This window comes from Myotis lucifugus, unplaced genomic scaffold (genome assembly GCF_000147115.1).
Source record: "Myotis lucifugus unplaced genomic scaffold, Myoluc2.0 scaffold_717, whole genome shotgun sequence".
Classification (NCBI taxonomy): domain Eukaryota; kingdom Metazoa; phylum Chordata; class Mammalia; order Chiroptera; family Vespertilionidae; genus Myotis; species Myotis lucifugus.
Window position 1 is genome coordinate 35,233 of NW_005871765.1, and position 60,986 is coordinate 96,218.

General features: G+C 41.5%; 1 protein-coding gene across 2 annotated transcripts; it reads right to left on the minus strand.

Annotated features, from left to right (window-relative positions):
- Positions 1-18,276: 18,276 nt before the first annotated feature.
- On the minus strand, positions 18,277-57,730 carry TMEM87B (transmembrane protein 87B). 2 transcript variants are annotated; one of them, XM_006105713.3, is made up of 18 exons: positions 57,673-57,730; positions 50,952-51,043; positions 47,271-47,402; positions 46,370-46,423; positions 44,889-44,979; positions 43,434-43,495; positions 43,029-43,212; positions 40,268-40,367; positions 37,457-37,550; positions 31,948-32,019; positions 29,930-30,038; positions 29,789-29,847; positions 27,945-28,048; positions 26,239-26,312; positions 25,668-25,741; positions 23,040-23,092; positions 22,404-22,434; positions 18,277-21,281 (listed from the first exon to the last, which is right to left on the minus strand). In XM_006105713.3, the coding sequence occupies exons 1-18, from the start codon at positions 57,701-57,703 to the stop codon at positions 21,222-21,224; spliced, it is 1,476 nt and encodes a 491-aa protein (XP_006105775.1). In that variant the 5' UTR covers positions 57,704-57,730; the 3' UTR covers positions 18,277-21,221. The 2 variants fall into 2 exon arrangements, with proteins under 2 accessions (XP_006105775.1, XP_023602437.1); XM_023746669.1 differs by lacking the exon at positions 31,948-32,019 and adding an exon at positions 35,377-35,448.
- Between the last annotated feature and the right edge of the window lie 3,256 nt (positions 57,731-60,986).

Here is a 60,986-nt window from a genome sequence, read left to right on the forward strand (position 1 = left end):
ATAGTAACAGCGCCTGCGTTTTATTGAGCCCTGGGATAAGGCTCTCCTGGTCGGTACTTCTACCAAAGATATGGTCCTGTCCATATCTTTGCAAAAAGGTCCTCTTACATTATCCTCACATCTCTTGGCTTTTGACTGATAAAGTGAGCATCAGAAAATATGTTTGCCTCTGGAATTGTGCCTCTAATAGGAAACGAGGTAGATCGCACATTTGATCAAGTTTGTACACACACACACTCTCTCTCTGGGGAAAGCACTGAGATGATATTGACTAACCAATATCCAGTCTTCTCCTTTACCAACACAATCCAATTTTTGTTCAGGGCTGTAATATGCCCAGTTAAAAATGTCCCTCCTCCCACCCCTGCAGACTGGCGCAGCCATCTATGGAAAACAGTATGGAGTTTCCTCAAAAAATTAAAAATGGAACTTCCATTTGACCCAGCAATCCCACTTCTGGGAATATATCCTAAAAACCCCAAAACATCAAACAGAAAGAATATATCACTATGTTCATAGCAGTGTTATTTACAAAAGCTAAGATTTAGAAACAGTCCAAGTGTCTATCAGTAGATAAGTGGATACAAAAGATGTGGGCCATTTACACAATGGAATACTATGCAGTTGTAAAAAAAGAGGGATCTCTTACCCTTTGGTACAGCATGGATGGACCTGGAAAATACTATGCTAAGTGAAATAAGCCAATATGAGAAAGACAAATATCACATGATCTCACTTATTTGTGGAATCTAAAGAACAAAATGAATTAATCAACAAAATAAGACACAAAGCATGGAGGCATGGAACAACTGACATACTTCAATATAGGGGTTTGGGGGACAAGAAGAGATAAACCAAAGAAATTATATGCATAGCCCATGGACATAGGCAATAGGTGGTGAGGACTTCGGGGGAGGTGGATGGGGGCTGGGAGGGGGTATAAAGGGGGAATAGACAGGAGATAACTGTAATACTATCAACAATAAAAAATATTTACTTTTAAAATGCCCCCCCAAACTCTTCAGACTTCCTTGCAATTTAGACACCCTTAATTCAGGCCAAGTTGGCTGTATGACCTGGTTCTGGCTAATGAGATGTAAGTGAAATACACATCTGGGTGGGGCTTCTTTGAGATTTCCTATTTATTCATTTAGTATAGACTCTTTTTTTCCTGTTAGGTCCTTGAGCACAGACATAATTGCTGTTTTCAAGTCCTTGACTGATAATTCACCACCTGTTATGCTCTTTGGTCAGTAACCATTGATTGTCTTCTGAGTGTGGATCATTTTTTTCTAGTTTACTGGTATGCCTACTTGTTTTAGATTGTATCTAGGGATTGTGAGTAATAGCTTATAGATACTCCTTTTCCTGCTATATTACTCTGAATATCATTTTAAAATTGAGATATAATTCACAGACCATAAAATCAATCACATTAAAGGGTATAATGCCATGGTGTTTTTCAGTATATTCACAAAATTGTGCAACCATCACCACTAATTCCCGAACTTTTCATAACCACAAAAAAATAAATAAATAAAAAACCCATACCCCCCCCCAAAAAAAAATACACACACAAAAACCCATACCCATTAGCAGCTATCCCTCATCTCTTCATTATCTCAACACCTGGCAACAATTGATACACTTTCTCATCTATATGGATTTGTCTACTCTGGACATTTTGGAGAAATAGAATCATACAATATGTGGCTTTTTGTGACTGCCTTATTTCACTTAGTATAACATTTTTAAGGCTCATTTCATATTGTAGCATGTATCAGTGCTTCATTCCTTTTTATGTTGAACTAGAGGCCCAGCGCATGATTAAATTGTGCGCGTTTAGGGTCTCCTAGGCCTAGCCTACCATCAGAGCCATGTCCACTGCCCCCGACACCTCGCATGCTCCACGGACGCTGCCGTCCCTTGCCCTCCACTGGATGCCAGGTTCTCACCTTCCCTGGGCCTGGCGTTCACCCACTTGGAGGATGCCAGTAGGCAGCAGCCCCATTGTAGAGCCACTCTTGGCGCCCCCCTTTGGCCATGACCCACGGGCCACACCATCAGGTATCGGGATGCTGGGATGTCCTTCTGCTCCACCAGCCTCTGCTCCATCTTGGCTCAGGTAGTAACTGCTGCTGCCACCACAGTCACTGTGCAAAAGAGTAAAGCCAGCAGGCCAGTGGCACACACGAGTGCACACTCCCTTACACTCCCCTTTGCACCTCTCAAAGGTTAGCCCTGCCCTGCTGAATCCAGCCAATCCAGGAGCCCTGCTGCCCCACCTCCAGCCAATCCGCTCGCCCACCGGCCTCACTGCCCCTGCCCCCAACTGCTTCCCAACCACCCTGGAGGCTCTCAGTCTTTTGAGCTGAACCTTGCAACCCGGTGAAGGCAGGGAGGGCCACCTGACACACCAGGAAACTGAAGTCCGAGGCTGAGTGTGAGCACAGCTCCACTTTGTTCCCTCCCATGGAGCCTGTCCTATCCTTCTGTGCCAAGTGCTCAGGTCCTGCCCCTCCCTGACATCAAGGGCCTATTCTGCCTCCCTGCCACCTCCCGCCGCCTGCCTCCCCCCCGCCTCTTGCTCCCCCCCCCCATGCCCCCTACTGCCCGCTGCACTCCGGCCGCCCACAGCACCCTGGCTCTGCTCCCGCCTCCCGCCGCCTTGGCTCCGTTCCTGTCTCCCCTGCCTCTACTTTGCTCCCTTCTGCAGCGCTTGGCTTCCTTCTATGTTGTCTTCAGGCTTCACTCCCTGCCAGTATATGCAAATTAACCACCATCTTGGTTTGTTTGATTTGCATATAGGCCCTCTGATTGGCTGGGGGGGGTAGGGAAGGTACGGGCAATTAGGATCTTTGTCTTTTATTAGGGTAGATAAAATTCCATTGTATGGATATGCCAAATTTTATTGATTTATTTGTCAGTTGATGGACAATTGGGTTGTTTCTAATTTGTGGCTATTATGAATAATGCTGCATGTGTGTAAATAAATGTTTTCATTTCTCTCAAGTATATACCTAGGAGTGGAATTAATGATGGTAATTCTTTAATCATTTGATGAACTGACAAACTGCTTTCCAAAGTGGCTGTGCCATTTTAACTTCGTGCCAGTAAATTATAAGGACTCTAAGTTATCTACTTCCTTATCAACACTAGTTTTCTTTCCTTTTTCATAATAAATAAAAATAAATATTATTGTTATAGCCATTTTAGTGGGCATGGAGTTATGTTGCTGTGATTTGCATTTCACTGATGACTAATGATGTAGAACAGACATTTTCAACCTTTTTCATCTCGTGGCATGCATAAACTAATTACTAAAATTCTGTGGGCTATAATTTTTGACCAAAAAAATAGCTATAATTTTGATTGATTTACAAAAATTACCAATTCAATTAAAAAATGAGCAAAAGACCTCGACAGACATGTCTCCAAAGAGGACATACAAATGGCCAATAGATATACTAATTAGCTACCCTTTTTGCTCCAAAGTGACTTTTTAAAAAATCAGGTGTCTACTACACTAATCAAAGGGTAATATCCTAAGTAGACGGGACATCTTCTGGACATCCTTCCGGATAAAGCCACGGTGGCGGGGGCTGAGGCAGAGGTGGTTAGGAGCGATCAGGCTGGCAGGGGAAGGCAGTTAGGGGTGATCATGCTGGCAGAAGAGAGCACTTAGGGGCTTAGGGGGCGATCAGGGGAGCAGAGAAGCAGTTAGAGGACAATCAGGCCAGCAGGGGAGCAGTTAGGGGGTGATCAGGCTGGCAGGGGAGGGCAGTTAGGGGATGATCAGGCCAGCAGGCAGAGGCAGTTAGGGGCGATCAGGCAGGCAGGCAGGCAGGCCAGCGGTTAGGAGCCTGTCCAAGATTGCAGAGGGACATCCCCGAGGGGTTCCAGATTGGAGAGGGTGCAGGCCACGCTGAGGGGACTCCCCCATGCATGAATTTAATGCACCAGGCCTCTAGTCTATGTATATAAAAGCCTAAGCAACTGTCCAATCATTCAACTGATAGCTATGACGTGCACTGACCACCAGGGGGCAGACACTCAACACACAGACATGGAAACATAGAACAGACTGATGAATCTCAGAGGGAAGGGGGGAGGGTGGGAAGAGATTAACCAAAGATCTTATATGCATATTAGAGGCCCAGTGCATGGAATCATGCACCGGGTCCCTCAGCCTGGCCTGCGGGGATCAGGCTGAAACCAGCTTTCTGACATCCCCTGAGGTGTCCTGAATTGCGAGAGGGTGCAGGCCAGGCCGAGGGACCCCACTGGTGCATGAATCCATGCACCGGGACTCTAGTACTTATATATAAGGATTTCTGGTACCAGGAATTAACTGATCAGACGCAATCTTATTATGTGACAAGACCAATAAGATGCAACTCTATTATATGATCTACATATTTATGGTTCAGGACAGGGCATTCACACCAGACAGCTATTGTGTTGGCTGCTGTAATTCTCTTTTTTACAATCTAAGTAAAAAGGGGTGGGTGCCCCAACCAAATAGTCAGGCATTGCATGTTTTAAAAATTCTTGGGGCACACCAGTATGAAATTGCATCTTTTCATATGCTTATTGATTAATTGTACATCTTCCTTGGGAAAATGTCTACTTAGGTCCTTTGTTGTTGTTGTTGTTTTTGTCTTTTTATTATTGAGTTAAAGGAGTTCATTACTTTAAAATTTTTACCATTTTTTTTTACAAAAAATCTACTTGATGTTTATTATACTTAGTTTCTCCAATGATGGTTTAGCAAATGAATTCTTTATATAGTCTAGATATATGATTTGAAAATATTTTCTCCCATCTGTGGGTTGACTTTTCCTTTTTTATTGAATTTATTGGGGTGACATTGATTAATAAAATTATGCTTCAGGTCTACAATTCTATAACACAACATCTGTATATTGTATTGTATGTTCACCACCCCAAGTCAAGTCTCCTTCCATCACAATTTATCCCCCTTTTACCCTTTTCTACCTCCCTCACCTCCCTTTCCCTCTGGTAATCACCATACTGTTGTCTGTGTCTGAGGTTTTTTCACCCAGCCCCCAACCGCCTCTCCTCTGACAGCTGTCAGTCTGTCCTCTGTCTATGACTATGTTTCTATATTGTTTGTTAATTTTTATTCACTAGATTCCACATATGAGTGAAATCATATGGTACTTTTCTCTAACTGGCTTATTTCACTTAGAGTAATGCTCTTCGTGTCCTGACTGGTGTGGCTCCATTGTTTGGGTGTTGTTCTATGCACATAAAGGTTGCTGGTTCAATTCTCAGTCAGGGCACATGCCTGTGTTTTGGGCTTGAACCCTGGTAGGGGGCTTGCAGGAGGCAGCCAATCATGTTTCCCTCTCACATTGATGTCTCTCTCTCTCTCTCTTCTCTTCTCTCCTCTCCTCGCCTCGTCTCGCCTCGTCTCGCCTCTCCTCTCCTCTCCTTCCTCTCTCTCTCTCAAACCTTTAAAAATATGCTCTCTAGGTCCATCCCAATGACACAAAGAGTAAGATTTCCTTTTACAGTTGAATAGTATTCTATTCCACTGTGAAAATGGAATACCACAGCTTTTTTATATTCTCATCTACTGATGAACACTTGGGCTGCTTCCAAATCTTGGCTATTGCAAATAACACTGCCATGAACATAGGAATGCGTATATTCTTTTGAATTAGTGTTTCAGATTTCTTTGGATATAGTCCCAGAAGTGGAATCACTGGGTCAAAAGGCAGTTCCATTTTTAATTTTTTGAGGTAACTTCATACTACTTTCCACAATGGTTGCACCAGTCTGCATTCCCACCAACAGTGCACGAGGGTTCCCTTTTCTCCATATCCTCACCAACACTTGTTGTTTGTTGGTTTATTGATGACAGCCATTCTGACAGGTGTTAGGTGATATCTCATTGTGGTTTTAATTTGAATTTATCTGATGATTAGTGACACTGAGCATCTTTTCATGTCTATTGGCTATATGTATGTCCTCTTTAGAGAAGTGTCTATCGAGATTCTTTGCCCATATTCTGATTGGATTATTTTTTGTGTTTTTGGTGTTAAATGTTATGTCTTTATAAATTTTGGATATTAACCAGCTATCAGATATATCATTGGAAATTATGTTCTCCCATTCAGTGGCTTCTTTTCATTTTTTTAATGGTTTCTTTTGCTGTGCAAAAACTTTCTAGTTTGATGTAGTCCCATTTATTTTTTTTTCTTTTGCTTCCCTTGACTGAGGCCATATATAAGAAAAAATATTGCTGCAACCAATGTTCTAGATTTTTCTGTTTATGTTTTCTTCTATGATTTTAATAGTTTCAAATCTAACATTACAGTCTTTAATCTATTCTGAGTTTATTTTTGTGTATGCTATAAGAAGGTGGTCTAGTTTCATTTTTGTGCACATATCTGTCCAATTTTCCTAACACGATTTATTGAATAGACTCTCTTTACCCCATTTTATGTTTTTGCCTCCTTTGTCAAATATTAATTGACCATGGATTTATTTCTGGTCTCTCTATTCCGTTCCATTGATCTATATGTCTCTTTTTATGCCAATACCGTGCTGTTTTGATTACTATCTATAGCCTACTTTGATATCAGATAGTGTGATTCCTCCAACTTTGTTTCTCTTTCTCAAGATTGCTATGATTATTCAAGATCTTTTGTGGTTCCGTATAAATTTTTGGAATATTCGTTCTAGTTCTGTGAAATACACCATTGGTATCTTGACACGAATTGCGTTGAATCTCTAAGTTTCTTTGGGTAGTATGGACATTTTAATGATGCATTTCTTCCTATCCATGAACATTGTATCTTCCACTGATTTGTATCTTCTTCAATTTCTTTCTTCAGTGTCTTTTTAAAAATTGTGTGTGTTTTTTTAATTTTTAGAGAGAGAAGAGAAATAGAAAGAAAGGAAGAAAGAAAGAAAGAAAGAAAGAAAGAAAGAAAGAAAGAAAGAAAGAAAGAAAGAAAAACATCGATTTGTTGTCTCACTTACTTATGCATTCATTAGTTGCTTCTTGTATGTGCCCTGCCTGGAGATTGAATCCACAGCCTTGGCATATTGGGATGATGCTCTAACCAACAGAGCTACCCAGTCAGGCCTCTTCAATGTCTTATAATTTTCTGAGTACAGGTCTTTTACATCCTTGCTTAAATTTATTCCTAGGTATTTTATTTTTTTGAAGCAAATGTGAATGGGATTGTTCTCTTAGTTTCCCTTTCTGATAATTCATTATTGGTGTATAAAAATGCAACTTATTTCTGGATATTTCTTTTGTATCCTGCTACTTTCCTAAATTCAAGTATCAGTTCTTGTAATTTTTTGGTGTAATCTTTAGGGTTCTCTATAAACAGTATCATGCCAACATGTCTCAAATAATAACAATTTTACTTCTTCCTCTCCAATTTGGATGCCTTTTGTTTCTTCTTGTCTGACTCCTGTGGTTAGGACTTCCAGTTCTACGTTGAATAAAAATGGTGAAAATGGATATCTGTGGGTTGACTTTTCACTTTCTTTTTAAAAAAAAATTTAAAAAATCTTTATTGTTGAGAGCATTACAGTTGTGACACCCTCATGCCCCCCCCCTGCATTATCCCTCCACCAGATCCTGCCCCACCCTACGACTTCACCATCCTATTGTCTGTGTCCATGGGTAATGCATGTATGCATGTAAGTTCTTTATTAATCTCTTCCCGTCCCATATCCTGCCCCTTTCACTCTGAGAATCATCAGTCTGTTCCATGTTTCCATGCCTCTGGTTCTACTTTATTCATCAGTTTATTTTGTTCATTAGATTTATTGTTCATTTATTTTTAGATTCAATTGTTGATAGATACGTATTTATTGACATTCTATTGTTCATATTTTTTATCTTTTTTTTTCTTATTCTTCTTCTTACTCAAGTACCTTTAACATTTTATGTAATACTGGCTTGGTGGTGATTAACTCCTTTAGTTTTTTTTTTTCTTGTCTGCGAAGCTCTTTATCTGATCTTCAATTCTAAATGATAGCTTTGGAGAAACCCAGATGGCGGCATAGGTAAACACCAGAAATTGCTGCCTGGCACAACTACTTCAAAAATACAACTAAAAGACAAAACGGACATCACCCAGAACCACAGGAAGGCTGGTTGAGTGGAAATTCTACAACTAGAAGGAAAGAGAAAAGCACACTGAGACTCAGAGGAGGTGCAGAAGTAAAGTGCAGAGGTACAGAGGCGCATGTGGCAAGGGCTGGCAACTGAGGACGCGGTTGTCTTTTTCATTCGGGAGGGAGACACAAGCTCCCGACTGCTCTGAACTACAGTTCCGGGAGAGTCTCTGGGGACATACAGGGAGAAACTGGACTGTCTGGCATCAGTCGGAACTGGAGGGTGGCTTTCTCTCAGAGGTGCTTGCAGCGATTACTGGGACACTGAGACCCGGGGCCTCTTAGGGCAGGGCTGAGGATCAGCCATAGCTGTTTGCTCCGCCCTGTTGATTCCCTGGGACCCGCCCCACCCAAGCTGTGCAAAGAGTCTTTTGCATATGAATGGCCTGGCCCTTTGCAATCTAAAATTACCTAATAAACTGCAGCTGGGTCATAGAGACCTGGAACATCCAAAAGAAGGCCCAAGGCCCCACAGCAGCTTGCATTGCTTCATAGCTGGGCCTCATTTGGGCACCTCCAAACCCCAAACAAAGAAGAGGAATCTGCAGATCTCTCCATAGCTCCTGCTGGGTAGCCTCAGCCAGAGGCTAAATTAGCACCTCCTTAGAGACCCAAGAGCCAGTGTACCCAGTGGTTAGAGTGGGACCATCCAGATTACAACTCCTCAGATCCATAAGGGACATATTCAGGGGGCAGACTCAGTGACCACCAAAGCCCCACTAAAGCAAGTCTTGCCCCTAAGGGTGTCTCCAGCACAGAAGTACTCCCACTGTAGACACAGCTGATTCTCACAGTCAATTGGCCTGGAGGTAAATTCCTCCCAGTGATACCTACAACAAACAAAGCCCACAAAAAGGTGCACCAAGAGTGTCCACCTCAGGTAATTGGGGAGGCTGAGCCACTGGGCCCTCTAGGACACCTAACACAGAAAGTCACTCTATCAACACAGGGAAGCATAAAAAATGCGGAGACAAAGAAACAGGTCACAAATGACAGAAATAGAGGAAAGCAAACTACTGGATATAGAGTTCAAAACCACGGTTTTAAGGTTTTTCAAGCATTTTCTAGAAACCACCGATAAGTTTAGTGAGACCATCAATAAATCTAGTGAGACCCTCGAGGTTTTGAAAAAGGACCAACTAGAAATTAAGCATACACTGACTGAAATAAAGAATATACAGAGTTCCAACAGCAGACTAGAGGATCACAAGAATCCAGTCAAAGATTTGAAATACGAAGAAGCAAAAAAACACCCAACCGGAAAAACAAAAAGAAAAAAGAATCCAAAAATATGAAGTTAGTGTAAGGAGCCTCTGGGACAACTTCAAGTGTGCCAACATCCGAATTATAGGGGTGCCAGAAAAAGAGAGAGAGCAAGATATTGAAAACCTATTTGAAGAAATAATGACAGAAAACTTCCCCTACATGGTGAAAGAAATAGACTTACAAGTCCAGGAAGCACAGAGAACTCCAAACAAAAGGAATCCAAAGAGGACCACACCAAGACACATCATAATTAAAATGCCAAGGGCAAAAGACAAAGAGAGAATCTTAAAAGCAGCAAGAGAAAAACAGTTAGTTACCTACAAGGGAGTACCCATACGACTGTCAGCTGATTTCTCAACAGAAACTATGCAGGCCAGAAGGGAGTGGCAAGAAATATTCAAAGTGATGAATACCAAGAACCTACAACCAAGATTACTTTACCCAGCAAAGCTATCATTCAGAATTGAAGGTCAGATAAAGAGCTTCACAGATAAGAAAAAGCTAAAGGAGTCCATCACCACCAAACCAGTATTATATGAAATGCTGAAAGGTATCCTTTAAGAAGAGGAAGAAGAAGAAGAAGGTAAAGATACAAATTATGAACAACAAATACACATCTATCAATAAGTGAATCTAAAAATCAAGTGAATAAATAATCTGATGAACAGAATAAACCAGTGAATATAATAGAATCAGGGGCATAGAAAGGGAGTGGACTGACTATTCTTGGGGGGGGGGGAAGGGGTGTAGGGGGTGTGGGAAGAGACTGGACAAAAATCGTACACCTATGGATGAGGACAGTGGTGATGGGGGAGTGAGGGTAGAGGGTGGGGTGGGAACCGGGTGGAGGGAAGCAATGGGGGGAAAAAAGAGGAACAACTGTAATAATCTGAACAATAAAGATTTAATAAAAATTAAAAAAATAAATGATAGCTTTGCTGGGAAGAGTAATCTTGGTTGTAGGTCCTTGCTTTTCATCGCTTTGAATATTTCTTGCCACTCCCTGAGGGCCTGCAAAGTTTCTGTTGAGACATAGCTGACAGTCATATGGGAGCTCTCTTGTAGGTAACTAATTGCTTTTCTCTTGATGCTCTTAAGATTCTCTGTCTTTAATCTTTGGCATTTCTTTAAAAAATTTTTTTTATTTATTTCAGAGAGGAAGGGAGGAGAGCTAGAAACATCAATGAGAGAGAATCATTGATCGGCTACCTCCTGCACACCCCCCACTGGGGATCAAGCTCACAACTTGGGCATGTGCCCTTGACCGGAATCGAACCTGGGACCCTTCAGTCTGCAGGGTCCCAACACTCTATCCACTGAGCCAAACCAGCTAGGGGAGGCATTTTCATTATGATGTGTCTTTGTTTGGGCCTCTTTGGGTTCATATTGTTTGGGACTCTCTGCACTTCCTGGATTTGTATGTCTATTTCTTTCACCAGGTAAAGAAAAAATTTGGTCATTATTTTTAAATAGGTTTTCAATTTTTTACTCCCTCTTTTCTCCTTCTAGCACCCCCATGACGTGAATGTTGATACACTTAAAGTTGTCCCAGAGGCTCCTTATGATATCTTCATAATTTTGGATTCTTTCTTCTTTCTGTTTCTGATAGGGTGTTTTTTGCTTCTTCATATCCCAAATCATTGATTTGATTCTCAGTGTCTTCTCCTTTACTGTTGAATCCCTGTAAATTATTCATTACTTCAGTTGGTGTATTTTTCATTTCTGAAAGGTCCTTTTTTATGTTGTTGATGTTCTCAATAAGTTCCTTGAAGTTCTCACCAAGTTCCTCAAAGTTCTCATTAAGTTCCTTGAGCATCCTTATAACCATTGTTTTGAACTCTGAATCTGGTAGTTTGCTTGCATCCATTTCATTTAGTTCGTTTTCTGGCAATTTCTTCTGTTTGTTCATTTGTGATGTTTCTTTGTCTCTGTATTTGGTTGCTTTCCTGTGTTTGTTTCTGTGTATTAGGTAGATTTGCTATTTGGTAGAGTGGCCTTGTGTAGTAAGTGTCCTATAGGGCTCAGTGGCTTAGCCTCTCCAGTCACCTGAGCTGGGCACTCTAGTTGTACCCCTGTGTGGGCTGTGCACACCATCCTGTTGCAGGTGAGCCTTGATTGCTATTGGTGTCACTGGAGGGATTGACCCCCCACCAGGCCAATTGGCTGTGCAGGCCAGCTGTAACTACAGTGGAAGAGCTGCTCTGCAGGAGACACCCCAGTCTCAGAGTGGCTTCTTTATTTTCCTAGTTGTAGAACTTCCATTCAGCCAGATTTCAGGCGGTTCTGAATGATAGTTGTTCTGTGGTTTAGTTGTAATTTTGATGTGGTTGTGGGGAGATGCGAGTACTGTGTTTACCTATGCTTCCATTTTGGACCTGGCAACTTTCACTTTCTTGATAGTATCCCTTGAAGCACAAAAGTTTTTAGTTTTGATGAAGTCTATTTTTTTCATTGCTTGTGGTTTGTATGTCATATATAAAATTACTTTGCCAAATCCGAGTTCCTGCAGATTATCGATGCTTTCTTCTGAGAATTTTATAGCTTTGATCCATTTTAAGTTAATTTTTACATATGTTTTGAAGTAAGAGTTCCACTTCATTCTTTTGTAGGTGGCTATCCAGTTTCCCCAGCAACATTTGTTGAGGAAACAATTGTTTCCCCATTGAATGCTCTTGGTACCCTTGTTGAAAAATGAATTGGCCATAGATTTAGAGGTTTATTTCTGGACTGTCAATTTTATTCCACTGATCTACATCTGTCCTTGTGCCAGTATCACACTGACTTAATTACAGTTGCTTTATACTGTTTTGAAATTAAGAAACCTGAGTCCTCCTATTCTTTTTCAAGGTTATTTTGGCTATTCTGGGTCCTTTGAAATTCCATATGAATTTTATCATCAATTTAGACAAATAAGTTTTCTGGAATTCTGAATGGTATTGCATTGAATTTATAGTTCAATTTTGGAAACACTGCCATTTAAAGTCATCTGGTCCATGGACATGGGATTCCCCCCCCCCCCAATTTATATCTTATTTACTTTCTTTCAACAGTGTTTTGTAATCTTCAGTATAAAAGTTTTGTACTTTTGTCAGATTTTTCCAAAGTATTTTATTCTCTTTGATGCTACTGTAAATGAAATGTTTTCACATTCAAGTTGTTCATTATAAGTTTTTAGAAGTATGATTGATTTTTGTATATTGTTCTTGCATCCTGCAACCTTTCTGAACTCATTACTAGTTCTAATAGTTTTTTCAGTAGATTCCTTAGAATTTCCTAAACACAAGATCACGTAATGTGTGAACATACTTTTGCTTCTTCCTTTCCAATTTCATTAACTTATTTTTCTTGTCTGGTTGCCCTGACCAGAAGTTCCAGTACTATGTTGAACAGAGTGGTGAGAATGGCCATTTTTGTCTTGTACCTATCTTAAGAGGGAAAGCAACTAGTTTTTTTGGTTATTGAATTTGATATTGGTTGTGGGGTTTTGTGGATGCCCTGTATCATGTTGAGAAAGTTCCTAGTTTGTTGAGTGTAACATGATCCAGGTGTTCAATTTTGGCTAATATTTTTTCTCCATCTATTAAGATGATTATGACATGTATGTTAGTTTGTCCTATTGATATAATGTATTATATTGATTTTCAGATGTTAAACCATCCATTTATTCCTGGGATAAATCCTGGTTGGATTTTAATTTCCTTGCCATTTTTGTACTACATATTTTTTAGATATTTTCTTAGTGATTGCCTTGGGGGTTTACATTAACTTTTTTTAAAAATATGTTTTTATTGAATTGAGAGAGAGAGGAAGGGAGAGGGATAGAGACAGAAACATCCATGAGTGAGAAACATCGATCAGCCACCTTCTGCATGCCCCACCACTGACAATTGATCCTGCAACCCTCACATGTGCCCTGACTGGGAATCAAACTGGGGATCTCTTGGTACATAGGTTGATTCTCAAACACTGAGACATCGGCCAGGGACCATTAACATTTTAATTCAATTTAGTCTGACTAATACCAACTTAATTTTAATAATATGCAAAAGTTGGCTTCTATACAGCTCCTTTCTCCCCCTACTTTTATGTGTTATTACAAAATAATTACATCTTTGTACATTTTGTGCCCATCAACCTATATTTATAATTATTTATTTAATAAAGATTTAAGTCTGAAGGAAGAAAAAAGTAGTTACAAAAAAATAAACATTTACACTGTCGTTTATATTTACCTACATATTTATTTCTTCACGTAGATTCGAGTTACTGTTTAGTGCTCTTTTGTTTCACCCTGGAAGATTCCCTTTAATATTTCTTATAGGGCAGGATCGCTAGCAACAAAATTTTCTGGGTTGTATTTGGGAGTGTCTTTATTTTTTTATTCATTTTTTTTATTGATAGTTTACCTAGATATAGAATTCTTGGTTGACAGCCCACCCCCCTCCTTTCAGAACTTTGGATATGTCATCCCATTATCTTTTTCCACCAAAGTTTCTAGTAAGACATCAGCGTACCTTATTGAGTATCCCTTTTATATAAGTTACTTCTCCCTTGTTCTTTAAAAATTCTTTGTTTTTGACTTTAAAAAAAATATATATATCTATATATATATCTATATATATATATAAAAATTGATTTCAGAGAGGGAGAGGGAGGGAAGGAGGAGAGGGAGGGAGAGGGGGAGAGAGAGAGAGAGAGAGAGAGAGAGAGAGAGAGAGAGAGAGAGAGAGAAAAACATTGATGAGAGAGAATCACTGATTGGCTGTCTCCTGCATGCCCCACACTAGGGATTGAGCCTGTAACCTGGGCATATGGACTGACCAGAAATCAAACCAAACCGTGACCTCCTGGACTATAGGTCAGCGCTCAACCAGTGAGCCATGCTGGGCAGGCCTGTCTTTGACTTTTGACAGTTTATGATTTATGGGTCTCTAGTTTATTCAACGTAGAGTTTGCTAACCTTCATGGATATATAGATTGAGGGTTTCTAAAACAAATTTGGGGAGTTTTCAGCAATCATATCTTCAACTGTTCTTATTATTTTTATGAAGGAAATAGCTTTCAGAGGTCCTTAGTCCCCCATTTTCTCTGATGTTACCCCCAAATTACTTTTTAAACAAGTTTACATGTTTGGATTCAATCTAAAGTTTTTCCCCTTTTAGCAGAAATCTCAGTTTTCTGTTTTCAGCCTCAGAGGGGTATGTGGAGTCTGCTAACAGAGGGAGCGAGAGAGGAACATCGATTGGTTGCCTTTCGTATGACCACAACCCAACTGGGAATTGAACTGGAAACCTTTCAGTGCACAGGGCGATGCTCAATGAACTGAGCCACTCCAGCCAGGCTCATTCTCATCTTAACATGTATAAAATAAGTCTTTGCAAGCAGATATGTTAATACCCAAAGCTTTTTTATTAAGGGAAAATATATGGAATAGAATGTCTTACTTTCAGTATGTTCATAGTGCTAAAAATAGACACTGCCCCTAACTCTCTGGACTCTACTCTGCCCCAAAGAAATCTCCACTTATCAAATTAAGCAACAGAGAATCAGAATTAGGACTGTTTACGGAAACAGGAATTTGGAAGCTAGATGGAAAGATAACAAAGTCACATAAATTCATGCAGCAACAGATAACCAAAGCATATAAAGTGTATTTCAAGTTCTGGTGTGCAGTTCAGCCCTCCCATTGTATCTCTCTTCCTCTGGCCCCAAGAACCCAAAGGTGAGAAGAGCAATCTAGGAGACAGGCTTCAACTCTGGCCTGAGGGACCTGGGGCCAAAGAAGCTGTGTGGTTCCCCATTTTTTTGTCTGTAGGTGCTTTCAGAGGCACCTTCCAGCTTTCAAGTTCTAATTCTGAGGGAGACTGGAAAAATACCAAAACGGTAAGTGTTGTGCCAGGATGGAGGGACTGTGTGTGTACATTTTGGATTTTTATTTCATATCTAAATTTGTTTAATGGTATTTTAGTAAGTAAACGTAAATTTGTAAGTTTTTTAAATGCAAGAATTCGAGACCAAAAAATGTTGAGATCTCTTCAGAAATGTTACTTTGGCACCATCTGCTGGGGAGCTTTTAAAATCTTCCCTGTACATAAATTTATTACCTTCCCAAAAATGATTTAAAGTAAACACTGTCCATCATTTACACCTGACCTGAGTATCCCAGCAGCCTTTGTTAGTAGGAATCTATGTGTAAATTCAGCATCACTTAAGGGGCACAGAACTTGTCCTGGGTAACTTCATTCTAGCACGTGTACTAAGTTTCAGAATGTGTTTGGATTTTGTGTGGCACCTGTTCAGCTGAGTCTCAGCAGCACCTGACAACCACTGCTGCACTTTTCTTGACAACCTGGGCTGTCTTTGAAGGCCTGTGCACCAGGCACCCAAGACATATTTACGTACTTAACGTTCTAACAAGCAAACACTTGTTACATGAAACTTCCGGCCTCCCAGGACTTGGACCACTCTTCAAGGATGCTTCCCAACACCATTACAGCAGCTTGTACTTGCCAGGAGGGTGACCTTGGGCAAATAATTTAACCACTGTCTGTCTTCTCCTCTATAAACTAGCTGGCTGACCTGCTACATTGGTACTAGGAGACCACAATGGTTAACAAAGCCTGGCACTAAGCACCCCTAAGTTACTATCACTATTATTCCCACACACCCTGCTTTTCCTCTGGGAATACTAAGACTGGCAGAATTTCCAGGAAGAAAACTCTTTGCTCCATCTACTTAGGACAAGATAGATTTTATTTATTAATGGATTAAGCTGTGATCTGAGATCACACTTATTTCTAGAATTTCTGACATCAAATAGCCTCGTTATGGCACTATCACTTTTTACATAATTATTTCTGAGAAAATGGGGAAGACATAGGCTTTTAAGTGTCCCCTTGTCCACTGACCCAAAAATCATCTGTGGTGGAAGCCACTGGTTGTCCCCCAAATCCATCATCCATCCTTTCCTTTCATGGAGCGAGAATAGCAGACAGGCACACAGCTGTTGACATTCCCAGTCTCACTGGCAGTCTGGTGTGGCCATGTGACTAAGTTTTTGCCAATGGAACATGCTGAGAAGTGATGTGCACCACGTACAGGTTGAGCCCCACAAAACTTCCCAGGCTGCATGAACTGTCCCCTCCTGCAGGATGGATCAGATGACAGGCCCTGGAGATGGTGGCCCACAGACGGAAATAAACCTTGGGTCCCCGAGGCACTGTGGCTGGGGGGCTGAGGGAGAGGGATGCCCTGCACACCTCTCTACCCACCCTGGAACTGCTACACAGTCAAGAAACACTTTTCTGCCTTAACTACAGAAATGTTGTGATCAGGCTGTGACCACAGCCAAGCTGAACCTAAACACTAACCATGGTGCCATGAGGCCTTTCCACTCAGTCCTTCCTGTTCATCCGGACAACAGTCACATATGTGACTTTGTAATGTATTTCTACGATAAGTACTTTTCTGTATATTTTACATTCTTCATAATAATTTAATGGCTGCAGGCTATTCCATAAAGTAGCATTATTCCATAAATTGTAAGTCATTTTACACTCTCTAAATAATGCTATAATGTGCAGAAGCCTTATTCTATATTTGAATCGTTTTTAAAAACATCATCACCCTAGCTGGTTTGGCTCAGTTGGTCCATGGACTGAAGGGTCCCAGGTTCGATTCCAGTCAAAGGCACACGCCTGGGTCGCGGGCTCGATCCCCAATGGAGGATATGCAGGAGGCAGCCAATCAATGGGTGTCTCTCATCACTGATGTCTCTCTCTCTCTCTCTCCCTTTCCCTTCCTCTCCCTCTCTCTCTCTCTCTCTCTCTCTCTCTCTCTCTCTCTCTCTCTCTCTCTCTCCCTCTCTCCTTCACAGGTTATAAACACACTGTTGAACGTCTTTTCGCAAAGACTGAATCGATTACGTTACCATCTTAATATACTCACGTCTTTTCGCAAAGACTGAATCGATTACGTTACCATCTTAATATACTCACTTCATCAGACTTTGATTTTACAAATATATAATGGTATACACTTAGGTCGATTCTTAAAGATTTCCCCATCTTTTATTTTGCATTTCTTTGATCACTACTAAGGTTAAACACCTTTCCCTGTTTGCTGACTAGCTGTGTGGATGAAAGAGGGGCCACATACTAAACCTGACAAGCTCAGGGGAGGCCTGTGTGGCAGCCTTACAAACACAGAGACCTAAAGTAACCACAGGGATGGTCAGACATTAAAACTTTCTAACTAAAAGCCGCTCATGGCAGGGAGTCATGACAAAGGTCAATGTTTACCTTAACTGAGCCTGTCTGTTTTCTTTTTCTTTTTCTGAATCTATGATAAACATACCTGGTAATATACCTTCGGAATTTCCAAGTAATTTATTTTTTTCTGGAAGCACAACCACACCAGAGCAGAGACCACAAATCCCCTCACTGTATTATCATGTTAATTGTTAACTATCCTAAACCCACCGATGTAAAAGATGTGTCTATCATTTTACTTTTTATTCAACCTCAGAGATTTCCCTGCTTTGCTTCCTCCCGCCTCCCTAATCTATCACCAGTGGATTTCATGTAATACCCTTATGCCTCCTCCTTTGATTATAATGCCATTTTCCAGAGCATTTTCTCAATCCGTTGAGATTTTGCTTCCCAGCAACTGTCATCAGTTTGGCTCAAATAAACTCATACAAATCCTTACAGGTTTGGACGTTTCTTTCATTGACAGTTGTACCTCCTCTTTTAAAAATTTCATGTCCTGCCATCAATCAGAGTCTGTAGATTTATACAATCTAGCACTAATAGATATTATCAAGAACCAATCACCCAAAACTTCAGAAAGCAATTTATTAAAAGTCACAACAAATATTAAGGCACAAAATATATCCCTTTTTTTAAACAAAAATCTTTGAAATAGTTTTGTCCTACATTCAAAGCAACTTTTTCCAAATTATACAATAATTTAACCATTTAAAGTAGAAAAATATAACTTCTTAAGCCCCTAACCTTTCTCCCCAAATACATGTTTTCCTAGTTCTAAGGAAGCTTCTTAGTGTATAGTGAGCTCCTGTGTTATATGTACACTTCCTTAAAAGTCTCATTTGTCACTTATATACATTTGATGTGCTGAGGAGTTTTATTATCAGTATAAGGCCTGGTGTTTCGTACTGTTTATTGCATGCTGTTGATCATGCAAAGACACAAGTACCAAAACCAGTGACTTATAAACTAGCACATCTCAACTTTAGAACAGTCATGTGCAGCCTAGCACAGTAGATGCAAACCCCTTTTTAGAAAAGGATATAAAAATCACCTTGTATGTACATTTTTTTTACACTTCAGTCTCAATATTCTAGTAGTGCAAACATAATTTGCCATATTACAGGGGGCAAGTCGATATTCTCTACAGGACATGAAAGATTTAAAAAATTATTTTCTTCACAGGAAAAGTATGGAAACATTACCTCTCAGCCTTAAAAATTCACATACTCATCTATTTTTTCTTATTTTTGAAATAAATTAACTTATCTTTTAAAGCAGCTACCAATGAACTCAATCACAAAAATTCCCTTTTAAGTAATTTTACACAGCAGATACATCTAACATGGATCGCAAATGCTTTTCTAAGCATCTTGCCTAGAAAAACATAAAAGTGGACTCTGGCCCTCAGATCCCTTCATTAATAGGAAGACCCATCTTGACGGCATCCTAAGAAATTAGTCTGACTGGGATGGCGAGTTTCTGGAACCTTCATGCAGAAGCAGGATGACAGCTGCATGGTGGCCATGGGTGTCACTTCTCCCCAGGTCCTCGGTATGAACTACTCAGCCCTAGGGCGCCCCCTCCTGTTCACATGAGGGGGTTCAGAAGGCGCTCCACAGGAATCCTCTATTCAGAACACAAGGTATCAACCAAGGACACAATGATCACTGACAGCGACAGGCACAATGGATGCCTTTGAAAAGAGTATTTCTGACGGGCCATCAGGAGGGAACCTACTTCCTCTGGGTAATGAGGAGAGCCTGCATTTCAGCCTCAGGCTAAGCCACCCAGGGTCCAACATTTATTTTTCCAGCTACAGAGCACAGGGTTTTTATAAACACTATTGAGGTTACGTCAGAGGCAGTTTCCTGTCTCACACTGGCCATTGTTCCCACTCCCACCCCACTGGCTGGCCGCCCAGGATTCTGCATTCAGAATTCAGCTACAACCGTATGAGTTGGGAATGAACCTGACTCGAAATCTGGGCAGTGGCATTAGGCAAAATTTTAGGGACAAGAGGACAGTGGTCACCTCTGGGTCTCAAACAACTTGGGGTAAGGGTGAAATACACCCCCGGGAAGGACATGAATGCTGCAAAATGTACAGGTGGGTGCCCACGACTGTGGCAGACACTGAGAGAGGAATGGAACCCACACTGAAACCGGGCACTCTCCTGGGAAGGACGTCCCAAAGGGAGGGCACCTTGACCACCACATCCTGCTCAGCACAACACTGTGTGATATTCACTACTGAAAACAAAGTTGAAAGTATCTTTCAAGAGACATTACTAGTGGAAATGAATCTCTTTTACTAGCCCCTGTGAAATGGGTAAATGAGAAGTAAATTCCAAAGAAAAAAGTTTGTTTTGTGGCTTCACAATGAAATTAAAAAGAAAGATTAAATAAGTGTTTGTGCTGTAAAGCTTCTCAATCAAAATCTCTGGGATCATTCTTCACTCACAAGAAAGACATGCCTGATTCTAGCTTTAAGTCCTACTCTAAATGTCTACTAGCCCTGCAGCTTTGATCATGAAAGCAGCAAATATCCACACTTCCATCAGACAACTTCCAATTGCCTTTCAGATTTAGAATGTTCTGCATTAGAAAAATGAGAACAAAAATTTTCAAGTTACACATAATAAAATAACGAATAAAACATGGTTGAAGGTTAAGACATTAATTACAAGACTAACCGTGATGTACTGTACCGTGAAGTACTGTGCAAGATCACAGACAAGATAAGGTTCTAGTTTCCTCCAGGGACACCCAGCTGGAAGGGAGGACGTGCTCTGGGGGAGCCACGCAGCCAGGTGTCCACTTCCTGCCCCAGCAGGTTCAGCAGCAGCACATGCATGTACAGCCCGAGTGCGGGGACAGTGGCAGAGCCAATCTTTGGAAGTGACCCTCAGGACCACTCTCTCCATGTATTGTGTCCACTGAGCTCAGAGAGTGAAGACGTCCAGGATGTGATGTGCACAGTGATAATGACAAACAGGGCTTGTGCAAACGTGCGCACCCTCACACACACAGCTCCCAGCCACAGAGGTATCCGATATCCCAATGTTAACCATTTTCTTATTATCAAGTTACTTCAGTATAAAAGTCAAAGGAAATTACTATGGCATCTAGTGACTATAAACCCCAGAGATGGAGGCAGTGTTTGACCTGCTTTATTTGCCGCAAAGGTCAGTGGGAGAATAGTAGGAGTGTTTATGTAAAAATAATGCTTAATCTGGAACTGCCATATTTTCCAGAAAAAAGAGACAACCCAATCCACACATCTGCCACCCATCAGCTTAGGGCTTTTGGGCATATGTTTTATCAAAATACTTTTTAAAGATTATTTCCAAGTAGGGCAATTTAATGGGCATTAAACTGACATTCAAGAGCCAGCTTAAAAAGGGTACAGAACCCATCCACCCACTGAATTCTTAATTTGAACACATAGATTTCCAAGATGAGGCCATAAACATGTGTTGTGTGACCTCTTTTAGTCCTGGGAGTCGTTAAATAGGTTTCACATTATCTTTTCTGAAGAGAACATTTTTTCTGCCATTTCAGATCTGGTCATAATTTCCTAAAAAGGAAAAAGAAAGATTTTCATCAAAATGTTGATACTTCTTCCAGAATCTAACAAAATTCTCTAATTTTTCAACAGTCATGGCTTTTGTGGAGAACTGAGTATATTCCACGTTATACAAAGAAATATTAGGTATAGAAAATAAAACCACATAACCCATACTTCCTGGTATGTCTAGTCAGTTACCCACTGAGAAGTATAGGGAATGTCAACATTCCACCAGCTAGAACACATCCTGAGCTCAGAGTCACCAGGGAGAGGCAGGGACAATTCACCTGGGGATTCACCTCTCTTTACCAATTAACATACTTTTGAATTAGAAATCATGATTTACCAAATGAATACTATAAATGCTCTTTTAAGAATAATTCCATGGTAGAGTTATAAACCCTGAAGTTTGACTGGTTTGCATCTGGGTACAAGTACACTGCAGCCTTTCTAAACTCCCCATCCGACGACAGAGAATCAACAGGTTGATGGCAAAGTACCGGCCCTGCCTCTCAGTGAACAGAACAGACTGCAGGGTCCCTTGTTCTTCAGCCACCATGCAAGTTACTCCTCAGCACCACTGACCACCTTCAACTCTTCACATAAGCTCACGTCCCGCATCCCTCCTCTCACTCTTACACTTCACACTGCTGCCTGTCTTGGGCCACTATCCAAGGTCCAGATAATCCATAACTAACCCCCCCCCCCCCCACACCCGCCGCCCTGCAAAAAACAAAACAAAACACCTTCCTAAATCCGCATCCTTTATTCAAATTTCCTTAGTAAATGAAAATCAGTCAGAAACTTTATTTAACACCCCAACACAGTATCTTCAAGTATGAGATTAATTTAGACAAACTGCCATCTTTTAAACTCTACCTATACACAAGATGTAGAAAATCAAAGACCTAAAATCCCATAAAAGAATTCTTCCCTTCTTTTACTCCAACAAGCATTTATCTTGCTCCTGCTTTCAATGAGGATCCAGTTCCTTTAAACTTTACCCACAAGTCAATGCATTACCTTTCAGCTTGCTCACTCTGCAATCGTTTTAAAAAGTAACTTTCAACTGAAATACATTTCTACTTTGTGAAAATAATAGCCCCAAGGATGTCAGTGAAAATACTTTACCTCATCTGAATCTACCAATACCGGAAGAGCTCTGAAAAAAAAGGGAAAATGTTATTAGAAGGCCAGTGTCTACGAAAGCTGAAGATGAGCACACTACGCTCACCAATTTTTCTCCTGGATGGACAGAGCCACAGAGACGAACACCTGGGCTCACACTGCGGAAATGGTCTGGAATTCTAGTGTCAAACAGAATACGATAAAGAAGACCAGGAACAGCTCAGAGTTCCCCGAGGGGCTTCCTCTGCACCCTGTTTTTCCTCCAAGAGCTTCCTCACCATACAAGGTCATGTGGTTATATGTGGTTATATGTGGTTATATGTGGTTTACATGTGTTTGAACTTCTCCATAATAAAAAGTTAAAACCAAATGATTCTGATCCTATAAACATAGATCTGGAATTGGTAATAAGGGACAAGTACTAAAATAGTTGTTGTACAGTGAAAAAGGGAGGAGAAAGACAGAGCAAGGCAAGGCTGCGTTTTCTTTGCGATTCCATGTGAAGTAAACGAGTAATTGACCGGTGAAGGGGGCTATAAAAACATGGAGGTGGGAGGCTGAAAAGCACATGACAAAGTATGAACTCATCCCTTCACACTCGGGCCAACATGTAGATTCAAGCTCCAACAGGATACTTACACGTCTGTGAATGAAGAGGGAATATTTTCTTCCACCCACTTCAAATCTTCATCCTGGAGAAATAAACATTTACATATTCATACTTGCTTAATATTACTTGAAAGCGGAATTTTTAAACAGAATGTGTATAAAATTTAAGCATTTAATTAAAATGCATGACATTCTTTTAATTTTTACATATCCTAAGATATTGGCACTAATGCCACAAAAATTATGCCAGTATGTATTTTCTTAAACAGGCAAACAAAAATCTGGATTTTTAATTTTTATATTCTTGGTTTTAGTTGGCTGTGCAGTTATTTTTGTCCTGAAGAAAAAAAACACACATAAAAATACAAAGAATGGATTTATACAATAGAAAATAATAAAAATATTGATTTGTATTGATCCTCCCCCCCCCGGCATTTATTATGCTTCCTAATTTGTTCAAGTTTTATGAGTTTTTATTTTTTCAAAAGAAAAAGAGGAAGGTACAAATATTCTAACTTTACAAAAGTCTATCACTTATATTTATGCTCTCCTCCATAGATAAGAAAAGGAAAGCAGGTCATTTAGACTATTTTTTTTTTTTTAAAATAGAAACTTGCTTATAGTTACCTCACTGAGAGAAAGAAAAAGAAAAGGTATAATGAATATTTTGGTTTATAATGTAAAATAAATCAAAATGTTTCTTTGTGGTCTACCTGGATACATGACATATTCTGGTTCTAGTATTTATTACATGAAATATTCTGGTCCTAATATTAATAATAACTTGCTTACCTAGAGAGAGACAAAGCAACTGAGCCAGTATTAATAGAAACCCCAATTCTCTGAGTCTCAAAGAGAAATAAGTCAATGAGAGACCAGGCCCTGGCTTCTGATCAAGAACTAAATACATTTAATTTAGAGAAATGAAAAGGCTTTCCACTGATGTGTTTGCAAACACTGAGCTTTAAAACAAACTGAGATATATTCCTAAAACAAGAGGACAATACCTTAAACATATTGAAAGTTTAAAAGCTGTAACACTAGATAATTAAAACTGTTACAATTTCTTAAATTTATTTGAATTACCATAAAACTACTCAAAGAATACATTATAATTACTAACCATCAAAAATGAAACTTAGAGAATTTACTAAATTCAGCAAATAAAATTGTTCTCACAGGTCATCGATCCTGTCAGAAGTTATGTGCATACATGAATTTTTACACCGTATTAATCTAACATTTTTAATTGTAAGAAAGGATATAAACTGTATAATAGACCTGCCCAGGTGGCTCGGTGGTTGGAGCATTGTCCCATGCACCAGAAGGCTGTGGGTTGGATTTCCAGTCAGGGCACATCCTAGATTGCAGGTTCGATCCCCAGGAGGGGCATGTACAGGAGGCAACTGACCAATGTTTCTCACATCAATATTTCTCTTTCTCTCCCCCACTTCCTCTCTAAAATCAATAAAAACACTATTTGGCAGAAAGCCTCTTTTGTTTGAGCTGGTTTGAACTTAAGTTGCCACTCACCGGCCTGTTGCTAGCTCTTGTATAGCTCCTATGTTGGAGGCTGTCTTGGGGAGAAGATGTATTACTGACCAACCAGTGCTATTTTTGCCAGGATGGCTCCTGTGTCTGCTACTGCATTAGCAAGGACTACTTTACTGGACTGCTTTGTCTAATGGCTCATTAGTAGCAATGGCTACTTGGGCTACAATAAAGACTCTTATACACCCATGAAAATAAAACAAATAAATAAAATCAATAAAAACATATCCTTAGGTGAGAATAAAAAACAAAAACGGTATGATAGGCATTTCAATTTTGCTTAATTACTTTCATAATTATCACTTTTCTGCATAAATCATATACATAAAATACTTTAAAGCTCATCTCTGCCCTATATTTTGCCATTTTATTCAAGCTTCCATCATTTTTTTTAAAAAAATGATAATTTTTTTAACTGCATAGGTAATAAATATAGCAAAAGTCCCTTCCCAACAGATAACAGATGTTACCAAAATGTCTTCAAAATCACTTTCAAATGCTGAAAAATTAACACAAGCTTTTGCTCGAACAAAGCTTTTCCACCTTTATGGGCAGAGTAATCATTTATGGACCCCAGCTAGAGAGCAGATTCTGACTCAGCCGCTCTGGGGTATCTGAGTCTACATTGCTAACAAGTTCCTGGGTGATGCTCCTGCTATTGTTGGTCGGAGAACAGCACATGAGAAGCAGGATCTACAGCAGTTATGGTTATAGACTTAACCAATATTGCTGCTACTTGCTAACATTTATTTTCATACAAAAAACATTAGTAAAAAATGTTTCCTTGCCCTGGATGGTGTGCTCAGTGGTTAGAGCACTGGCCTGTGGACTAAAGGGTCACAGGTTCAATTCCTGGTCAAGGATATGTATCTGGGTTGAGGATTCACTTCCTGGCCTGATTGGGAGGCAGCCGGTTAATGTGTCTCTCACACATCAATGTTTCTCTCTCTCACTCTCTCCCCTAAACCTTCCCTCCTACTCTAAAAAAATCAATGGAAAAATAACCTTAGGTGAGTATTTAAAAAAGAAATGTTCTTCTGGTGGTCAATAAAAATGACAACTTCTTAAGTATTAAAGACTGAACTATTAAACATGTATGTTACTCACAAAATTATCAGAAGTAGATGGTTTAGCTGTTCCATTGGAAACCGTTTTTGAGGTCCTTAATTTTATTCCTTCAGCTATAATGAGAAATGTTACAGAGACAAGTACATAAAGTTATATAATATTTTCCTTCATAGCCTCATATTTAATAACTCACGAGAAATAATACTGTTTTTAAAAGAAGAAGTAATAGTATTATCTACTTGGTTGTGCTTCCTTCCCTCCTCCTCTCTCTCCTTCTCATCCTTTTTCTAAGTTTTCATCTCTTCTGAAATTTACCTTGTCTTCACCAATCTATTCCTGTAGATTCTTTAATATATCTGTAATAATTACTTTCAAAACCTTTCTTGCTAAGTATAATATCTCTGCCACTCCTGATCTCTATTGACTGATTGTTTCATTACTGATTCCTCTTTTATGAGTATCTAGTATAACAGAGGTTTCTACAGATATAATTTTTAAAATATTTTATAAGAAAAAAAATGTATCTTGAACTTACATCACAGGTAAAGATACAATACTTCTTTGTTAAAATATATACAATTATCACTCCATAAGAAAACATATCACTCACTTAAATTTTCAGATGTTACCATGAATTCTTCAACTTCATCATCAGAATCATCTATTAAGGGCATGAAGGCATACCTGTGTCAAAACAACAAGTTTTACTAGTGTGTTTAAGCCTATTCAATTTTCAGCTTTTAGTTAAAAGCGTCATTACACATAAAAACATCTACAATTTTTAAAGTTTCATGTAAATTAAGATAAAAATTTAATTACTTTTACTCTTAAATTAGGAAGGTTTTTATTGTGAAGAAATCGTGGACCTGAGCCCCCCAGACCGCTGGTGAGAGCAGAAATGAGTGAGATCTGTCTGGAGAGCAGTCTGACAACGTGTCATGTTCAGGGAGGGAATCTTGTTCATGCCAGGTCTCCCTCCCTGCTCACACTGTTTAATTCCTGCCCTAACAAAAGAGAAACTGCTAATTATAGATAATAGATAAATAATTATTAAATATGATTGGTGAAAATAAAACACACGAGTGAGCCACATTTACTAGGTCCAACAGCATTCAGAAAACACTGCTGTTAATAATGGCAAAAACCCTAGAAACAAAATGTTTAATATTCTGGGACTGCTTCCATAAATTATGCTACATTCATAACATGGAAGGCCATATAGCCATTAAAAGTAACATGGCAGGCCGAACCGGTTTGGCTCAGTGGATAGAGCGTCGGACTGCGGACTGAAGGGTCCCAGGTTCGATTCCAGTCAAGGGCATGTATCTTGGTTGCGGGCACATCCCCACTGGGAGGCGTGCAGTAGGCAACTGATCGATCTCTCTCATTGATGTTTCTAACTCTCTATCTCTCTCCCTTCTTCTCTGTAAAAAATCAATAAAATATATACTAAAAAAAAAGTTCCTTCCTTTTTACAGCAGCGTAGTATTCCATTGTGTAGATGTACCACAGTTTTCTAATCCACTCATCTGCTGCTGGGCACTAGGCTGTTTCCAAATCTTAGCTATGGTGAATTGTGCTGCTATGAACATAGGGGTGTATATGTCCTTTCTGACTGGTGTTTCTGATTTCTTGGGATATATTCCTAGAAGTGGGATTACTGGGTCGAATGGGAGTTCCATTTTTAACTTTTTGAGGAAACTCCATACTGTTTTAATGTGGATACGTTTTAACAAGAAGGTGCAGAATAGTGTATACATGTAAATATGTATTACTGTTACTGTGTAATTTTAAAAAGAGAGACAGCCTCCCTCCCCGTTGCACACTGGTACCTACTTACACACTTCCTCACAGCGCTTTTCTTGGGGAAGAGGAATGAGGTGGAGGAGGTGGGGCTCCCCATCACATACTGTCTAAAGCACAACCTTCTAAACTTAGCATTCAAGTCTTTACCTTCCTCCAGTGTATGTAGCATGAACCAAACTCCATGCCTTGATGACCTCCAAAGCATACCTGGTTTCCCCACTACCCAGAAATGTACACTCCTTCCCAGCTCAGGCCTTCACTTCCCTGCTCCTTTCCTTAGGATGAGACATGAATCCTGCCTTTTGGAGTCTTCCTCACCTTCCTCCATCTGCCCCTGGACTCACTTGACATGCCTGACTTCACTGTCCTGCATCTGTGATGGGTGTCTCCCCACCTGACCGTTTACTCCTGATAAGCATGGACTACTCTCCCATAGTCTCTACAGACATGTTAACACAGTAACAGGTTATCAACAAATGCTTGCCAAACCTGGATTTTCCTGTTAGGTACCTTTGATTATTGGCTGATGGTCTCCACAAAAACATTATTACCATAAGGATAAGTGAAAAAAGGAAGCTCCAAAACGCTTCATCAACCCAGCTTTCCATCCAATCCTACAGTAAGAACAATTCAAACATGAAAAGTTAATTTTCTATTAAACTTAAACATACAGATTTTCGATTCAAATAGTGTGCAATGACAAGTCCTAATGAAATCTCTCCAACCAGTTAAGTCTTCCAAATAATAAGTACACATTTTTTAAGAAAACATAAAACTATGAAATGCTATCTTTATAAAATCAACATTAATGCTTACTTTAGCCTTATAGCCAATCAGATGAATAAAACCCTAACATAAATTATATTGTATCATGTCAGAAAAAGAATTAGTTTAAAGACACTTCAGAGATCATTTAATGTATTTTCTTTAAGAGAACAGACATGAGGCAGGTTAACTGCAGAATTAGAATCAAGTTGACAATGGGTACAGTAGTCCCCTCTTATCCACAGTTTTACTGTCCATGGTTTCATTACCCATGGTCAACTGCAGTCCTAAAATATTAAATGGCAAAGCCCAGAAATAAACAGTTCAAAAGAAATTTAGAGAGAGACCATGTTCATATAACTTTTATTACCGTATACTGTTATAATTGTTCTATTTTTGTTAATCTCTTACTGTGCCTAATTTATAAACCTTATCACAGGTATGTATGTATAGGGAAAAACATAAAAAACATAGTACACTATACATATAGGGTTTAGTACTATCCACAGTTTCAGTCCACTCGGGTCTTGGAATATATCCCCCTCAAGTAAGGGGGGTGGGGTGCGGGCTGCTGTATTTTTGACAGAATTTCTGATGCAAAAATCTCAATGCAGTACTTCTCCCAATGGGTTGTTCTGCTTTTAGTGAGACAGGGGATTTTATCATGTTGTTTGAAATGTTTGTGAAGGGCTGTTGTTTAACATTATAAACATTCCCTTCCATAAAATGTTAGGGTTAACTGAAAGATTTAGAAAACAAAGGTGAGGGAAGGAGAGAAAAGAAATTCCAGCCCTGACCGGTTTGGCTCAGTGGATAGAGCGTTGGCCTGTGGACTGGAGGGTCCCAGGTTCGATTCCGGTCAAGGGCATGTGCCTTGATTGCAGGCACATCCCCAGTGGGGGATGTGCAGGAGGCGGCTGATCGATGTTTCTCTCTCATCGATGTTTCTGACTCTCTATCCTTCTCCCTTCCTCTCTGTAAAAAATCAATAAAATATATTAAAAAAAAAAAAAAAGAAATTCCAGAAAGTCAGTCTCTTATCTCATCCCTAAGGCAACGGAAGTCCAGAGTCCAGGCCTGTCAGAGGGCTGTTGTAACTGTTCATACAGAACTAGAGACGAGGTCCTAATCAAGACGCTCCCAAAGAGGGCCTTTTAGGGTTTCAGTCTAAGAAACATATCTTCCAACTCAAGAACTCACGGCAAGCATCTCCAGAGTGTTCATAATGGGTGTACCGCCCTAGAAACATGTCAGACTTAAGGCTTACAATCAATCCCATTAGATATAAATAGCCCAAGTTCATGGTGTGCAGGAAAAAAAGAATTTCCTGTTACCTTAAATTATATATGAGAGAATTACATATAATTCAAAATCTATGAAAGGAAGTTGAGAAAAGGGCATAACTGGAAAAGCAGATTTAGGAGAAACTTTTTCAGATTCATTGGAAGAGGCCAAAGTTTTTATAATTCTATATCAAATAAACAGAAAAATCTCCCCTGAAATTACCTCGATTTACAGACTAAATTCTTCAAAAGTACACGAAACAAAATAGTATAATTAAAAACAAAATCTATTTAGATTGTACTTACTGATCGACATTTTGCAAATCTAAATGTTGTAGTTGTCCACACCATAAACACGACAGAAGCTGAAACACACCGAAAAAGTCAGCTTTGAAGGAAATGTGATCCTGAAATAATCTGCTATAATTAGAAAAGTTCATTACTTACCCAGCACAGCAAAGATCAGCGTATTGGTAAAGTGCCTGTATAAAGAAAATTTCACCATGTTCTTTCTTAGCCTCAGGGTCTTCATAGTTTGTGCCACACTTATAAAAATGTGAAGAAGTTAAGGGAAAACATTTTAAAATAGTAATAAACTAAAATCAAAATAAGAATCGTTTACATGTCCAAAACTGGTACTGCTGAATGTAGTTCCATTAACTGAGAGGTAACAGAAACACAGCAAATGGAATTTCAACCGGTGCTGTATAATCATGATACTGACTACTGCAGATTTTGCTTTAAAATCCACTTCTGAATGAACCTGGAGGAAAACACACAAGCAAGAAGCCCCATGACGTCCTCCTCACTGCTGAGTCCCAGCCTACAGGCCAGAGCAGCACACGACCTGCCGGCCCCAGGCCAGCCGCTGTGCAGGTTCCCCTGGGATTTCCCACTTGGCTTGTGCTTTTCTCTTTCTCTCTAGTCGATTCCCTGACTGTAATTAAGAAACTGGATCATCTAGCAGTTCCATTTTATCAATTAAAAATTGAAATATGTCAAATAAAACAAATCTGGACTTAGGTAAGGACAGACTTCCTTCCAAGGACGATTGCAGAAGAGAGAATGTTCCAACTGTAAGATCTTTAAAGTCCCAAAGGTCACACAGGAGAGGGCTCTGCTTCTCCAGGGAGGAGGAAACAGGACTAGAGCGCTCAGGTGTGGGGAAGTGGGTGGCGTGATGGGATAGTGCATCAGGGAACGACTTTCCTGGGGTCTGCAGATTTCCAGGAGGGGCTTTTCCAGAGGCTTTGGGGGGACGAAAGCTCGGGAACCTGGGGGAAGGTGACAGCTTAGTGTGGTCCACACGGGTCAGCTGGTACATAGGTCTGAGTATGGCCCTGTCACAGGTAAGCCAGGGGGCGTGGGAATCTCATCTAAGTCCTACTGGACAAGGGGGTTCTCTGTAGTAGCCTATTCCCCGAAGGTGGAAGGGTGGGGCTTCCCTCACCACAGCGGTTCACAGGAGCCTGAGCTCGCACTCTCAGGTGGGAAGCAGAGGACCTCTGCACAGGCTCCTCAGCAGCGAGGCTGAGATGCAGACAGAGTCCGTCTGTAAGTGGGAGCCGCTCCTTGGGAGCACAGCACAGCTGTTCATGAACCACACCCGGAAATCACAGCACTGAGCAAGAGCATGCAAGCGGGAGATTCCCACTTATGCCTATTTTTCCAAATACTTACTAAACAAAAACTTCTTTTTAGCGGCTAAAACTACCAAAACTGCTTTTCTAAATGAGCAAAAAGTTGCAAAAGATCAAAAAATAACACAATCCAAACAATTAAGCTACTCTCAGAATTTATAAACATGCAAATGTGCTGTATTCCTTAACCAGTTAACTGCCACGATATTTTGAATTTAATTTGAAAAGTTCCGCCGCTTGCGTCTATAGACACTTATGGCGTACAAATGGTTAAACGTTATCAAGACAAATACTTGACTAAAACCAATTTTCTATGTCAAAAATCTGGTGTCATTTAATAATTCAAAAGTGCTTCTTAACCCCTAGAGTGCCGGGGAGCGCGATCGCGCTCCTCCTGTCTTTTGCCAAAAGTGCCCGGAGCGCTATCAAAGCTTCGAAATGGCGTCCAGTTCTAAGTCTGCTTTTATTAGTGATGATGATATTGCTAAATATGTCAATGTAGTAAAGGTTTCCTTAAGTTTTTGAATATGTAACTTCATTTACTTGCGACTCATAATTTTTTTCCTAAACTGCTGTAAAATCAGCAAAAATGCCTTGGCAATTTTAGCATAGTTCCTAGGATATTGGTTGGCACTCAAAGGGTTAAAAGCCAAGGAACAAAAAGATCAAAGGCAAATTCAGAACTGCCTAAGCCTGCACTTACCAAAACACCGCTAACGGAGGGAAGCATAACCATTTCGCACATTAGAGCCAAGTGTTAGAAAAGCGGATGGTGCACCATCCCGAAGGAGCATCCACGGGACCCACTGCCGCAGGAAAGGATATCCACCAGCACAAGCCAGAGTCAAGAAGAGACAGAGGGAGGCTGGCCAGAAGCACAAGATCAGAGTCACTGGCCTGCAGCAAAACAGCAAAGAAAATAAAACGGGCAGAAAAAACAGGAGGGGGATTCGTGAGAAAGCCTTGTGGATTTGAATTTTTTAGGCTATTTCTGCTATTACTTTAGAGTTAGATTTGTACAGGATTAGCGGCAATGAATTCACCAAAAGCAAAGGAAGCAAGGGTCCTTATGCAAGCACCCGTCTCTAGGCAGCCCTGCTTCTTTGCTCATCACTTGTATCATTTGGGAAACCCACTCTCTTTTTGTACAGAGAAAGCAGGCCTTTCAGTAATAAAAATTACCAAACAGCCCTAGCCAGTTTGGCTCAGTGGATGGAGCATTGGCCTGCGGACTGAAGGGTCCTAGGTTCGATTCCAGTCAAGGACACATAGCTCGGAGGCAGGCTCCTTCCAGGTCCAGGCCCTGGTTGGGGCTTGTGCAGGAGGCAACCAATCAATGTGTTTCTCTCACATCGATATTTCTCTCTGTCTTTCCCTCTCTCTAAAAATCAATGGAATAATATCCTCAGGTGAGGATTAAAAAAAATATATCATCAAACAGCAATCTAAAAGAAAGCACCTTTTTTTTTTTAGGTAAATTTCCTTCTCTCACCATGAAACAATAACACCCCATGGATTTCTTCATGACTTTCATTTCACTTTTGTTCTAAATATGAATAATAAACATTATGTCTTACTAATCTTTCACCTTGTTTTCCTTTTTCCCCACCCCAATTTGGCTCCTGTGATGGAACAGACCAAAGCCAATGCTGTCCATAAAGGAGAGAAATTACCCTCATTCAAATCCAGATGGAATTAGAGCATTCAGAGCTGCAGCCCTGCCTCTCCCCCTTCAGGGGTGCACACGCTGCCCGCCCTTTCCTAGGCCAGGTGAGCGGCCCCTGGAGTCCTGCCTCTCCCCCTTCCAGGAACGTCCACACTGACTGCTCCTCTCCTAGGGCAGATGAGCTTCCTGCAGTGATGCACCTGCCAGAACAGGACCTGCAGCCCTAGAGTCACATGCAGGACTGAGGAATGTACTTTACCTTTTAAACAACAAATGTCTTCAAATGTGTTTTAATATGAAAATTACTAGTAAGATGTTTATACCACTCTCTTAGAAGATCAGACTTATTTAACTAGAATTTTATTCAATAAACTTGGATTCTAAACTAGTAGCTCTAGACAGAAGTAGAATACGATTTTCAATCAAGTTCGGTCAGAAACAACTCTTTATATCTCAAGTACTATTTCTTAACTGGACACCCCTTAGACACCAGGGGATCCATGACTATCACTTGGAAGGACTGTAAATGCCCCACTGCAGGCAACCCGCCTGTGTGGGTGGGGAGCACACCTATAACTGTGCATAGAGGCTCCAGGCCTCATTACACTTTCAAAGGCATCTGATCCCAGGACCCAAGCAAGACTGAGGACCACTGCTTCAGAGAATAAGGCTAATAAAGTTAAAGTTTTGTTTTCTTATAAGCAAACTGAGAATTCACAAAGAACAGGCAGACCTGGCCTAGAAGAACCCCCATGAGGGACTGGGAAAGCCTCAGTGCACATGCGCAGGTCCAGCTGCTCCCCTGGAGAAGGGACCTGGGCAGAGGCAAGCCCTCCACCTTCCCCTGAGAGACAAAGATGAGAAAATGAAAAGAAATACAAGGAAGACAAAAGAACCTTTCATATTAAAAGCTAAAAAACAAGTATCAAAGATAATGGGGACAAAAAAACTTGGTAAAAATAAAACCTATCATAGAAGAGTTTCAGAGAGAACATAAATGCAGAAGAAAGAAATGAAAATAGTGTTCTGCTCCTGCAGAACCCTGCCTTCTGCTCTGACCAGGCCATAGCTCCTCTAGAATTCCTCCATTTTAGTGAGTACATGTGCAAAGCCCCACCAGACAGAAAACACATTGGGGAAACCCAGACTCCAATGAGTCCTGAATCAGGGAAGGGGTCCTCAAGGATCAACTGACACTGCCCTCACACTTCTGCTGTGCTACGTCTTCTGCCCGCCACCTTCACCAAACCTGCTCTCCTGCTGTCCCACTGCAACCTCTGCACGATGGAAGCCACTGCGCCTTGGGAATCCCTCTCTGCAGCTCTGGCCGCTGCAGACCTCCCCCCTCACCGAAGTTCTCCCAATCTCCACTCCCTAACAACTCCTGGTTCTCCCACCTCCCTTTACCTGGTGCTCCTCCTGCGCACAACCCACCCACCAGGCCCTCTGGTTCCAGGCCCTCTGGTTCCTCTCTTCTAGCTGTTCTGTGTGTTCTCCTTGGGCCACTTGCACGTTGCAACCTTCTCTCGAACAAAGGTGATCTCCAACCTTCCCCACCAGTTCTGACTCCTCTTGCAAACCCAGGCTGGGATTTCCAACTCTCTTTCTCATACTTATTCCCCGGCAGCTCAAACCGCATCCATATGGTCCTTCTCCAAGGCACCACCTTGAGAATGGCAACGCTGCCCCAGCCACTCGAACGAGACCCGTGGGACTTCTCTGGAGCCTTCTCCTCTTCTTCTGCAACTCTATCATGTGGAGTTTTTCTTTATTTCCTCTGCCCTATTTCTAACCCTCACCATCTCTTCCTTGGACCACTGCAAAAGACTTCTTACTAGACTTCCTGTCTCTAGTCTCTTATTTTCCAAGTCATCTTTTTAGGTCATCTTCAGTTCTTTCTAACACACATTTCATGTTTTTCCCCTGTGCAGCTTCGATTCCCTCTACTTTCTACCTGCACAAGGAACTCTCATTGCTTGAGCAGGTCATTCTACCCTTTCCTCTGCCCCACCTTCCATGGCTCCCATACCCGTTCCCCATAGGCAGCTACTCTGGGACACTCTGCCACTGTCCATGCATTCCAACTACGTGTTCCCTTCAATTCTTCCCAGAATGCCTCTTCCCTGATTCTTAATTCTCTTCCTTCTAAACCTATTTGTCCTCCCAGTTTCAATGTAAACATCACCATCTCTATAAAGTCTTTCCTGATTTCAAGCTAGAATTACCTTCTCTCATTCTTCTGTTTGCATGACACCCCCCTAAATGGCCAAGACTATTGCTATAGTCCTCGTAGTTATTTTTGTCTCTTCTACCAGACTGTGGATTCTGAAGCACAGAGACAATACCCTTTTCTTCCAGGCCTTCTCAGTATGGGGCACACAGTAAGTACGTAAGTTTGCTTAACTAAATAGAAAAAAACAAGATATTCCTTTTTGGGGAGTTGTTACTTTTTCACCTTCAACTAAATTCCTATGTTGAGGTAACAATAATGTAAAACTATATTTCTTTCTCTTATTAATAATACAAATTAAAGTAATATGATTTTAATGCTATAATAAACTATTTTAGAAGGACATAGTAAAGGATATGAACCATACAAAAATGGAGTCGATAACTGCTAAAATAATGTCACCAGAAAGAACAGCTAAATGGTTAGAACCCTGAAAGATAAAAATGGGAAGAAAAAAACTGAAAGTAGAAGTTTCATTATATTACAGGAATTATCTGATGAAAAAAACAATTCAGTGTACAGCATCGCTTTATAAAGGCCACATAAAAGATTTTTACAGAATTGTCTTTAAGCACATGAAGATGATGTTTTGTTACCAACTCGTTTGAGGACAAGGTCCAACTAAACTATGGAATGGCAAATAGCAGGTACATGTCCCCAGCCCCCCAGGGCAACTGTTAACCTCCCCTCTCCACACCAAACCTATAGCCACAGCTACTAGGGAAATGGACCCTCCTCTTTCCTACGGCATGCAAAGGATGTGGAGAAAGTAAAATAAGGAAAAGGAACTGAGTGGAAGGGGAAAACAAACCATTGATTAGCCACTTACTCTAATGGAGAGCTGACAGAGAAGTGTATGCAAATCACATATCTACAATGTTAACTATGTGAAGTTTTAAGGAAATATAACATACTATAGGCCCAGTGCACAAAATTCATGCACTGGGGGGGTGGGGGGGGGCGGGGAGAGGTGTCCGTCCCTCAGCCCAGCCTGCACCCTCTCCAATCTGGGACCCCTTGGGGGATGTCTGACTCCCCAGGGGAGCTGTGGGGAGCAGCAGTGGAGACCCGCTCCCCCCCCTCCCCAGCGGGGCTGAGGGGACTCGGGCGGCAGGTGCACAGAGCAGCAGCCAGGCCTCCTGCTCCCCCCACAGGGCCACAGGAACTGTGGCAGCAGGCGTGCGGAGCAGCCAGCCCTGCCCCTGCTATGCGCACCGCCATCTTGTGATGGCATTACAGCTTGAGGATTAATTTGCATATTACCTCTTTATTAAATAGGATATACTATATCTACATTGGAATATCTTTTGTTTTGTTTTCCCCCTATAAAGATTAGTTTCCCATAAGTGATATATAAATGCAGAGTTCTTGTTATATAAAGGTAAAAATAAATACCCCTTTCAAGAATTAAAGATGAAAACAGCAGGGGTATCTAACACAGAATGCAGACTATCAAGACAACAGGAAGAAGAATGAGACTTAACATTATAGGACAAGTGTCCTGTTTTAAGGATCAGAGCAAACATGTGACTTGAACTCACAGACAATATATGGATAAACCGCTCTGTGCAGTAACCTGATTTATACATCTAAGCCAACACACTGCAGGCAAAAATTACAAGGCTCTTTAAATCAAGTACAAAATAACTTTCCTAATCACTCAGCCATCAGTTATAGTAAGAAAAACTGAGAGCGAAAATCTAAGGTTCATCACAGACATAACTATTCTGACTTCTCTCGAGAGGAAAGCATTGCTGCCGCAGCACCAGCCATTCCACTGAGCACTACCTGCTCCTGTCTCTTCAAAGAGTGGGCTCTGCGGAATCCCCAAAATAGCGCATCTATAGAGTCAGAGAAAACTTACAACCAAATGGGACTTAACAGTGAGATATATAGTCTCTGTGCGTAAGGGATACAACCGACTTTCTCCTGACTTGATACATGGTTAAGCCCAGGCGTAAGGAAGAAATGAACGTGTACAGACTGAACGACAGAGACAAATGCTCTTCAAAGGAGTAACTATGAACATCTTCGAGATGCAGCCAGTCCCACATCATTCTAGGAAGTGCTCTGCCTTGCCTTTCACTTTCAGGAAGTATTAACAAGGAAAATATTCCATAGGAAATAAAGCTTAAATTGGGCCTTTTTCATAAATTTCCTATCTTTGAAAATTCAGCCCTAGCTGGTTTGGCTCAGTTGGTCTGCGGACTTAAGGGTCCCGGGTTTGATTCTGGTTAAGGACACATGCCCGGGTTGCAGGCTTGATCCCCAGTGGAGGGTGTGCAGGATTCTCTCTCATCATTAATGTTGCTATCTCTCTCTCCCTCTCCCTTCCTCTCTGATATCAATAAAAAGTGTATTTTTTTAAAAAATTCATCTGGGGAGATAGAAAATCATAGCAAAAACAAAAGGGGTGGTAGTGAATTATGTAGTCTTACCCCAACAACTCTCATCACGCCTTCGACTGCTGCAAAGATGAAGTAGAGAAGCCCCAGTCCAATTACCCGGTGCATGACTGTCCCTAAGCGAGGCCTGGAACAAGGAGGAGAAAAGGCAGAAAAACAAACAAACCATTGGTAAGATGGATGCATCTAAGCACAGTCACTGGCCCCATTTCAATACAGAGAAGTGACCGCCCAATCACGTGTCTTACTCCCACCGGAGGTGCTTTGCTTTAGGAAACACCACATTCCCTGGGAACAAGGCAGCAATGGGCTCAGAAAACAGGCCTCCTTCTCTGGCACTGGAAGCGACAGAGGGTTCTGCTGCCGAGAAGGCAGTGTGTGCTGCACATTATCACCCAGCCCAGGTATGATTTCATAGCAGAAGAGCAGATGGAAGAAACCTGGGAAGCTAAAGGGCAATTCCTGAGTGTCACTGGCAGAAATCATAATTCTTTTACTGACGTTAATTAAAAACTGTTCAGGGATATGCTTTGGTAGAGATAATCTGCTGATTTATGGCTTGGGCAGAGAAAGAGCAGGGTATTCGGAGACCAAATTCTTTCAATACCTGAAATGGGAAGGCTAAGACTTTAATTTTTATTCTTTCAATGCAAAAGAACTAAAGTAACAGTCTGAGTCGTTCAATATATAAATGAATTGGGAAAATGCAAAGATGGTGATTTCTGCAATTAATGTGAAAATAGAACTGAAATTTCATGACATTTGCAAGTCAGAATTTATTAGCTCAAAACACCCTCTTCTCAGTTAGAAGAAAAAAATGGTTTTGAAAAAATATTTAAATTTGTCCTTTTGAAACAATATCTAAGTAAAAATTAACCTAGCATCCACAGCTCATATGTAAGACTAGCTATCTAACTTAGGTCCTCTGAGTTCTGACTCGTGATAGCCAGCTAACTGGAACCCTCCAACAGCCAGAGCGTTAGGCCTCACTCTGTGAGAGCTGACACAACAGGCTGACAGTGAAGGGACGCGCTCACCAAGGGCTATGCCCATACACACAGCTCAGCGTCCTGTTCCCTGGAAGCAACTCACCTCACACCGAGGCACCTGATGTTCATAACGAGAACAAGGAGGTACCTGAGATGCAACCAGAGGGTTTTGTGCTCTGTATGCTGTATCATGCCCCCAGCCTCAAAGCAAAGCATCTGAGAAGGAATCTCAATAAAAGCCCAATGAAAAGAAGCTCTCCTGGCTAAAATCTCGCTAAGTATACCAATCCTGAGCTCACACACATGCATGTGCACATTCATGCTAGTATTTACTGCATGGCCTGTGTCAGGGGTGGCACTGGGGCCTCAGGGAACACAGGACACAGAACAGGCAAAACTCCTCCTCCTCTCCTGTCAGGGGAGACAACAATGCTAACGTATGCATCGAGTGGTCTTGTATAGAGGGTGGGGCTCTAACGGAGGGTGGGTGCCGCGTTAGGAATCCTGGCAGGGCTGTCTTCCTGGGGAGATGACAGAGGAATAGATACTGAGGGAAGAGAGGGGGCACACCATGCCTGGGTCTGGGGAAGAGGCCCTCCACTGCAAGGAAGTGTGTCGTGTTTAAGGAACAGCAACAGCAAGACAGCGAGAGGACTGAGCAATGTTCAAAAGGGAGGAGGCAGGAGAGGAGGGCAGCAGTCAGAAAAGCCACAGGTGGAATTTGGGTTTTACTGAGAAAAATTAGCAGAAAATAATGAGACCTGAGTTACATTTTAAAAGGACTGCCTTAGCTGCAGCTGTCTGAACAGACTGACCGGAGACCATGGCAGAGGCAGGGAGACCAGGCAAAGGGCCCAAGGGGTTTGCAAGATGTCAGTGCCCTGCAGGGTCAGGAATGTACAGCTGAAGGGTAGGTGACACGTGACAGGGGAGGGCTAGTGGAAGGTGAGGCCCAAAGGCCAGAGGCTGCACCAGGATCAAAGAGTAACTGGCGCTGACATATCAGAGAAAGTGAACTGGAGAGAGGCAGTGAGAGCTGAATGATGGATTGTTTAAAACTGTGATGATGATGATGATGATGATGATGATGGTGGTGGTGGTGGTGGTACAGGTGCACAGAGTCATAAAATCTTGAATCCCAGCAGAGGTGAGGTGAAGGGCAAGACAGCAGAGGTGATGAGGTGAGGAGATCAAGTTACTTAACACAGGGAATTCTGGTGGAGACAGGGAACAAGGGCTCAGGGAGGTAAGGGATGAGAGGAGAAACCTGGACAGTGACAAGGGCCAAAGCAAGATGGAGCAGGCGGTCCAAACTGAAGGCCTGAGCTCTGGGGGTCAGGGGTTTTAGAGAAGAGGGAAGAATGGTCTGAAGAGGATAAAGAGGAGAAGCTCTTTCACATTCAGGCCCCTAGACTCACAGGGATGAGAGGCAAGACTTGCTTGAGAGGGTTGGGAAGAAGCTGGGGCTGAGAGGACAGGATTTCAGTCAGAAATCTTGCTGACTTGGTGGGGATCCTTCTCTTAAGATGACCAAATAGTCATAAAAGCATAACTATGCTGTTTAGAAAACAGAAAATGGATTGAACTTCAAGGACTATTTGAATTTTTCCATATCCTCAAAGTTGATTATTCACTGAGCTATAAAAAAAGCTACTGGAATTCCAACTCGGGGCCTTGATTTTAAGACCGTATCCAATAGTTAGTGCATGGCCATCCCTGAGGAACGCGTTCTTGCAGAGACTTCCCAGGGGGTTTGTGTAATGATACTGAGAGGTGTCCAGCCTCACAGGTCACAGTGGGGGTGGCTGGCTGCAGGACTACAGACGCCATGACTTTGCAGCACAGCAGGACTTACTTCACGATGCCGTATCCCAAGCTCATGATGATCACCAGGAGGCGGGCCAGTGTCCTCTTGATCGCAGATATCAACTCCGCAAATATCAGCAAACTTTGGGCTGAGGAGAAGAAATCAGCTCACTCTGTGTACATCTGGAGGCCGGCCACCAATTCTAAACATGTAGCACATACAGCAACCTCTGACCTCAGGTGGATTAGCCACATTTGATCTCCAAGGTACCTAACTCAGCTGATGCTGGAACCTCAGTGAAGGGGGTTTACAATCTGCTGGAGGAGTCACTCCTACCCACCGGCTCTGCTGGGCACAGCTTTCTTGTACCAGCATGAAACCTGTGTCCCTGCACTTCCCTCCATGGTCAATCTTCCCCCTTGTACCCTAGTCTTTTCTCAGGATGTCTTCATCATTTATTCATGTGTGGCTACAACAGTAACAGAGATACCATGGTCCCTGCCTCGAGGAGCCTGTACTCTGGTTAGGACAAGTCAACAGACGAAACCCAGCCTGGTAAGTGACAGCGGTAACACACTCTCTCCTGGATTGTGAAGAAAGCCAAGCTAATCCACTCGCGGGGAGGTGCATGTGAGTCCAGATAAGTTTCTCAGAGGAAGTGACATCTAAATCAGGATCTAAAGGTGCGGCAAAGTAAACTATCTGGGAGAGAGACAGGAGAAGCAAAAGAATGGCACATCCAAGGGCAGAGAGGAGACAAGAAAAAAAGCTAAATGTGCTCTGGGAAGTGAAATTCAGCCTGTCTGCAGCAGAGCATAAGTAAGGAGGGTGCCGAGGAAATAGGCCGGGACAGGAAGAAGCAGTCACAGGGCTGTAGGCCACGTTCTGAGTCTCAACCTGAAGCTAAGGGCAGCTCATAATCGATAGTAAATGAGGGAGTAAAAAAGGAACCAGTAAACTACAGCCCTGGGCCAGATCTGCTCCTAGGCCTGTTTTTATAAATAAAGTTTTATTGGAACACAGCCATGCTCTTGTTTGTGGCTGCTTTCATGTAACAAGGGTTGAGCAGCTGCAACAGAGACTGTATGGCCCATAAAGCCTAAAATAGTTACTATACGGCAGAGTAGTTTGGTGACCCTTGAAATAAAATGGATAGCTTTATTCTTTATAAGTACAGGAGTGCTGTACTTAATGGCTTAGACAGGAATTGGACTGCAGGTGAGGAAATGCTTGGGGCTATTCCCGAAGTCCAGGAAAGAGTGCTGGCAGGGCAGATGGAGAGAATTAGAAAGTATTCAGAAACCAGGTGTGAACCACCTCATTATTCTTCTTTCAGCTCCTTTGTCCACCTTGTCCACAAGAAATCACAAGAGGCCTGTCAAGTACCTTGAAGAGGTACAGATACACGCAGTTTAATACGTTTTCCCACAACCAATCTAGAAGCACAACAGAAGGAAGTCCACCTGCTATGACCCATTCTTACTGTTAAAAGCCACCTTGGGTCTTAACCGTCACTGCTCCCACCCCTTTAAAGTCTCTTCTTCCAGGATCAATGTGAGCAAGACAGCGTCGGTAACAGAATTCCCATCTGGGAAACCACACATCAGCCCCTGCCCAGCCTCCTGGCACTCTCCTCTCCACAGGACTCAACACTGACAGCAGTCTGGGGTCTGTCTCCCAAGCCCTGCTGGTGTCGTCCCAGACAGAGGGCTTGAGGACAGCAGATGGGGCGCAGGCTCTGGCTGCCCTTGCCGCAGTCCACTCCACAGATAAGAGATGACCACCTGCCTCTTTCAACATTCAGGAACACTTCAATCCCAGCCATCAGCAGCAGCCCCATCCTTCCTCCTTCCTTATTTACCAGTAGGTAAGAGACACAAAAATGTCACTGAACTCCTTGTGGAGTAATGGCACCTCCCACGTGCCTCCCTGGATGCTGTCCTTTCTTTATTCTCTTGTACGAGTCCTTTTAAACTTTTTACTTGGGGAAATGACCAATATTCCCTAGCAGAGACAGTAAATGAAATCCATGTACAATCACTCAGCTTGAGTAATTATCAGCATTATGCCAAATTTGTTTTATCTGTATTCCAACTGTTTTTCTCCCCTAGAGTATTTTAAATGAATAGCAGACAGAAGCACGCCCTTGGACAATCTGAGCCAAGCTCGTCCCCTGACGCCTCAGCAGCACGTCCCTGAGCGCGGTCAGCCCTTCGGGGCCTCTCCCTTCCCAGGCTCAGCGACAGAATGAACTGTTCCTTGACTTCTCTGGCTTCTAGACATCTATCTACCTTCTAGAAGTCTGGGCATACACTGCGGATGCCCAAGCACATGCCCCTGCTGCTGCACACACAAACTTCACATGGAGACCTCTGCCTGAGAGGAGGCAGGACAATGCAAGAAGGCTGCAGGCACCACTAATTTTACTCGCCAGGGGCATATATTCTTTTTCTTTTTTTGTTTTTTTTAGGAGGAAAAAAAGTAGAGGGTGGGAGGGAAACAGAGAAATATGATACAAAACTGGCAGCACCCAAAGCTCCCCATCCAGACATTGTGTTTTTAATCTGGTCAAGGTGACTGGCCATAAGGGAACGAGATTTCCTTCTCCCCGGGAGGAAAGGGAGGGAAAGGCAACAAGAAGAAAAATAAAGAATGAAGACGACACACATGCTGGCCCAGATCAGAATCACACTCCTGGTCTCCCCATGGCCTCCCTCCTCTTCACCTACCACGTGGCTGTTCTCGCAGCTGGGCTCAGACACCGAGGCCCCGGAGATCGACTGTGTTTTTGGGGAAAGTCACAACTTACTTGATAGCCCAGTGCTGTTGATGTTTTGGTATTCAGCATAAAACACTGCTTTTTCAAGCATTCCCAGGAATATGACAGCTGCAATCCAGAACTGAATTCTTAATATATCTTTCCAATAACAAGCAGACCACATCAGCCAGAGCAAGCCACATAAAATGTAGACAATGCACATCACCATGTAAAACTGTAGGGAGAGAAGCAATTGTAATCACCTAAGACTTACTATCATTTGAAAATCAGTATTTCTCATTCAACTCTCATCCTTTATTTTCCAGTCACTCTGGACAAAGAGGGCATGTCAGGGCACTAGCTACTAAGGGATTACCGTCACTGAGCTCTTAGAATTTTTAATTTTCAAATTAGGATACAAAATTCATTTTTTTTAAAATGGTAAAACATACTCACAATCATGAGAGGCCAATCTGATGCAGAGAGATATCCTTTCGGCCCCATCATAGAAAGAGAAACTGGTGAAAGTGAGGGTGGGGATAAAGAAAGTAAACAGTTAAATTAACAGTTTTCTCTTAAGTTTTAAATGTAAGCTCATTCTCCAGAAGACTCCAAAAATACAAAGCAAGCAAACAAATGCTGAATCTTTCCCTAGCACACACAGATATTGGATTGTTAGTTACATAATGTGACCTTATCAAAATACCTTCACTAGTACACACTCGGTTGTAAAACCTGGGCCAAATCTCGCCTCATGCAGATAGCAGAGTTTCACTGGCTACAGTCTGGCCCCTGCTGAGTCACCAACCTCCTGAGGACTTTGTCTCCCTTCACTCACTGGGATGAACGACTGACCTCAAGCACCTAGTCTGGGTTGGTGTCTAAGAATAAACAGAGTGTCTAGAACAGTGCAGAACTCACTGGACTTAGCAACTGCTCCAGTTTCTAACGAGCAGGGCCTCAACCCTGCCTCTAGCACCTGGAAGAAGGGGGACCAGCGAGGTAGCAGAATGGCAGCAAGGTCCCTGCTCCCTCTATGTGGCATGGCCTGGCCCACATATCACCTCCAGGAGGAGGCTCTACTTCACATTCCTCCACATCGGCCCCTCCACCACCCTCCCCAGGGTCATTAGCTTCCCCCACGAGACACCAGTCTGTGCCTCTCTGCAGTGATGCCTGTTCACCCCACTGCTTTCTGCCCCTCCCCTGCACTGGGCGCCTCTCAGAGACAGGGCCTGGCTTCCCCTCTGTGTCCCCAGTGGGTGAAGAAGAATGACCTTCAGGACCCTCACAGGCTGTTGGCTCCTGTCAGCCCAGCAGCCGCTCTGGAAAACGACAGCAAAAGCCATTGCAGGGTGTGTGAAGGCCTTCATTCCCTTGAAAACTGCTTGCTGTGAGGATGCTCTTTCTCTGGGCACAGAGAACTACGGCTTAATGAGCCACAGAAGGGCTAGCGTGTGGGGCGAAGGGGAGCTCATAGACCCCAGCAGCCACAGTTGCCAGATATGCTACTTCTACTCCTAAGTTATAAACTAATGTTTTAAAAAAAACTTTTCAAAGAAAAATAATTTTCAAACCTTGACGATGGCCATTTTCAACAAACAGAATATAACTTACTTCAAATACAATTAAGATGTTGCCTGCCCATCTGTTTTAATATTTTTTTAACATCTGGAAGAATGGTTTTCTATCCCACCATTAAGTTTAAAATTATTTAACTTAATTTAAAATTTCCAATCCATTAAGATAAGTACAAAGTTTTAAGTCCCCCAAATAAACAGATTATTCATTTTTGAGATTAACAGAAATTCATTTTTCAATGTGTTTTAACAGAGAATGTAGATTTGGATCAATGACAAAAATACAGAATACAGTAATTAGATAATAAACATGCATGCAGTTTAACTGTACCATTCAAATTCCATTTTGCATTAGGTTTTCCAGTTTTAATAGAAACAATAAGGATGTGAAACCCATCTCTATGTGTTCTTGCAACAACATCCTGAAACAGGAAAAAAATATCCTTTATGGTATTTTTTAAAATTGCTATATACCATAAGACAGAGCCAAACAACTGTTTATCACATTTTAAAACAACTTTTAATAAGCAAAATGGATCATTTTTAAAAAACATAAATAGGTAACACAGAGAAAAGGAAGAGTGGGCAGTGGAAGGATCCCCCCTCCCCGCTTTTTAAAAATTGATTTTAGAGAAAGGAAGAGAGAGAGAAAGAGAGAGAGAGACATCAATTGGTTGCCTCCAAGCATGGGCCCCAACCAGGGATCAAACCCGCCACCTTTCGGTGTATGGGAGGGTGCTCCAACCCACTGAGCCACACTGGCCAGAGCAATCCCCGTTTTCTACCACCATCCTTCCAGACCCAAAGGGATGGAAGAGGAAAAAAGGAGTCCTTTCCACTCCTTAATGTTTTCTACTTTTTATATTTCTACAGGTTTCCCTTAATATTACCACTCTATGGTTATTTACTATCACCATCCAAATAGTTTCTCTTCCCTTACTTTATCCAAATGTCACCATTCAGTTTTTCAATGTGTTTTTTAATTAACTGTGGGAGGAAGAAGTCAGATAACATCGTGAGAAATGACTCAGATTCCGTATACAGGCTAAATTATTTAAATTCTTCAAGGTACTGTTACTAGCAGTCCCACTGGAGACTATGACTGCTGCTGTAATGTCTATGACCCCTTCAAGGCCCCACATAACCGGGCCAAACTTCTCACCTTCCTCCTTGCTGACTATTTCCTGTCCTTCCCTTTCACTTCCTCCTCTCCCGAGGCAGTTAGTGCCAAGTGTGTGGCCTGCAGCGTGAATACCTTTCCGCTATCCGGCTACTTTTTAAGATGGTGCAAGAAAATGAGAAATGTGAGCAACCATTAAGCAAACAGTAAGCTCTCCTAAATCTGCTCAGTTCCTATACACAACTCTTATTACCCTCTTGGCTTCTTGGTCTTCTGACTTTTAGCAATTTCCCAAAAGACCACATTTTCTCTCCCCTCCATGCTACACTCATGGTTTCTACCTATTTCTTTGCATCCTTAATGACGATACATACCGGCCCATTTATTATGCTGTCTTGGACATTTGAAAGCAAATTTTATTTTTTAAAGAAAAAGAAAGACTACAAAGAAGTTAAGCTTAAATTATAACTTTAAAGAGATTTTTAACAAACACAGAAGCAAGTCTGTATAAAATTCATATAGACCTACGTAAGGAAATATACTGTTTTAAATAAAGGTTCTTTTTCCTTTCCCAATTCTAATAACCCTATTTTATATCACTCTCCAAGTGCTCCATCCATCAGCAGATTCTTCCAGTCTTACTATATAGCTTATGTATATAATTTGATGTAAAGACAAATAAAATGACCTACCATTTGTTCCTCCTGGTTTGAAACATTTCCAATATTTGAAATTAGTTCTTTATTCTGGAAAGGAGAATAAATAATCCCATTTTATATTACTGCATTTCTATGGGGATAAATAATTTTAACAGTTAATAAAAAAAAGTGTTATAAAAAAAGTAAAAATTTGAAAGCAGAACATCAAAAAACAAATTTCACTGTAGCCCAAACATGAGTGACGAAGTTCAGCTTTGGAAAAATTACTCCCTTACTCAGGATAGTGGCCATGGTAGGGGGACAGAACTAGGAACTTAAAAGGAAGCTCCAGGTGCTAATATATTTGTCAAGCCATATACTTCTGATAAGCCCACTTTATTATATGTTTATTACACTTCATAAAATTTTTAAGTAATCCCTTTAAAATTTTTACTAGACATATTTTCATTTCAGAATTCACAGAGCAAAAAATAAGTTAAAATGACCCATAGCCTTAATGTCTCCCAGAGATGATGGAGGGTGACATTTTCGAATCTGATCTTCCACACTGGGAGGGAGCAAGTGCATAGAGAAGGAGAGAGTATTCACTTGTGTTAAATGCTGACAGACTGTGGTAAGAGGAGCAGACCACTGGATTGAACAACGTGGTCACTGGTAACCTTGACTGGTGGGGTTTTGGTGGGACAATGGAGTGGTGAGAAAAGAGATGAACTGACAGCAGATCATGAAATGACGTTGTTGTAAGGGGGGACAAAGAAACAGAAAATGGGGCCAACATCTTACTAAGTGCTACCACAATCACAAAGAGCCAAGCCTAAAATTTAACAAATTAAGCACCTTAATAAAAATTTTGGTCAAACAGAATTTAGGCTGATACTTGTATGCACTGGGAGTAAAATAAATTCTGTGTTACATGGCAAGACAAGATACTCACATATAATGAGGGAAACACCTGTAAGTCACTGTTGCAATCTATGTTTTCATTTTTTGTTGTCCAACATTCAATGTTCTTGAAATAATTACCACAAAAGTCTTCGTCAATACTTTCAGGCTTTTGTGACTGCTCCTACCCAAGGTAAAATTTTGTTATAATTTATTTCCACACTTCTTAACCAAGAAGACAAATAAAATTTAACTAGAGGCCCGATGCATGAAGATTCGTGCAAGAATGGGCCTTCCTTCCCCTGGCTGCCGGCACCGCCTTAGCTCTGGTCTGAGCCGCCTTTCTGCCTTTGCTCGGGCCCTGAACTGCCTTTCCACTTTCCCATGCTGCCCAGAGGCCCAGAGCGGCTGGGACGGTGCAGAATGCCTGTGTTGTTGCCATGGTGATGATGCAAGCATCCCCCCACCCCCGCTGCTTTGGCGCCTGTGTATGCAAATTAACCCGCCATCTTTGTTGGGTTAATTTGCATACTCACCCCTGGTTGGCTGGTGGGTGTCACAAAGATACTGTCAATTTGCATCTTTCTCTTTTATTAGTGTAAATATTTAAATAATACTAAAAAATATTCAGTTTTGAACACTTGAAAATATGCAGAACAAAATACAGAATATAATTTTAAGTAAAACTGACGAATCATAGTATCTTAGCCATTCCAATGTGCTTGCTCAGAGATACTAATACAGAATACAACCATAATCTTACAGTATGAAAATGATTAAGGTGTTTTGAAATACACAACATTACTTTGTCCTGGGGCTACTTCCATCTTATCCCAAGTGTTAAAGATCTCAGAGAGAGAAAGTAGCATTTAATCAGGAGGAAAGACAAACCAGACACTTAGCAATACAGAGCAAAGGTGCAAACCTGACTGAGTGCAAGGGACACACTCATTTGCTCATCAGGACCTAGGGTTCTTCCCTCCTAGATGTAGGAATAAAACCTAATGGCAGCTCCCAGTCATCGAGAAAAGGGTAGGTGAACTTCCACTAGCAAAATATGGGACAATTTGAGCAAAATAATAGGTTATAGCCCATTGACAGATAGGAGAAAAGAGAGTTCATTCTCATAGCAGAATGATAATAAATGTAGACGAACACATGGATCAGAAAATCACCAGTAGCAAACATCAGAGTAATAATCCATTTATCGGGTAAGACTCAAGGATGTGAAAACCAGGATCGATGAAGAAAGAGGATACATCCTGTATCATAAAAGCCTAATATGCAAATCAACCAAACGGCAGAACGACCGGTCGCTATGATGCGCACTGACCACCAGAGGGCAGATGCTCAATGCAGAAGCTGCCCTCTACTGGTCAGTGTGCTCCCACAGGGGGAGCGCTGCTCAGCCAAAAGCCAGGCTCACAGCTGACGAGTGCAGTGGTGGTAGCGGGAGCCTCTCCCACCTCCACTGCAGGCAGGTGGTAAGGAGCGAGGGGTCCTGGACTATGAGAGCCCCAAACTGTGAAAGGGATGTCTGACTGCCGGCTTAGGCCCGATCCCTGGGGGAATCGGGTCTAAGCTGGCAGGTGGAAATCGCCCAAAGGGTCCCGGACTGCGAGAGGGCGTAGGCCGGGCTGAGGGACCGCCCCACAGTGCACGAGTCCCATGCACTGGGCCTATAGTATTTATATAAATAAACATATTATAAAAATAAAAGTATTTTTCACAAATTACTGTTAATAACAAAAGGAAAAGTAGTAATCTTACAGTGGAGAAACCTGGCAGAAACTCCCTAATAAAAAATGGGACAAACCAGGATTTTCTGGTATGCCTGCCCAAAAAATAACCCAAATTTAATCATGAGGAAACATCAGTAATAGTCAAATTGAGGGACATTTGGTGAAAATAAATGGCTTGTACACTTCAAATATATCAATGTCACGTCATGAAAGACCAAAAAAACCCCACACACAGCTAGCCCTGGCTGGTGTGGCCAAGAGGATAGAGCATTGGCCTGACGACTCAAGGGTCCTGGGTTTGATTCCCCTCATGGGCACAAGCTGGGTTGCGGGCTCCATCCTCAGGGTGGAGTGTGCAAGAGGCAGCTGATCAATGATTCTCTCATCATTGATGTTTCTCTCTCTCTCTCTCCCCCTCCCTTCCTCTCTGAAATAAATGCATATATATTAAAAAAAAACAACAACACACACCACAGCTACAGAAATGCAACACAATCCTAGATTGGCTCCTATACCAGAAACAAACAAACAAACAAACAAACAAAAAAGCCTGCTAAAAAGGATGTTACTGGGACACTCTCTCTAAAAATCAATGGAAAAAATATCCTCAGTGAAGATTAACAGAAAAACCCACAAGAACAAAACAAAACAAAAACTAGGAGCCAACAGCACATAGATCTGTAAAGAAACCATGGAGGGCATCATTGAAAGAAATACCTGGATGAGGACTCAGGGGCTCAGGCTGCAAGGCCAGGGCAGGACAAATCCCGCCTGGCCTCTCTTCCTCTCTCACAGCTCCGCCACCTCCTTCCACCCCCGACTTTCCCCCCACCTTTTCCTGATGGTTCCTTCCCTTCCTCACTTCTTTCTGAGATCCGCTCAAATTAAATCTACCTGTAACTCACATAAGTTCTAGGTGCCCTATTACTAATTTTTTAATGAAGTGAAACTTTTACATTACTTTCCTAAATTTATTTTTGTTTACATGTGACCCTACATGTTCGATTTAAAATTTATTAACATTTTCATAAGATACAAGTAAATGAAAAGATCTGTATTCTTCTCAGAAAGCATATGCTTTGATAGAATTAAAGCATGTATTACCTAAGGCCCAAATTTAATCTGTGGCACTTCTAAGACTATACTCTATATTTCTAGCCTCTTCACCTGATGAGCTAATAAATCTTTATACTCATAATTTTCCTTCATAGCTTTACATACATCAAAAATTTGTGTTAATGGGATATCACATAACACCTATGAAAATGGCTATTATAAAAAAGACAAGCCACAAGTGTTGGCAAGGATATGGAGAAAAGGAAACGCCCATGCACTGTTGGTGGGATTTTAAACTGGTACAGCCACTATGGAAAACAGTATGGAGGTTCCTCAAAAAATTAAGGATAAAGCTACAATATGACCCAGCAATTCCTCTTCTGGATAATTTGACAAAAATATGAAAACACTAATTCATAAAGATATCCTTGTGTTCATCGCACCATTATTCACAATAACCAAGATATGGAAACAACCTAGTGTCCTTCAATGAATGATTTGATGAAAGAAGATGTGGTATGTATATACAACGAAATACCACTCAGCCATAAAAAAGAGTGAAATATGGCCATGTGTGACAACATGGATGGATCTTGACAGTATTATGCTAAGTGAAATAAGTCAGACAAAAAACTGTATGTTTTCACTCATATATGGGATAAACCCCAAAAAGTAACAAATAAACTAACAAAATAATCAAAAAGAAACTCATAGACAAACAACAGTATGGTGGTTATCACAGGGGAAAGAGGGTGGGAGGAGCAAATTGGGTAAAGGGGATCAAATATATAGTAATGGAAGGAGACCAGACTTTGGTGGTAACATGCAATAGAGTACACAGATATCGAATTATAATGTTGCATACCTAAAAGGTATATAATGTCAATAATATTACCTCAATAAATATAATTTTTTTAAAATTGTGTTTTACTTACATCCAGCTTAGCATATTCATCTTGACAGGTATAATGCTTCAAATACCACTCTATGGTAAACTTCATAGGCTCGTGACATTTGAATGATTTAACTGTTGAAAAAAAAGAAAGTCTCATTTTTCAATAATAATATACATACTCCAATGTAAACTTCAGGTTTTAAGAATATAATTTAAAATGGGCTACTTCAATGAAACAATGAGTAAAACATTACTTAATTTCTCCAAAAGCCACTGCAAAATGAAACAGTAAATTCATTAAATTAAATTATCACGGTTAGTCAAAAGTTGCTATATTACTGTTCATTTCATCTATATGTTAAGTCCGGTGTTAAAATCAACCGAGTGGCCAGACATGTTGACATTGCTTACTTCACTTTAGGTGTTCTCTTCACTGAGTCATTCAAAAAATACTGAGCAAGCACCCCTTGTGTGCCAAGAAGGGACATAATGGGAAATCTAGAACAGTTCCTCTCCTTTACATAGAGGATTGAGGAAACATCAGATTAACAATTAAACAGGCCCCAGGAGAGTATGAAGAATGGGGTGCTGGCAGGCTTGCTGGAGGAGAAGGCCTGTAATGTGAAGGGGTAGCCAGAGTTAGCCAGGTGAGGAGGAGGATGAGAGAGTACATGCAAATGCTCAGGAAAAGTGAGTGAATGGCATAAGCAGGCCCATCTAAAAACAGTGTGCTATGCTTAGAGTGCAGATTGGGGAAACTGGAGAAAATTCATAAGGGCTCTTATGTTCTGCTAGGGAGTTTTCCTTTATTTTTAAGCTAGTGGCCTGGTGTACAAATTCATGCACATTGAAAGAAAATTAATTAAAAGAAATATTTTAATATCGCTATTCGCCCTTTCTCTATAATAGAAGTGTCAGAGGTGAAAATTAATAAAATGTACATGAAAATAATATATAAATTGATTATGAAATAAATAACAACATGCTATAACAGACATGACATAAATACAACAAAAGCATGATATAAAAACAACAAAAAGATGATATAAAAACAACAAAAATATAAAAACATTGATACAATGACTGCTAAATTGATTAAACTTATTCCAATATCTCCCTGTATACCACATTAAGAGTAAAAACAATTTCAAAGTGCTTGACTAATTTCCCTTGTGATGAAGTATTTACAACTTTAATGTCACGCGCTCTTCAAACTTGAGAGAAAGCAACATATAACTGACCATGTCCAAAAAAAGGGTTCAAGTAGGAATATTCCTAACTCTGTCTAGAGTTTGTCCTTGTGATTTACTAACCCTTTGAGTGCCAACCAATATCCTAGGAACTATGCTAAAATTGCCAAGGCATTTTTGCTGATTTTACAGCAGTTTAGGAAAAAAATTATGAATCGCAAGTAAATGAAGTTACATATTCAAAAACTCAAGGAAACCTTTACTACACTGACATATTTAGCAATATCATCATCACTAATAAAAGCAGACTTAGAACTGGACGCCATTTCGAAGCTTTGATAGCGCTCCCAGCACTTTTGGGGAAAGACAGGAGGAGCGTGATTGCGCTCCCCGGCACCCTAGGGGTTAATAGTCATTGCAAATGCTGGCATCACGGGAAACTGTCTTCGAATTAATTTAAATGGGAGGCCAGTGTCATATGGGCAGAAATCAATTCTTGGAATCAGAACAACCTCTCCTTCTGCAGATCCTGTGAATATTTCAGCCTCAATTATGTCACAATCCTGTGATCATAAATCTGGTACCATTACGAAGATCCCATTTACTATTAAGATTTCTCAGTAGCATGATGATTGCACCTTATTTCAACTTTAATTTATGACACAGCATTCCCAAAGGAGTAATACTATTAAGAAATTTGATGGGAAAATTTCCTTTTTAGCATTTGTTGAATCGATGGAATCACCACTCAAATAGGTGTGAAAATCTCCACTGAGTATACCCAAAATTTCTTCAGTTAATTTATGAACATGCTCATTTTTAGGACAAAGAATCGCACGTTTAGATATATCCTATATAATAAAAGGCTAATATGCAAATCGACCGAATGGCACAACGACCGGTCGCTATGACGTGCACTGACCACCAGGGGGCAGACGCTCAACGCAGAAGCTGCCCCGTGGTGTTCAGTGCACCAGAAGCTGGGCTCATGGCTGGCAAGCGCAGTGGCGGTGGCAGGAGCCTCTTTCGCCTCCACGGCAGCGCTAAGGATGTCTGGGGGAGCAGGCCTAAGTCATCAGTCGGACATCCCCCAAGGGCTTCCAGACTGCAAGAGGGCGCAGGCCGGGCTTAGGAACCCCCTTCGAGTACACGAATTTCATGCACCAGGCCTCTAGTTTTAATATTACCTACAGATATACTATTTCCAAAGGTAGCTTTCTTTCAGCTTCAGAGACACGTTATGCCAATAGTTGTTCTTCCGATACATTCTGTTGATGACGCAGGCTTCTTTCGGCTTCAGAGATACATTGTGGCAATAGTTGGTCTTCAGCCATATACTATTGACGATTTCGGCTTCAGAATGTCAACAAAAACGTGACATCATCCCCGGTACCCACAGCCACTGGGTCACATTTTGTGCCATGGGGTCTCGGCAGCGTTGGCTGTGATTTGGTGGAGTGTTGCTCTGGGGTGGTGACAGGGCCTGTGTCCCACTTGGGAGACGCTGAGTATTGCTTTGTGGGTGCCAGGTCCGTAGTTCCATTTGTTGTTAAATGACTTGTCACTAGGGAGAGGAAGCTGGGTGTTGCCACGTGATGTCATTATTTGGTGCCCACACCACCGTTTCTGGACTGTGCTGTGGACTGCATTTTGCACCATGGGGTCTGGGCAGTATCGGCTGCGATTTGGTGGGCTGTCGCTCTGGGGTGGTGGCGGGGCCTGTGTTCAACTTGGGGGAAGCCGAGTGTTGCTTTGTGGGCACTAGGTCCACGGTGTCGTTTCTCTGTGCACGTCACGGCAGCTCCTGTGTTGAGCGTCTGCCCCCTGGTAGTCAGTGCATGTCATAGCAACCGGTCAGACAGTTGGACACTTAGCATATTATCCTTTTATATATATAGGCATTTCCAGAAGGAAGATAACAATATTACACAGATGGAAGAGAATTAAGTCTAGAATAAGACAAAGCTCTTTTTTGTCACAACATGGCAGCATATCACCAGAGAGAGGGCAAAGAAGCCACAGTGTCTTTTATGACCTAGCATCATAAGTGACATGAAATTACTTCTGCCATATTCTACTGGTCAGATCAACATTGATATAATGCAGGGATTACACAGGTCATGAATACCAGGAGGCAGGTACCATTGTGAGCCTCGTGAAGGCAACCAAGGGAAACCCAAACTGATACAGAAACTGACTTCCAGAGGCTCAGACTGGTAGAATTTCTGGGGCAGAGCACCCAAGAGTTGGGAGCTACTCAGAGAAGGAGAAAAGAACTCTGCACAAATATCCCCTTGAGGCTCTAGCCGCATAGTAGTTGCCCATGCACAGGGAGAAGTCCCACAATTCTGAGTTTACATAGGGCTTGCACTATTTGAGTTTCCATGAGCCAGAGTTCATAGGCCTCATTCAATACGCTAAGCACCAGGGAGAGACATAGAAGGGTCACACCTGAGAAGTGGTGCTAAGTCAGCCCTGGAGTAAAGGCTACTCCAGACCCATCCTGAAAGAATTAAAAATAAAATTGGAAAGGATAGAACTGACCCAAAAGAAACTTAACTCTCTGCCAGAACGAAGTTGTTCAAGAAATACATCCCAGCATTCAAGAATGCAAAATTCACAACATCCAGCATCCAAACAAAACCACTAGATATAAAAAGCAGAACAATTCGACTCATATCCATGGTATGAATCAGTCCATATGACAAAGATGATGTAAATGACAAAAATGACAGAATTAGCAGATAAAAATGTAAAAACAGCTACTATAAATATGTTCCACATGCTCAAATATATAAAGAAAAACATGAAAATACTGATGAGAGAAATAAGGTATTTTTAAAAAGAACCAAACTTCTAGAGATTGAAAAATACAATATCCAAAATAAAAAGTTCATTGTATGAGATTAACGGCAGATTAGGTACTGCAGAAGAAAAAGATCACTGAAATTGAAGACAAAACAAAAGAAATATCCAAAATGAAGCATAGAAAGAAAAAAATGTAGCAGGGCCTCAGTGACCTGTGGGACAGTATCAAAGTCTAACATTTGTAAATGGGACCAGGAGGGGAGGGCAGAGAAGGGGATAGAGCTTCTAAGTCCACGATCGAAGGTCCGTGTTTCAGTGTGGATACCCAGCTGTTCCAGCATCCTTTGTTGAAAAGACTATCCTTTCTCTAATGAATTATCTTTACACCTTTGTTGAAAATCCATGGACTTTATGCATGTGGGTTTATTTTTGGGCCTCTAGTCTGATTCCTTGTTCTATCCTTATGCCACTACCACACTGTTATGATCACTGTAGCTTTATGTAAGTTTTGAAATCAAATAGTAAAATCCCTTCAACTTTGCTCTTTTTCAAAATTGTTTTAGCTACTCTAGGCCCTTTGTATTTACATGTAAATTTTAGAAACAGTTAGTCGATTTCTACATAAAAGTCAACTTTGATTCTGATTAGAATTAATTGAATTTATAGATCAATCTGGGAAGAACTGACAGTATGTTAGGTATAGATTTTTCATAAATGTCTTTTATCAGATTGAGGAAGTTTTTCTAGTTTTCTGAGAGTTTTTATCATGAATGGGTATTGATTTTTTTCTAATGCTCTTCTGAATATATTGAGATAATTATATGGTATATTTCAGTGATTCCCAAAGTGGGCGCTACCGCCCCCCGGTGGGCGCTGCAGAGATCCAAGGGGGCGGTGATGGCCACAGGTGCATTTGGGGGCGATGAGTAATTGCTATTAAAATTAAAAAAAAATTAATTTCCAGGGGCTGAGTAATATTTTTTCTGGAAAGGGGGCAGTAGGCCAAATAAGTTTGGGAACCACTGGTGTATTTCTTTCATTCTGTTATTTTGGTGAATAACATTGAGAGATTTTCAACAGTGACTTCATGACTACATCTTGAATAAAGCAGCACAAGTGGTCACCTAAGGGAAATCAGACATCTGATCCACCAAACTGCATGGCCACATATTAAAGGTACCAATTCTTAGTTTGCAGGCACTAAAATCTGGCTCTGTGAGAACACAGACTCAGTCTCATCTCATGCCTTCACCACACCACCAATGTAGATGTATGAACTAGAACAGCGGTCGCCAATCAGTGGTCCACAGACCACTGGTGGTCTGTGAGGTCTGAAAGGTTGGCAACCGCTGAACTAGAATGTTCAGTAACTCACTTAAAACGAATAGTAACTGAAAATAGATGGGTAATAACCAACTAATTATCTCCCTTCAGCATGCCTTCCTGGATGCCCAACGGTGATGAGAAAGCGTCCTGATGAGCATGGCATCAGAACAGGAGGCTCAGGTGGATGCTACATCCGCACCTGCCAGCCACATGTCACAGCTGTAGTCAGAGTTCACCAAGACCTCTCTCCATTGATACCATTGGACACTGTCAGGTGTTTTGCCTGACTAAACCCTCATTTTCTTATGCTTTTGCTCCTAACTTCTTCTGCTGCTCATTCCTTCTTTAGATGTCTTGACTGCTGTCTGTCTACCCTTAGGCTAATCTCTGACATTACATATTGTCTTGTTTATAAATAAAATTCTGTGTTTCATTGATCCATGTAACTTTTTCCCCCACGTAATTTCTTATTTGTCTAGACATTGAGACATGAATTCATTAAAGCAATCAGATGCCAAAATTTTTTCCTCACCCACCTTGCACTTCAATTTCCTCTTACAAGCTCTTATCACCACTGATGATCTGATATCACCAGGCTGCTTTGAACCACCTCTGCTTTATAGCTGATGGCTGGCCCGGTTCCCTCAGGAAAGACCCACGTATGGCCCTCACCCAACAAATGATCAGAGCATGGGGTAACAGAGAAAAGGGTACTGGCTTTGGATCCTCAGAAAGCCAATCTGTGTTACCCAACAAAAAAATACTCCTTATCTCAAAACTTTAGCCCTGGCAAAAAACTTACCCAGTCAAGTTACTGGAAACACCAACAGGAGTTGGACCACAGTAAATATGATCCAATGTAAACCCATTGAAGATACTGAAAACCTCAAGAACTATGACTTGGTCATCCTTGCACAGCAGTATTTACCTGGACAACATAGTCTCTAACAGATATTTTCACTTTCATAAGCCTTAAAATATTAGTTAAAATGTTAGTGTCTTGTAATTTTTATTTATACTATGATCATATGTATACTTAGAAAACTGAGGGACATAAAAGTTTTATCACAATCATGACATTTCATATATTCATAAAAGAAATTTATCTAGTTTTAAAAGCTAAGAGCTAGAGTCAAATTTTACAGAAGTCAAATACCTTTTGCTAAAGCCTAATTTATTAGACTTTAATTATAGTTTTTAAAGAATGATCATATTACATTTTCTGAAACAGAAAAAGCCATTCTTGAAAATAAGCAAGACTTGACAGAAACAAAAGAAACCCTTAATATGTTAGAACCACTGAAAATCATTTTCCTGTTTTATAAAATATAATACCATGTTACATTAGCTTACATTCAATTAATGTATTAGTTTATAACATGTTACTCGTTTATGATATGTTGTTATGGTAGTATTACATTAGTTTATAAGACTTACCAGAAAACTTGATGTCAGTGGAATTAAACATAATTTTCCTAAATATCAAAGGTCCTGATTTCTAAAATGAAAAATATAGAAAAACCATTTAAATTATACTCTACTATTTAAGTGTATAGCTTTACCCTGTAAAACATACAGCTCTAATCCTTGCTGTCCTCCCTCTGACCAGAGTGATTATCTTTTAAAACCATAACTCTAATCACATCACTCATTTGCTTAAACCCTTTCCTATGTATCTCCTCCCTGTAGTTGATATGAGGCTCCAGACTGTCCCTGCCACCAGCGTCCCAGCGAGGGGCCAGCAATACCTAGGAGGTGAGGGCTGCTGCACTGCACCATATGCTGCCCTGAACAGGACCTGCCTGCACACCTGCAGTTGGTACTCTGTGAATGTGCTTCTGATAAAACAACCAGCCCTCTCTCTACATTGTGATGGTTCACCACTGTGCGCATACAGCAGACCAGTTCTCACTGCAGCTCACAGGACCCTCCATCCTCAAGGCCACCTACTTCTCTAGAACCTTTTTTTTCAGCTCTGCCACAGCATGGTACTCCTTCTTGCCCTCATGATACTCCTGCCACCCGAAAACTTACTTAGAAGCCTTTATCCCTGTCACTTTGTCTTCACCTCATCGATTCCTTCTTACCCTTTAAAGCCAAGTTCAAAAGTCCCTTCCTCGGGAAGTTTTCCACCATATCCCAAACCAGGCCAGACCCTCCCTTATGGGGTCTCTGGAACCCATTCTTCTTCACAACCTTTCCCACAATTAAAACAAAATAATGTATTAATTAGTTATTATATGTTTACCATGAACGAAGAATAAAAATGCTGTGTGAAGGGACTGTGTTAAAGAACAAGTAGTTAGGAATGAAAGGAAAGCAGATAGGGCAGGCAGCTCAATCTGAAAACCCTTCTCCCCTCCCCAACATAGTGTCAACAAAAATAACTATAAATAATAGAACTCCCAGGCCGGATCAACAATAAAACCCACAGCCCAGATCCCTCCTCTGAGTGCTAGATCCACATACCCAACTGTCTACTGGGATGTCCCATGCACATTCCACACCAACATTCCCTAAATCAGACACATTCCTCTCTGCTCCGCACCAATTCTTCCTGCACTGTCCACCTTGGTTGTAGGTGATGCCATCCAGTCACCCAAGCCATGGCTCCTTCCAGTCACCTCCCCTCCCCTCCATCACCTACCCCCCAAACACATGCCTACTTTATCTCATAAACACTCCCCAAACTTAGCTCTTGCTCTCCATTCCTCCTACTACTGCTCTAATTCAGGCCTTCAACGTTTTCTGCCCACATTTCTGCAATAACTTAATGGTACCTCTGCCTCCAGATCTGAGCCTAGAATTCATCCTTAGATACCAGCCACAGTGATTAGCATTTATGTCTAAAATCCTTCAATGGCTCTCTTATTCACACCCAAAAGTTGCTACTAGTGGCCTGGGGGCATAATCCAACTTCTAAATGAGGTTTGTTTAGCCCACAAATTTTTAAACCAAATGACATAATAAAATTATGGATTCTGACTTTTAAAAAAGCAGACCTGGCAATTCTGTGCCTAGACTATCCACCAGCAGAGCCGAATGGCAACTACCCTCTTCACAAAGGGCACGTAACCGGTAGTCCACTGCACCCTCCACCACCCCCTCCAGTCCGGAACCCAGCTCACTTCACTCACTGATATGACTTGCCCCAGACCCCACAGGTCCTGAGTTTAGACCTGGCATCAGGCCCAAGGCCAAGCTCAGACACAGAAGGCTTATGGTGGCCTGAGTCCCCTGTAACACTCCTGACAGAACCACTCAGCAGAAACACTATAGATTTCCTTCTCTGCTGCTGCTCTACTCCCTCCTTCTTCACCAAGGTAACAACCACTCATCTTTTAAGACCCAGCCAACCACGGACTCCAGAAAGTGGGGTTGGGGGCCTCCTCAGAGCCCCAGTAATATCCCAAGAATGCTGCCACGTAGGTAATTGCTGTCCTTACTGCCTACGCTTCTTGAGAGAAGGGGCTGTTGTCTGAAATTCACCTTTGCAACGGCAATGGCCAGTGCAGTGCGTGGCACACAGTAGGTGCTCAAACTATTTGCTGACCTTTACAATCAAAGCAACCGTCTCTTGATGGGTTTGTAGTACAAATGAAAGAAAGCCCACTCTCCTGATCTGAAGGACAAATCTTGACAACTTGAAATGGGGGGGAAAAATCAGCCCATTCTTTGCAAAGAAGGGCTTTCTGGACTTCTCCTGGCCTGTGTCACGAGGACAACAAACTATATGGGACCCAGGGAAAAAGCCTTTGGAGTCTCCACATCCAAAGTACACGTGGCAAAGATCTTTAGAGATATGGTCAGGTCATGTAACAACCTGTATGCAGCTGATTCACTTCCAATATCGTTTACTTGCAGCGGTTCTCGACCTGTGGGTCGCAACCCCTTTGGGGGTCGAACGACCCTTTCACAGGGGTCGCCGAAGACGATTGGAAAAAATATATAATTACATATTGTTTTTGTGATTAATCACTATGCTTTAATTATGTTCAATTTGTAACAATGAAAATACATCCTGCATATCAGGTATTTACATTATGATTCAAAACAGTAGCAAAATTACAGTTATGAAGTAGCAACGAAAATAATTTTATGGTTGGGGGTCACCACAACATGAGGAACTGTATTAAAGGGTCGCGGCCTTAGGAAGGTTGAGAACCACTGGTTTACTTAGTTTGTGACGCTGCCCTTTCGCTACAGAAGCCCCGAGGGTGGCCCTCTGAGTTTTGCTTCTTACTGATCCGAGAAAGTCAATACAAGAGACGTGCCGCACATACGGGGGCACCAACCACAAGGGTCCAGGAAGAAATGGTTGCCCTGGGTCGTAAAGGTCCAGAAAAATAGCGCCTTCCGTGCCTCGGTGCAGCTTTTATGTTACAGGCAGCACAGCCTCTGGTACTGCCTTCTTTTTCTGGTTGAGAACATCAAAACAGCAGCTTTGCCTTTAGAACTTGGGCCCCATCCCATGGGTGTGAAAGTACTCAAGTCCATCTGCACTGGACGAGTCATCTCACCTGGAGGTAACGCCTCTCCTCCCTTCCCGGGCCCTATTTCCCAAAATGCTACCCGGCACCTCCCCGTGCCCATCCCGCCACATCACGTCCTCGGTCTGCGGGTCGCAAGCGCTCAGACGGCCGGACTGTGGGCCCGCAGACTTAGCAGCACAAAGACTCCATCTCCCCACCTAAGGCTGCCCGAGTCGGGGGCTGTGAAGAGAAAGTTGGCGGCCCCTTGCGCGGCCCCCT

Coding starts and splice junctions, on each gene's coding strand:
- TMEM87B (XM_006105713.3), bottom strand. CDS start 57,703: ATGTTTAATTCCACTGACATCAAGTTTTCTG. Junction 37,551..40,267: donor TTGGGATACGGCATCGTGAA/GTAAGTCCTGCT, acceptor TCCTTGTTCCAG/GCCTCGCTTAGGGACAGTCA. Junction 28,049..29,788: donor GATTTGCAAAATGTCGATCA/GTAAGTACAATC, acceptor TTCTTACTGTAG/GATTGGATGGAAAGCTGGGT.